This window comes from Mercurialis annua, linkage group LG7 (genome assembly GCF_937616625.2).
Source record: "Mercurialis annua linkage group LG7, ddMerAnnu1.2, whole genome shotgun sequence".
NCBI classification, from domain to species: Eukaryota; Viridiplantae; Streptophyta; class Magnoliopsida; order Malpighiales; family Euphorbiaceae; genus Mercurialis; species Mercurialis annua.
Genome location: NC_065576.1, coordinates 37,802,086 through 37,874,174, shown reverse-complemented (window position 1 = coordinate 37,874,174; position 72,089 = coordinate 37,802,086). Strand labels below are relative to the sequence as shown.

Here is a 72,089-nt window from a genome sequence, read left to right as displayed (position 1 = left end):
GTTAGGATCTGTAATGATGTGGCAGATCTGGTTATTCTTTTCTGTATCTGCGAGATACCTCAGGGTATTGTGTCAGAACATCCTTGTCAGATGTTAATATTGTCAAACGATCTCAGGGTATTGTGTCAGAACATCCTTGTCAGATGTTAATATTGTCAAACGATCTCTGCTTTTAAAAGGTTCGTTATATTTGGCACCGAGACTAGTTATCTCGGGCAGGTTGCATCTCGGTATTGAAGGTATTACTTCATGATGAGAGTAATATTGGTTGTGCGTGCTAGGTAATCATTGGTGTTTGGGACCGAGATGAGTTAATGGCGTTCTCTAGTCTCGATAATGAAAGGTGAGATTCTTAGTTTGGGTTTCAGGACTGGTTTTGTATCTCGGGTATGGGCCTTAGCCTTAAGCTTTTGAACCTATTCCAGCTATATTGTTATCACATATATTGATTTTCTTTATTCTTTTTTTTATTTTGCTTGAATGGCTAAATCCCTTATTATGTTGGAGATTCATTTTTCAACTTCTCTATTATTTTTTACTTGTATGTCCATAGTTCTCATCATTTTGGAGATACATTTTTCAACTTCTTTATCATTCCCTTGTTTTGTTTAGAGCTCTCATTATTTTGGAGATACAATCTTCAACTTCTTTATCATTCCTTTATATGTCTGGATCTCTCACTATTTCAAAAATGTTGTCTTCAACTTTGTACAATATTTCTTATATATTTGGATCCCTCGTCATTTGGAAGATACGGACTTCAAGTTCTTTATCATTCTCTTATATGTCTAGATCTCTCATTATCTCGGAGATATGGTCTTCAACCTTTTTACTATTATTCTTGCATTGTCGAATCTCACTTCATTTTGGAGATTCGATCTTTTCTTCATCATTTTAATTTCTTGACCTGATTTCTCTTTATTATCCTGAAGATACTGTTGTCATTCTTCGCTTGGGCATTCTCTCCTTGGATGTTCTAGATTTGTTTTTATCATTTTAGAGATATAGTCTAATACCGTTTGTCAAGTTTCCGATGAGAGGTTTGTCTCTCAACATCGAATCTGAATTGTGCAGATATTTATATTTTGTTCTTCTATTAGGGTAGTGTCCATTTGTGGTATATTTCTTTGTTTCTTAGTGTTTTGGGAGTTTTTTCTCATGTCCGGATGGTGCCTGTTTGTGGCAATTTTTTTTTCTTATTACTTTGAGTTTTGTCTCATGTTCCAGCGGTGCCTGTTTGTGGCATTTGCCTTTATTTTTGTTTCTCTGAATTTTTTCTACTGTCTGGGTGATGCTCTTTGTGATATTTTCCTTTATTCTTATTGTTTCAAATTTTCTCTATTGTCCAAGCAGTTCCCTTATATGTCATTTACTTTGAGTTTTATCTACTGTCTAGGTGGTGCCGGTTTATGGAAATTTTCTTTATTCTCAATACTTTGAGTTTTCTTTAATGTTCAGACGTTGTCCGTTTATAGCATTTTCCTTTCTTCTTGTTGCCATGAGTTTTCTTCACTGTGTAGACGATGCCCTCTTATAGCATTTGTCTTTATTCTAATTGCTTTGAGTTTTCTCAAATATTAAGGCGGTGCCCATTTATGACATTTTCCTTTATTTTTGTTCTTTAAGTTTTCTCTATTATCTGGGTGGTGCCCGTTTATATCATCTGCCTTTATTTTTATTGCTTTGGATTTTCTCTAATGTCTCTGGGCAATGCACGTTTACGACATTTTCCTTTATTCTTACTTTTTTGAGTTTTCTCTAACGTTTGAATGGTGCCTAAGTATTTGTCTTTATTATTCGTTGATTTTGCTTGTGGCCTTTGCCTCGTATCTTTGAAATATGCCTTTCAGGTTCATGGTGTTGCCCGTTTGTGGCATTGTGCCTTTATTTTCATTGTCGCTTGTGGCATTTGTATATATTTTTTAGAGATGCCTCTCAAGTTTAGGACATTGCCTGTTTGTAGCATATGTCTTTATTCTATATTTTTGCTTGTGGCCTTTGCCTTATATTTTTAAAAGATACTTATCAAGTTCAAGACGTTTCCCGTTTGTGGTCGTTGCTTTATAGTTTTAATATACACCTCTCAAATTCGAGGCGTTTCCCATTTGTGGCCGTTACCTTATATTTTTTAGAGATGTCTCTCAAGTTCGGGACTGCCTTTTGTGAAATATTTCTCAAGTATTATGAGTGTTATCTTTTGAAAAATGTTTCTCAAGTATTTTGGTTGTTACCTTTTGAGAAATGTTTCTCAAGTATTTTAGGTGTTGCCTTTATTCGTCATAACGTCTCGCTTGTTTTCCGTGGCCATATATTTTCTAAAGTTGCCTCTCAAGTTCAGGTCATTTCCATTTGTGATATATGCCTTTGTTCTTCATCGAGCTTCGCTTGTGAAAGTATGTGCCATCTTTATCTTGTATTTAATTTATTTTGACCATGATTAGTCGACCTGTGCTTTATAAATAATTAGATGTAAAAAGAACTCATAATGCATCATGAATATAACTCAATGGTGCTCAAAATGACCATTATCGCACACAATTCTGAAAAAATAATTACATAATGTATTTTGAGATAATTATTATGAGACCCCCCATATTTATTATAAATCACAGTTTAGTTTCTCCTGTTTGAAAATCAAACGATATGGTCGCTTACTTTTGTTTTCGTCAATAGTTTAGTTTATCCGTCCATTTTTAGTGTTAGTTCATGGAGTCAAATGACTTAAGGATAAATCAATTTTCAATCGTGAAGGACAAAATCGATGATAGAAACAGAAGTGAGGGACAAAATTGCTGACAAAAATAAAAATGAGAAACTCTATATTCGTTAACTCGGTTGACTAACAACAAATGAAAAAAGGGAATAAATCATTGACAGAGACAAAAGTGAGGGACCTTATTATTTTATTTTTAAACATAAGGGACTAAAATGTGAATTATGATGAATATGAAGGACTTTATAGCAATTGACTCATATATTTTTTATAGAGCATTTTATATTTATGTGTGACATTAGAGACAAATTCATACTCATATTAGGTCTTCCATGAATAGAAGTAAAAAAAATAGATGAAGAACATCATATAATTTGGATTTACCATTATCTCATATGAAATGATATTTATACTATTTGGATATATAGCATTTAAAATATATGTGGATATAAGTGCTAGTAAACACTCCTTAATTTAATTATCTAATATATCAAAATTAGACAGATCGCTAGGCGCTACTCCTATATCATGTTCATATATGCCGGTTCACTTAAGGAAGTATTAACCTCATTTCGCCACTTGATGACTTTTGAAAGATGTAAAACTTTAAACTAATTTGATCATAAAGAATTTGTGTTTAAGAAGAACTGACGCTTCCCACAGACGGCGCCAAATGGTGGATCCGGTCTGAAATCGTCGTGTCCTTCAGATTGCTTCTTGACAAACTTGATATGTAAGTGAATTCTGAGTTATTTCTACAAGACAAACAAGATTAGATATGGTCTTTGAAATTGACCGAAACCCATTCGAAACTTAAAAGTATTCATCTCCGTATATATATATATATATATATATATATATATATATATATATATATATATATATATATATATATATATATATAAAATAGGTAATAAACTTAACTTAGCTAGTGAGATCTAGTCAAAGTGGCTAAGGCTCTATAGTACATTCATCATATCTCGGTTTCAAGTTTCAGTACGGCCAGTTTTTTAAAACCACTTTAGAAATTGAAAAATCTGAATACTAGTTGGTAATATAATTAGATTCTATCTCTAATAAAAATAAAATTAACTTGATATAATAATATATTGACTTGGCTTATAAAAACATCTATTAAGTTGGTTTCCTAGTAAAGTAACAATGTGGGATTTTGGACTGTGAAGTAGTTTTGTGGAATTTTAGAATATTTCTTTAATAGTTTTGTGGAATTTTAGAATATTTCTTTACTTAATAACTAAATAATTTTAAATGTCTAACGAGAATTTTAGTTATATTAAAAAAATAATTGTGCAAGCTATAATCAATTTTAATCTTTTTATTTATCAATCGAAATAAAATATATGCAAAAGTTTGAATAAATTTGACTTTAACTAAATTTTTAAATATAAATAGTTGTATTGATCATTAAATATAGCTTGTTTATCAAGTATACCATGATTTCAAAATTTTATCAGTTTGCTCATTAAGTTTTGTGAATATAGTTAAAATATCTATGTTTAGTTTGTAGCTGATATAACGCAGTGTTGTATATATCAAATAGATAAAAAAATTATCAGTTGGTATATAATATTATACCATATCAATTTTTAAACGAGTTGTAAATATATTTAATAATTGAAAATATTTTAAAATTATTATATACTTAACGAATATGTTCTATAAATACACTTTTATCTTGATAAATTAAAAGAATTAGAAATTTATTAAATATTTGATTTTTTTATTCATTATAATTAGAAGTATTGAGATGTTATATACAAATGAATTACGTTTCAAGCAACTTCAGCTATTTTGTCAGGCAGTATCAAACTTATAAATAACTTCACATTTGAAGTTTTACATTTTAAATCTTCTGAATATGTGGCTAGAAGTTTGAGTCGGATTTTACATATAATATAATTATGATTAAATATGGTATAGTGGGTCTTAACTTAACACTTGTAAATATTAGTTTGATGGTCTTAAACATTACACATCTATAAGGTGCACCGGTGAATAAAACAAAATCATAAAAGAAAAATGCAAAGAATACTAAAAATATAAAATATAAAAAGTTTTATGACTAAAAAAAGTCAAACTTTTTATGAAAATTCTATTAAAATACAAATTTTTCAATTTTATCCAATTTATCCTAAAATGTATGATTTCATTTCAATTATATCCAACTATACAATTTTACTTATGTAGGGATGATATTTGGCAATGCTACAGCCGCGCCACATAGGCGCCATATGAATAAAAGTACATAGTTGGACAACGTTAATTAAACGAAACCATGTGTTTCTGGTTAAATTGAATAAAATTGAAAAATTAACACTTTTGTGAAACTTTCATTAAAGGTTTGGTCTTTTTGGGCAATATAAAAAGACTCATCTCTTTTGTTTTCACCCACATAATAAGCACTTAAAGTCCTCCATAGATTTTTTTAAATTAACAGATAATTTATATTAGCTCGAATTAAAACAATTATAACTTTAAAATTTAAAAAATGTTACCAATAATAGGTCAAAACATTAGAAAAAGCCAAATTTTTATAAAAATTTGACAAAAGTTCAAATTTTTTAATTTTATCAAATTTATCTTGAAACACAGTATTTCGTTTCAATTATATCCAACTCTAAAATGGCATGCAATTTTACTTATAAGGCGTTGATGTGGCGTGTCACACATGTGCCAACATAGCAAATACTAGGTTAAAAGTGAAATAAGTTCTTAGATATTTTTTCCAAAAATGTTTACACTCTCAAACTTTAAATCATTTTAACTTAATTTTTAAATTTAAGGATTTATTTGCACTTTTAACCTAATATTTGCCATTGTGGTATATGTGTGGCATGCCACGTTAGCATTACATAGACGCCACATGTCACGACCTAATCTCATGGGCCGAGACCGGCGCTAGGGAATGGGAGTGGTTGCTCTGAAACCCGTAGCAAGCCTAAAAACGTAAAATATTTTTTCTCGAAATATAAACAACACGCATGACAGACGTAAACACGTGTCATGCTAAAAGCACATGCCAGGCATACGCATCCTCTGGCATTCTCAAATATCAAAACGCAGCTAGCGTAAAACATTTAAAAACTTTAAAACATTAAAGTTATATTTACATAAAACTATACATTACAAGCTGACTTGCAAAACACTTATCTACTGCAGCTCTAGGAGTAAAGTACTGTTTCTTTACATACTTTCAAAAATACAGACTTCTAGAAGTAGGATAGAAGTCTGTTGCTTCAAAGTGTCTTTAACCTGAAAGAAAGTCTGTGAGGGATCAGTATATTGGGATATACTGAGTGAGTTCATACATTTACTAATAAGTATTCAAATAAAACATACAATGATATTCAATCATATGCAGCCAAGTACGAGATCCGATTGAAACCTTAATCCTCAAACATACTACTCATCAATCAAGCAACCCAATCATTAATATCAAGTTGTGAGTCCAACTCACTGGTGGGTCCAACCCACTAGATACGGGGACTTTCAGACTACACCATAGCCGAGTTCACTCTCGTATCGAAATCATATACCCAATCTTGAATCTCATAATCATAATAAATTTACAGCTGTATTAAATCAAAACTGGTGATCACGCAGTCCTATTGCCGCTCAATAGGTAGCACGTTCCATCGGATCAATATTGGTTTCAAATCAAGTGTATGCACAATTCATATAAAAATTTCGCATATAAAACATGCAATTCAAACATAAAGCAATATAAAATAATTGCTTGAATAAATTAATACTTTAAAAGCAAATCGTATAAACTCACAGAAAACACTTATCCAAAAATACGTCGGGGCTTAGGAACGTCAAGCTTCCCGAACTACTGGTCCAGCTGCTTCTTGCCTCGCCGGATCTAAAACAAATTTTAAAACATTTGACTCATATCAGAATCCTATTCTTGGATTGACTCTAAACTCAAGACTCGACACGTTTTACTTTCATTAATCATCGTGCTTCTCGCGTATATCCCGTTAAACGGTATCTAACTCGTTTACGGGTCGAATACCACTTTTAACTCAATTCTTGTTTAACCTCATTAGGTTAACGCCTATAATTAATCGATAATTAATCGAATATTAATCCATTTCAAATCTCGATATGCGCGTATATAATTTTCCTAGAAAACTAGGTCGGTTGGCGAAAACACTGTGCATGCGCGCGTCTGCCTGTGCGTCCGCACAGTGTGACTGTGCGTTCGCACAGTCCAGCTGTGCGTTTGCACAGTTCGGCTGTGCGACACACAGCCACGGGCTTTTACCCGGGGTCGATTCTCGACGAGCTTCCAGGCGTAAAAACGCCCTAAACGCATCCAAAACGCTCTTTCTAACTTCAAAACATTCAAATTCAATCCTATAACTAATTAAACGATAAAATTGTTTCGTGGCCTAAAACTTTGAATCGATATAACTAAAAATATATCCGTTTAAACGGTAAAACGTCAAGCTTACCGTGATACGCCGCTGAAATACGATCGTTTTGAGTAATAAAACGTCGGAAACGGACGAGAAACGGAAACCGCGCGACGAACCGTACGTTATCGCCGTTTAAGAGAAAAGAAATAAAGAGATGATTCTGGCGATTCCTTCATCTGAAGGAAATGATATATAATCCGGCTAATTTGCAATTTGGTTTTTGAAACTTTTCAAAAGTTTCAATTTAGTCCAAAACCTATTCGAGTCCAAATTTTAAACGATCTCTGATCGACGCGAAACTTTTCCCACTAATAATATATATTATTTCGCAGACTTTGGCGAAATAATTATCGTTACGAGATTTATATTTTATTTTATATTAATTTTCAAAGTTAAATCCGCAAATCCCGCTAATTGACTTATTAAAATTTATTCTAAATTCCCGATATAACTTAATTAAATTCTTCTTAATTTAATTTATCGGAAATCACGACACGTGGCACGATATAATTATCTTAAATTATTTTGGGGTATTACACCACATAAGTAAAAGCACGTGCCATTTTAGAACTGGACATAATTGAAACTAAATACTGCATTTTATGACAAATCGGATAAAATTAAAAGGTTTGCATTTTTATGAAATTTTTAAAAAAATTAGCCTTTTTTAATCATTTGACTTTAATAATATGATATAGAAAACAAAATTTCTATACTTTAATATAAATATTTTAATCGTACATTGCCTTACAAAACCTTTAAAAGATAAAATTACATAGCTACACTAAGACTATATAAAATCTTGACTTATTAATATCTTGCAACATCAAACAATAAAAATGGATAACATAAAAGTACAATACATCACCAAAAAACTTGAATGAATCAAATAAAATATACTATTAATTACTGTAGACATCAAGAATCAATACTAGTGAAGACGAATCATCAAAAATTCAAAAGAAAAGCTTAGAAATAAATAAATCATCAATAGAAATAATAAAAATTTATCGAAAACACAACAGAAAATAAATAAAATAAAAATAGAATTTATTTATTGAAAAAATAATTACGACTCTGAAATAAAATAAAAGTATGGATAGAAATGAGAAGATTTTCCGACCAAAACAAAGAAGATCACCCCCTCCAACTTCGGTATGCAAGCCGTGATGTGAAAAGTTTATTCTTTATTTATTTATATATATATATATTGGATTTAGTTAATAGTAAATTTTTTATGGTTAAATATGAAAGTTCAATTTTTATATCTTTCAACGTTTATTTAGTTTGATAAGATGATATAAGTAATAATTGTTAATTTTTTATAATTCAAATAATTGCTGATATAAAAGATTTAGATTTCAATTTTTAAGTGTTAATCACTGTTTTAATCCGAATTATTTACAAAAAAAAACACACTTTTTATAAAAAAAAAGGTTTAAGTACTATTTTAATGCTATTTGTCTTATTATAAGCTTTCGAAACACAGTATTTTGATTAGAAATAAAAATAAAAAAGAAATTGAAAAGATCTCATTACATCCCACTGGGCGAAAGATGGTGTATCCTTAGTGTTTTATTATCTTGAATTTTGTAATTCAAAGGTAGAATTACACTAGATTAGGTGTTAGCAGCGATTGGCGGAATTATTCATTCTTTTTTAGAAACAGCCGACTGGCTGCCAGAAGGAAGGTCGAACCCCTGCCCTCTAGAGAGACATAATGAGAGTAGTATATTGGGCTACACCTCACATGCTTGTATTCCTCTTTTTCAGAGTTGTAAGTGTGTGTAAGTTTTTGAATAGTAGAGTGTTTCCACTACTTGTGGCTTTTCATTAATATATTTTTTATAAAATATTAAAATTTGTATATAATAATTCTAATTTATAAAACTAGCTGATTAAACTGCATGATATTTTTTTGTTAAAATATAGTAATGATCAAATTTACAAAGCAAAAAACTACATTTTTATAGTATCTATATTGGAGGTAGATGATGTGATGTGGTTTTCCGACCGAACCATCCTTTTAAAGTAAGAAAATAATTTTCTTAAGAGAATAAAAACATTATTTCTTTAATATTTTTCTCGAAGTGAAAAGTTTATTTTGGTGAGTTATCTCTCTGCCTGTTTACCAACTGGAAATGCATTAAAATCTCGTCACGTGGAGATTGAGGCTATACGTCTTGTTTGTGTCTCGGAAAGAAAATCATTTGCTCATATTTTTTTCAATGTCCATTTATTGTTCCGTACTTGACTCAGATTGGTCTTTAGTTTGTTTCGGTCAGCTCACAACTCTTGACCAGTGAATGTAGCTGTTCATATCCCAGTCAATTGATCAGAATGAGAAAAATGCTATGGTTCTTTGGATAATTTGGTAGAGTGGAATAATTTAGTTTGACAAGATTATGGTAACTCGACTACTCATTTAGTCTCCAGTGTATTGAAATTCCTGCATACTAGGAAATCAGCTCAGCTTGGCATCAGAGATGGTGATCAGGCATATTCTAGTAATTACCACAGACTGGTCATGTAATCTGTAACTTGGACGCTGCTATACCTCGAGAAACTTATCGCGCATGTATCGTTTGTATATTGTGAAATCATGATGGTAGATATCTTGAGGAAAGAAATCGTTCGCTACAAGGATTACAAGAGACTCTTGTTACCGGAAGTCATCAACTTCAAAGATTTTTTTATCTTAAGTTAAGTGATTGGCTGCATACAATGTTCGGTTTGAAAGGAATACGCTACCTCTAATTTAGGTTTTTTTTCATCGTTTCTTAAGTTGATTTGATTGTTGAAGAGAGCAAAAGTGTTTTCAAGGATTATACTAATAGTTTATTGTGTCGTGTTAAGAGACCGGCGAATATAATTTTGATATTTTTATCAGGGCGTAAATTTTTTATGTATGATATTTCATTTTAAATGTTAGATATTCCAATTTTTTTATTTTTATTTTTATATTGTGATATTTTCTATTATTACAGCATTATTTTTGAAAAAAAAAAAAACAAAAGAAAATCTTTCTTGAATAATTGTTTTAAATCATTTAAATATTTGGACAGTTTCTCTAATGTTCAAAAGAAATCATTATTTACTTTTACAGCAACTTACAGAAACATCTGGAGAAATGGAGAACATTACAATCTTATCATCCTTTATAATTGTTTTTTGGAGAGGATCATCCTCTATAAGTTTAGAAAAATTACTTTTAAATTACCTAGTCACTAACATGAACAATTTTTTAAAAGATAGAGTAAATTAATAGTGTAAAATAAACTAAATATTTATTAATTAGATATAAAATATTAAAAAAACACATCTTAATTATAACATATATGCGGTATAATAATCTATATCTATCTATACTATATATAAAAGCACGGATGATGGGAGGAGGAGGGAAAGGGGAAGGGAAAGGGGGACAGACAAATTTACTGAATAAAGGTTTTATAGTCATTAACTAATTAGTTATTTAATTAATCACTATTGTAATTAAAGTCCTAATTAGAATAGGTAGCTAAATTATCTCCAATTTAGTTTTTAGTATGTAAAAAATAACTAAATTAGTAGAAATACCTATCTTTTAGTTTGCTTGAACTACAAAATTAAAATACTATATTTGGTCAATATAATATTATTTAAATTTCTATTATATTATTTTTATGATATTATTAATAAAATTAGTTAATTATTTAATTATGGTTATTATAAAACCAAAAGAAGAAGAAATTCAATATAGAAAAAAATTTAATAACCGAATATATTATATTTACTTTTATAAAATTTCTTAATTGATTTAATATTAATTATAAATAAAAATTAATATAATTATAATAAATTTATTAATATGTTCATTGACGAATTGCGTTACGAGCTACGTGTATAGCACGTAATGCGAAACTAGTTGTATAAAAAATATAAATAGGTCATTAATAATAACAAGAAATGGTTAATTAGAAAAACACAAAACACAAAAGTAGACAAAAAATAAAAATTGGAAGCAAGTGATGAAATGGTTAGAGTGCAGAAGTAATATTATAATTAGTTCAGTCTCTAGTCTCTACAACAACTACACAACTCCAAAAATTATTTAAACTCAATAAACTAAAGGCTGAGCCACCGCTTAATTTCACCATACACCAACCAACGTATGGCCAATGGGCACAAAATCCGGAGTGAGCCATGAGAAACTAGCGGCACGAAACTAAAACTAAAACCACCCAATTCCTTTTTTTGTTTTTTCTTTCATTTTTTTAAGTTAATTGAACTTTGCATACACACCCAAATTACTATTTTGAACTTATTATTCAAAGTGAATGAAAAAGTTTAGAAATTTGGCAATTTGAAAATCCTAAAACTAACCATAAAGAACACACATGGGGTTTTTTCAAGTTTTGGAAATTTAATTTTTGTGCATGTGGGTGGGGTTTGTGGTTGAGGGTGGTTTGTTTTCTCTCAAACTAAAAAATTTTAAAATAGAAAAAAAATTTAATTCTCATCACTCCATATCTCATCTCTCTTTTTAGGTAGTATAAAGATTTTGCCTTTACCTTATTTTAGTTAAATTTCTCTTCTTCTTCTTACTTTTATGATCTTTTACATTGGATGATCGATCTTGTTTTTTGTTTATTTCTGTTAATTTATTAATGATTAACTGCCTATAAATATATAGAGAGATTGTACAGTAGTGATATGCATGGATTAATTAGAGAGAAGGGTCGTTTTGTTTTGTTTATTTTATCATTTTGGCGGTGGTGGTAGTGGTGGTGGTGGTTGTTGTGGTGGTGATGGTGATGTTCAGATAGTTTATGTTGCGTATTGTCAAGAGTTAAATCAAAAGCGGGCCCTTTTTAATTGCTGCCTCCTTTCTTGTGTACAATCTTTCTCTTTGCACTTATCCGTACACAGACTCAACTAAACCCTATCTGTTTCCTCCGAATCTATCTGCAACCAACAAAAATATATTAAATATAAGTCATCAACTTGCTGTTTTTTTTAATGTTTTTGGAGTTTTAAAAAGGGAACTGAAAAAAAATGAAGAGTTTTCAGTTGCATGTTGAAGATCTGGTTAAAAACGAAGTAAACCCTATGCCAACTGCTTGTTTTGATGGTATGGATGAAGAACGGGTTATCGACGGCGGCGGTTGTGGTGGCAGTGGTGATGGTGGTGAGAATAGAGAGATCTGGATTGATAGGGAGCAAGAAGAATTTCTTGATTCTTCAATTTTTTATGGTGATTTTCCTCCGCTTCCGGATTTTCCTTGCATGTCGTCATCTTCGTCTTCTTCGTCAACTCCTGCTCCGGTGAAGCCGATGGCTTCTTCATCGTCGTCTTCTTCGGCTTCGTCTTCGTCTTCTGCGGCTTCTTGGGCCGTTTTGAAGTCGGACGCTGAAGAAGATGTTGATAAGAAGAATTTCGATCATAATCATAATCAATATCAGTTTTATGATCAAGTGGAACCATCCACTGCGGCGTTGTCTTCAACTGCTTCCATGGAAATCACTCCGCAGTCTGATCACGGTGGTGCAACAGAAGGTGGCGGTTGCATGGACGTGATGGAGAATTTCGGGTACATGGATCTGATCGAGAGCGATGATTTTTTCGATCCGTCTTCTATTTTTCAACAGGATGAGCATTTCTTAGACGGGTTTAATCAAGAACATCATAGTCTGCAAATAGAGCAGAATCGCCGGCCGCAAGACCATGAACATGAACAGATGATGACACAGACCAAAACGGAAGACACTGGCGCCGAGTCCGACGATCTGGCGAGTGTGTTCTTAGAGTGGCTAAAGAGCAACAAGGAGAGTGTTTCAGCAGAAGATTTGAGGAAGGTGAAAATCAAGAAGGCAACAATAGAGTGTGCTGCGAAGCGATTGGGCGGTGGTAAAGAAGCTATGAAACAGTTATTGAAACTTATTCTTGAATGGGTTCAGACTAATCATCTTCAAAAAAGGCGAATCAAAGAATCGTCTTCTACGAATGATCTTTCGCAACAAAACCCTAATCCGATTCCTACTGCAAACCCTAATTTTAATGAGCAATCACCAAATTGTTTCACTCACTCTCCTTGGATTGCACCGCCGCCACCTTATGATCCGATGACGGTCATGCCTGGTTTTTCACCTATGGTTGGTTATAATATGGGTGACCCGTTTTGTAATGGAGCTTCCAATATGGCTGGCCACTCTTACCCGCCACAACAACCAGATTATCACATGCTTGAATCTGCACAATCTTGGCCTGCTTCACAATTCGGTTTGCCTTCACATTATTCGCCATTTCCGGACAATAATCTTCAGTCTATACCAGGGCACGCTCCCGTTTATCCCGGTTATGGAAATCAATACCCGTGTGCGTATCTCCCCGGACAAGGTGGTGATAGGTTGATGAGATTAGGCTCTTCAGCAACTAAAGAAGCAAGGAAGAAAAGAATGGCTAGACAACGGAGGTTTCTGTCGCATCACCGGAATCACAGTCTTCACAATAATCACCAAACTCAGGGCTCAGACCACCATGCACAGCTCGCAAATGATAATGTTGTGCCGGCAACTCCTCAAGCTAGCCACCCTGGGAATTGGGTGTATTGGCCAACAACCGCACCGGCTGTTGGTTCCATTCCGCCGTCGGCTATTGTACCTATGGATGCACCACCTTTGCATACAGTAGATCGGACTGTCATGCAAACCAACCCGAATCTTCAGCGGCAACAACCTACACCGGAGAGGCGACAGGTGAATTATTTGTCATTTTAGTGTTTAGATGTTGTGTAATTATGATAATTAATTATGATGATTAGTTCATAATTAATAAAATTCATAATGTTGATTATATAGGGATGGAAATCTGAGAAGAATTTGAGGTTTCTTCTTCAAAAAGTGTTGAAGCAGAGTGATGTGGGTAATTTGGGAAGAATAGTGTTGCCAAAGGTGATTTTTTTAGATTCTTGATTACCATTCTTGATTTTATTTATATTTTTTAAAAGTTTGTTGGGTCTTTTTTTAGTGAATTAATTAATTTTGGGTATTTATTGGTTTTTAATTATTTGAATAATTATAATGTGTAGAAAGAAGCAGAAACTCATCTGCCAGAACTGGAGGCAAGAGATGGAATTTCTATAGCAATGGAGGATATAGGAACTTCTCGTATTTGGAACATGCGCTATAGGTATTTATGATTTTATTAAATTAATTAAGATCTTAATTTCGTTTTTAAAATGTAGATTTATTTATTTGCTTAATTTAGTTGATTTACAAACTAAAATCTTTTGGTTTTTGCGTTTTGTTCTTTCTCTATTGGAGTTTCAGATTCTGGCCGAACAATAAAAGCAGGATGTATCTCCTTGAAAACACTGGTGAGTTTTTTTTTTTAATTTTATTTACATGAATTTTGTTTTAATTAGGAAATTAAAAATAATAAATAATTACTATTAACTCCTGAAATTAGCTCATTTCAAAATCATAGTTGCTCTTTTCATTTTAATCAATCATTATCTCTCACTGGCATTTAGATATATTAGATAAACTAAAATCCCTACGATAAACTTAAAATCATAACATATTAGAGAGAAAAATAATAATTGTTAAAATATTAAAATAAAATTATTTTAATATTACTTAAACGGGTTATAATAATTATATTTGTTGTAATAATTGTTCAAAAATATATTTTTCGTTGATGAATCTGATTTTCAGGAGATTTTGTGAAAACAAATGGACTCCAAGAAGGAGATTTCATAGTGATCTACTCAGATGTCAAATGTGGCAAATATGTATGCTCTCCCATTAATTTTTCCCCTATTTTTGTTTAACTAAATTTGATTTAATATTTTGCTAAATTTATTAAAAAAAAATATTTTTTAAAATGAATTACAGTTGATACGAGGAGTGAAGGTGAGGCAAGCTGCAGCAATCGGAGCAAAACCCGAAAGCAAGAAATCAGCAAAATCACAAAGAAATAATGGGAATGCAAATGCAAGTTCATCATCATTCCATCAAACACAGACTCAAACAGTAAAGTAAAAAAGAAAAAATAATCAATACGACAGAGTCCCAGTCTCTCTCCTTCATGCATGAAACTAGGTCGACAAGTGTACGGTGAAGTTTTTCAAAAGTAACCCTAGATTCTCTGCACTATCCACTCACAGTTCAACAAAAGTATGTAGTTTGGTACGCAGATCACAACCGCCCGATGCTATTATGGAGGCGATTATATATCTTAATCAACGGGCTCAAATCATGTGTTTTTGAGGGGATATATATCTATAATATATAGTATGTAATATGATATTATGATATAATTATTGATGTTAATGTGTTGTTAATTAGGAGTTCGATCTCTATGATGGTTGATCATTTGGAGATATGACTATTACCAACCGATGTTGTGCACTTGGTAATTGTTGATATAGTCCCTGTATTTGTTCATGTTTAATGTATTATGAGTATATATTATATTCATGTTATATATTACATACTTTAATTTGCTCTCTTTCTTTGGTTTTAGTTTATTTTTGGCATGGTCCAATAAATTTTATATTTTTGTCTTCTTATATTTAGGTAAAGTTTAACAAATTGATAATTTTAAGTAGTGAAAATTTAGTTTAATTTCATTAATATTTGATATTTATTTGTTTAAATAATTTATAATTTCTTGAACTTTGTATCGAGACTAAAAATATCAGTTCTAGGGCAGCAATCAACATAGCAGGAGTCGTTGAAACTGTAGTTCTAATAAAATACGAATTTGTGGTGCATGTTTCATCATAATTTTGATCATTACTACGCATATAGTCTAATTAAGTTGTGATAAATGTATTATGAAAATTACTATACAAAGTATGGTTTAGGCGATGCGATCATAGGATATATGTAAAACAGTAAATGACATAATTAAAGTCAAAATGATAACTAATTTTAATTGAAAATATGCAAACATAAATAATACCATATATAATTATATTGAGAATAATGGCTAAATGAATGAACCAACCATATTTCAGGTCACGTTGATGCTGAACTAGATAGGATGTGGATTGGAAGATAGGCAGATTTGATATTTCTACTTTCAAATGACTTTTTGGCATTATTAAGATTTTGATTGTGAATTTTTGGCATTCATAAGTAGAAATTTAGATAAGATGTATTTGAAACTTAAAATATAACATCGTTAATATTTAACCTTTCTAGATTGGGTTTGAGTGCACAAATTCAAGGTGATCCAAAAATAGAGAAGAAATATATTATTCTGGTTCTGTTTACTGAGATTTTATTAGTCTAACTTTTTTTTTTTTGATAATTTAGTCTAACTTATAATTTCACTCCAATTAAGTTTGATTTATTTTAGTCATTGACAGACTAAGACAATATTCATATCCTTATCATATAAGTTAGTTTGATGTCAGCCTCTTTACTTCTTAGTATATATAAGGAAATTATTCATAATTAATATTTTTAATGGTGAGAAATATTTTCCTTTTTTTAAACTTCAACAATTAAAGCTCAAACTTAGTAAGGTAACTTGTGGCGTTCGAAATCTTGTAACTTTAGTTTAATTTTAGTTTAATAGCATAAAAAAATCACCAACTTTCGCGTGTTTTTGGTATTTCACATAATCTTTTTCTTGGCATAAAAAAAATCACTAACTTTCATTTTTTTGCATATTTGTCCATGGGATGTCAAACGGCGCCGTTTTGAATGTAAAATGGTGCCGTTTTGCGCTAAAACGGCGTCGTTTTGCGCTTAATTTTTCAAAAAAAACGGTATGTGAACGAATATGCCAAAAAATGAAAGTTGATGATTTTTTATGCCAAAAAAAAGATTGTTAAATACCAAAAACACGCAAAAGTTAATGATTTTGGGTGCAATTAAGCCTTTAACTTTTAATCAATATATTGGAATTTTTCTTTAGTTTCAAGATGATTAGATTCTGAATTTTAAGTCGTACAACATAATTAAAATTCGAATAAGTTGGTTTTTTATGAATAATATGTATATAAAAGGCCATAAAAAGTGGTAAAAGATTTTAACTCTAAGCTTTCACACAAAAAGTGGCACACGCATACTGACACACTATACGTTACGACTCTGAGAAAGGCCAGAAAACACAAGGTCAACCGTCTGAAAACAGAATACAGAATGGATTCCTAAAAAAATCCAAATTCGAATAGCAAAACTCCCTATTACAACACTTATAAATAAAAGTTGCCTTAATAAAACAGTTTAAACACCGCCTCCTTACTTGATTCTTTATGCTGAAAGACTCTGCTGTTTCTGCATTTTCATATCTCCCATAAAACTGGAAAAGAAAAAACCTACCAAAGTTTTCAATACGACCATTTGGAAATGATATTCATCCGTTGCAACATAAACTCACCAAAAGAATCTAGAAAAAGACCAAAACATATCAAATTTTTGAAGAACGCCATACCAAATGCTTCGAGCAAATTTACAATGAATAGAAATATGAGATTGAGTCTCCACCACACCACAAAGTAAGCACAAAAAGTTATCAACCGAGACTATAAAACGCACAGCCAAAAAAGCTAAAGAAGGTATCCTACCATGCAAGAAGAGCCAAATAAAGAATTTAACTTTCGGAGGCGCATGTGATTTTCAAACATAAATAAATAAAAGGGCGGGAGGCTTCCCGCGTAGCAAATTTGTGATTTTGGGGACGAATTATAAATCCGTCGCCAAATCTGTCGGTAAATATGGATTTGGTGACGGATTTATAATTCGTCGGGAAAATCCGTCGGGAAAACCATGCTTTTTAGTAGTGGATGTCCAAGCAGCAAAATCAACAGCTGATACACGCCCAACATTAGAAACATTCAAGATCTCCCTAGAATATTCAGCAGCAGGTCGCTGATTATCAGTTACAGCAAAATATTGTAATTATTTTTTCAAAATTAGGGTAGTTTACAAATAATCCCTAAGATGAGATGAATTTTTGAAATTATTTTAAAGTGGCTTTACTTTATATAACGTGGCTTAACTCTATTTAAGAGTTGGATTGAAAATGCCACAACGACAATTGTTAAAAATATTTAGACAAATTCAACGAGCATTAATTGTCTTTAATTTTCATTTAATATAAAAATTGCTTTTTCGAAAGTAAAAGTATGATATCTTGTGTGATGCGAGTAATTAATAATATAAATCTAACTATTAATTAAAAGTTAAATTAAATTTATTTAATTAAAATAAAATAAATTAACTTTTTTGAAATATCATTAATAATTTTATTTTTCAAAAGTAAATAATGTATACTTTAATTAATATCAGTGTTTGAAAAACCAAACCGATGGCTGAACCGGTAAAGCCACTAGTTCACGGTTCAATGCCGGTTGAGCCGGTTTAATGAAAATTGTTAAAAAAAAATTAAAATTAGCGATGTTAGTGACGCATTTTTCGGTCGCTGATTCTCTTTGTCTGGCTTGACCGGTTCGATCACCAGTTCAACTTCCGATTTGTCCGGTTCAATTCGGTCCAAATCTGTCTAACCCAGTTCGACCAAAATTTCAATTTCTTACTATTTTAGAACTGGACCACTAACCAGATCCCGATTCGATCGGCCAGTGCGCTCCAATTTTTAAAATATTGATTAGTATATATAAAACAAGGAATTTTATGTACCTTTTGGTCATAGTATATATGCCACACAAACAAAATAAAACCTCATTTTTAATAACGTTTTCCCACATATTAGTAAAGAATGATGCTATTGACACAATAGTACACATATACATGAAATGAAAGTGACAAAATAATTCTACCTACGTAAAACTAAGATGGGATGCCGTCTATTACTAAGATCCGGGTTTTACATTATTTTCTTTCGTCTATACAAGAAGACGACTCTGAAAGAATAAAAATTTTGGATCTGAAAAAGTATGCTTAATTAGTCAGTTCCTTAGCTGAGATATATGTATCATGAGTGCACTATAAGAAATTTTAGAATTAGCAGTAAATATTTTTACTACTAATAGTGCTGAAATTATTACTATTAACATATAGCAAAAAAAATTTATGACATTTTGCTGTTAATAAAATATGGTTTTAAGTAATTGGTAGCAAAATTTGCTATAAAATGCTGATATAATTTAACTAATGACAGCAATTTTTAATATTATTACTGCAAAATATTTTTTAACAGTAAAACAAATTACCTGCAAAAATTATTGTTGCCAAATAAGAAAATTCTTGTAGTGGTGGCTACTTCTTGTAGAAACGAATAGGCTTCCTTGAAATTGTAAAAAAGAAATAGGCTTCTTTAATCGCCTGAACTATAACTAAAAAAATGAATAATTAAAAGAGTACGTGATAGATAAACTAAAAAACAATCAAAGTCCATTTAATCATTTTATTTTACTTTTTATTTGTTCGGCGATAAAAAAATGACTAAATATATTCGATATATTTTTAAAATTTGAAAAGAATTAAAGCTTAAAAAAATAATACATAATGAAAAGAAAGTCCAAATACAACTAATGTAATTCTTCCTTATTTAAATAATAATTATTTTGTGTTTACATGGTCTTTTTTAATGCATTTAAAAAACATATTATATCAAATTACTTAAAGAAAATTTAAATGAGAAAATTTTCTACAGTATACTATTTTATAATTTATTTTCAACTTTTCATTATTTTTAAACATATTTATAGGTCATAGATTTTTTCACTTTTTAACAATTTATGCTCTTTTTTATAGATTTTTCCTAGTGTTTTTTTGTTTTTTTTATCGTGTTTTTGTAGTATATCCATAGTGTTTTTAGTGTAATTATGGTATTTTTATAGTGTATTTATTTATCCATAGTGTTTTTGTAGTGTTTTTATAGTGCGTACCATAAAAACACTACAAATACATCATAGATAGATTAAAAACACCAGAAATATACGGAAAAAAAAAACATAAATACACAAGAAATGCAATGGAAATACGCTATAAATACACCAGAAATACACTATAACGTAAATAATAGATCAACAATAATCTGTTTATAAAAATCTAAATTATCACAAAAAACCTAAAAATTATAAAAAGTTTAAGAACGATATTAAAGAATTCATCGAGAAAAAACGCGTGACGAAAAAAATCAATCAAAGAATCGCAGTGATCAGAATTTACTGAAAAAACGTGACAGCGAAAAAACCACGATAATAAATCCACAAAAAGACGCGCAACGATATGATAAAAAAAGCGATGTGCAGCGAAAATAGACAAAAGGAAGGAAAATTAGGAAAAGTAGACGAACAGAAGATAAAATTGAGAGAAGCAGACGAACGGAAGAGAAGAAAAAAGGAAGAGAGAATGTTGAGAGGAAGAGAAGTAAAGAAAGAGAAAGTGCAGTTGTGTATATACAAAATAACCTAAAATGATTTTAAATAATGACCCAAAACGATCCAAATTGAAATATTGTGTTTTTAAATGCCAACTTTTAAAAGTCATAATTAACATAGAACTTCGAGTAAAAGTCGTGATTTTTTGTGGAATTAGCCTATAACTTTTTATATATATTAGGATATTTTTTATAAATATGTTTGTAAAGGGTATATACGGAAATTATGAAAAGAGGAGTGAAAAAAGTGTAAATAAATTTAAAAATCAGATATTTTAAAAATAATTTCGAGTTAAATAGCTTTAACTTGAATATAAATTTTAAATAATGTTTATTTGTTTAGATTAAAATGAGTAATTATAACTTCCTTTTGTCTCAATCTAAACAAAAAATTACATGTGCATGTTATTTAAGAAAATTCGGTAAACAAAATATAATTATATCTATATATACTCATATTATATTAAAATATATTAAATTTCCTTGAGAACTTTAATTATAATAAATTTAATTAATTAGAGTGAGAATATTTTTTATATGTCAATTTCAAATTTTCTCGTTCTTTTTTAATAATCCTGGTGTAATACCCCGTATTTTATAAGCCACGTATAAAGCTTTTATTAGCTGGAAATACGTAAATTAAATTTAAGCGTAAATATAATTTATAAGTATCCTTAAAAGTATATCGTAATAATAGAAGTTTAAAATTTAAATCGGGGATTTAAATTTTAATAAATGGATATGAACGGGATTAATAGAACAGAAAATACGACTGGAGTCGTAAGATAAAATATATTGATAATTAATATATCAATATACCACTCTAATTGGAGAGTTTAATATTTCGGATAAAACCCCGAAATTTAAAATGTCGAAACTCGGAAGTCTCGACGAGTTATTAACGAATATAAGTTAATATATATAATAATAATAATAAAAGTAAATAAAAAAAAGAAAAAAAGAAAAAAAAAAGAAATGAGAGGCGGTTAGGGGTGGAGGGCAAGTAAGGAGAATTGCTTCCTTTAATCCCTAAACTTTTACTTTAATTAGTTTTAATTATAAACTAATTAAGGATTATTCGTTAGTCCAAATTAAAATAAAATAATTTATAAGTTCCGAGCGAATAATTTTGGTGTCATTATTCGCGAAATAATTTGACGAAGCTATCGTCAAAGTTTCATGAAATTTGGACATGGAAAGTTTAATCAAGTGGGACTAATTTAGACCTAATAAATCTTCCGAGATTTATTTAAAATAAAATATAAGTCGGATGAGAATAAAAATTATATTTTTATTCTTATTATATTTTATTAGATTTTTGAGTAAAGTTTCACGAAATTTGAAAGTCGTTTCCGTTTAGGCTACGGACGACTAGTTTAGAAGTTGGTTTAAAGTGCATGATTGAGCTAGTACTAAACGGCACTTTAGCCAAATCTATATATATAACTCAAACATGAGTTAAATGGTTACAGAAAACCATTTTTCTTTCTTTTGAAAGAAAGAAGAGAGCAGAAGCTCTCTGAGGCGATGACGAAGCTAGGGTTTCGGCCCGTTCGTCCGTTTCTCGATTCTAACTCCATTTCTTCGACGATTACTCAAGTAATCGAGGTACTAAATCCGTATTAAACGTTTATTTTAATATATTTCGATATATTTTGAATATATATTCGTTTATAAACGGTTACCGTATCGAACGATTAAAATATATGTTCAAATTGTGATTGGATTGTGTATATGTGAACTAGGACGTTAAAATAGCGTTTTTGCAGCGTTTTGAAATTCAATAGCACGTCGGAATGGCCCGGGGATCGATTTTCCCCGGGGCTGGCCTGCTGTGCGCCCGCACAGCAGAGGCTGTGCGAACGCACAGCACTAGCTGTGCGAACGCACAGCTAGTCAACTGTGCGAACGCACAGCACTAGCTGTGCGAACGCACAGCTAGTCAACTGTGCGAACGCACAGCTGGCTGTGCGAACGCACAGCCAGTCACGTGCGGACGCACAGTGACTTAGCGGGACGTGTGCGTAGGGACTTTTTCAGACTTTTTCGGCGGACTTTCGAGGGGCGATTCTGAAATGTTTTCGCCTAGTAACTCGATGTATTGTCTGACCGAAACTAAAATATTTTAAATAAATATTTTTAAACCTAAGTCAAAGACTTTTAAAATGAGATTTTAAAAGTAAAGTTAAACGTTTAAAAAGGACTTTAAAAGAGTTAAAGTCGACGTTTAACCGGTTTAAAAGATTTAGCAAACGATGTTGCTAAATAATTAGTAGTCGACTGTGAATGGCTTTGGCAATCAAGTCGATGCTAGTAAATGATTTTAATTAGGTATTGTTATACCTAAATGACTTTTAGAGTGAAGTCTAAACGTTTTCTCGAGGTGAAAACGGTTTATATGGTTTTTAAAAATAAAGAGACCATAAGTGTTATGTGTTATGTGAATTGTATGATTTGTATGGGCCTAGGTTTAAGGACCTAGATGTTTATACCAAAAAATAAATATTGATGTTTGGCTTGTGTGTTTTGTATGTTTGATCCGACTAGCTGTCCAGCAGTCAGACCAGGACTCAGGGGAGTCTGTCACACCTACGACGGTGCTAAGTAGTAACTTAGCAGCACTGTGAGTTTACGTGTTTACTTTTGAATATCAGTATTCAATTATTTTAAATCCATAAATCGCAGTAGTATAAACTAGCCAAGAAAGGTCCATTGGAACGAGCTACCTATTGGGCAGCAATAGGGTTGCGTGATCACCAACACCGATTTTTAGATGTACTTCTGTCGAGGTATAGAGGTATGCATGTCGTGTAAGTCATTGGGAAAGTAGATGCCCTGACTTCACGGGTAAACCCTGAGACGACAGTAATACGGTAACGGTCGCGGGTAAAACTGCGATGGCAGTTTCATGATTACGGTCCAGGTACCAGAGATACAGAAGTGGACGGCAGTGACTCGGGTCACGGTCCTTATTCTGTTGTCTATAAGCTCGTGAAATGAGTGTGTCTGTTAGGACAATTGTGGACTAGGGTTTCATATGGATCGACATATTGGTAACATATTTTATATATATAACTGTTTTATATATATGATGCGATTTTGGTATTTACCTGTAAACTGTTTACTCACTCAGAAATATTTATATTTCTGACCCCGTTGTTGCTATCCCATTTTACAGGAAACGAGCTTTGAGGTCAGTCGAGCTTCCACATCCCTTCTTCAGGAAAGCTCTTCTTTGGTAATGTACATAGGATTTTGTACTCTTAGTATGCTGCAATAGTATAAGTGTAATGTGCCAGCAGCCGTGCTACTAGTCCTTTGTTTAGATTCTCTGATAGGATCTATTGCACGTGTGTGTACCTTTTGGGTGGCTGCTTAGTGACATATTGTATCTAGTTACCGAGTCGGCCTCGTGTGTTTTTGTGAGGGTCAAAAACAGTATGTTTTATACGCCGGCTATGTGTAACCGGTCCGCTGTGTATTTTAATATGTTTAATACCACCGTTGCGAGACGCAAGATGTCCGCACTATTTTATTAAACATATTAACGGTGGCGTGTGGCTTGGAACGGGGCTGCCTGTGTGTTAAGGCAAGCGAAAGATAAGTCCCTGGTTTCCAGTAATCACCACGCCAGGTTTTCAGAAGGAAGCAAGGATTGAGATAACGAGGTTATCCAACCAGTGCTTCTGAAAACAAGATTTCGCTTATATGTATAATTTCAGAAATGTGTTTGCGTTAAACGAGAAAGATTTTAACGGTGTTTTCTGAAAACGGATCGCACGCGAGGTGCGATCTTTTAATAATATTTGCGAAAAATTTCTAGAGGTTCTAGGCTTGCTACGGGTTTCGGAACAACCATTCCCATTCCCTAGCGCCGGTCGTGACTTGGATTAGGGTGGAATTCGGGTCGTGACAAAGGTGGTATCAGAGCAACGTTTTAAGTACTCGACTATCCAAAGTACTGTTGCTGATACTGATAAGTAAGTTGTGTTAGGATTGGTAAGGATTCTTAGTAGACTATTGCAGCAACATAGGATTCGAGTCATGTCTTGATCAGTTTTCAGTTGTTGAAAACATTCAGCTATAAGTAGCAACCAGTACACTTGTGTAGAGTATATGTGATGTTTGATCAGGAACATATGAAATGTTCTTGTGTTTGAAACACGATGCTAATGAAGAAACATGTGAGATGTTCCTGTGTTCGAGACGCTTTATTAGAGTAGTACGCAATGGTCAGACCAATTGACCAATATTTAAAGAAGATGATTCTGTTCGAATACAGAACGAGGTGAAGATTCCAGAAGAATCGTTTGTTCGAGAAATTAGTTAGATTTTCTCTGAACTATACGTGTGATTGCTATGTGTTTTATTTTATATGTGTTTATAAGGTGTTATCTGTTATATGAAAACGTGTTTTTCTATAACTGTTATATCGGCTACTTGCATTATGGCCACATGTTTCAGCATGTCTGGGCCTAGTCGAGCTCCGTCGCATGTTGTGCCTGATTGACATGGTTTGCCTAGTCAGCCAGTTATGCCTGACTTGCCTAATCCATTAGAAGCTGGAGTGTCTGCTTCTGTTTATGACATGGATAATTAGATTGATGTTATCAGATTAGAGGATCTGGAGAGACCAATGGGAGACATAGAGGTTATTGACGACAGTTATGATTCAGTGTCTGAATCTACTGTTGTATCAGCCTATATAGAGTTTAGGCTGGGGGAAGAATTTAGAAAAGATAAACTATCTAAGGATAGTTCAACAAAGGATGAGTCATTCCCCATGTCAAAGGAGGGAGAATGTGTATGCTAATGAGGAGAAAGAGGAACAAAGTTTGAATAGAGTGAGACGCTGTGTGAGAATGTTCACGAGGAAGGTAAAGGAACGCTTATACGCCGATACGGACGAGGAAAAAGGTCCGATGATTCGAGAGGCACTACTGCCTCAACAATCATCCTCAGGTAACATTTAGATATGTGTCTTATGTTTAAGTTAAGTACATTTATGTGTTTTAGTATGAGATACTAAAACTAGAAAACATAAAGTACAGATAGAGAATATCCTTAAACAAGAACACACATACTAATGAACAATAACTGTTAATAAACAACCTGACAATGAATAATAACATAAAAGGTAAATGTTAAATAAAGAATGATAAATCCTAATGTGAGGATTAGGAAAACCTTGAAATGGCACAGAGAAGTAGTTTGAAAGAAACTTATTAAAGTTTTGTTTTACAGTTGAACATATAATTGTGCTCAGATGCATTAAAGGTGCATGTTGCGAAAATCACTATAGAAGAAGCATACCTGAATTATATATATATGATATATATTACATAAAATGATTTTGATTAGGGCATGCATCATATATATTGATATATCAGTATATCAATGAAAAGTGAATTAAAATAGCAACTCCTTGGGGATGAGAGATGTCATCACCCTGAAGCACAATTGTATGAAAAAGGTTTTGAACCGTGAATTTGAGAATTCACAATTTGTTTTAAAAGTGAGATTTAAAGAAAGGCTTGCAAGCAAAACAAATTGATTTGAAATTGTTGAGCGTCAGTGTACGCGAGACAAAACTGTATTTGCTCAAACGAAAACTCTGTGATAGTGACAAGGTAGATGGGAAAAAAGGGATAAAGAATAACGGTTTTTATTATAAAGACTAATAATAAAGACCTAAATTCTAATGTTTCATACCGAGACATTAGTTAATGAAAGTACGGGAAGAGTAGAGTGAGTGAGAATCTACATTCTTACTCAGGAATAGACTGATATAAGTCTAGTGATGAACTTTTATGGTAAATAAAAGTTTGAGGGTAGACAATAGAAGATTGTCACGATTAAGATAAGAGAGTAGGATCTAATTAAACACAACTCGGTTAGTTTGACTTCAAGTAACTATATGTGAACAAAGTCATACGCATGTGTTTAATTAAACGGATTGGAGATTAGTCCTACAGACAGAGCAGATGTCAGTAATGGACATATCTCTTATATCCATACGAGTGGTTAGATAGAATCAAAATTCATAAGTCTGAGAGGAGTAACCTCAGCAGTTAAATAATAAACAACAACGAAACATCTACAAGAAAGATGGTCAAAGAAAGTATGAGTATTCTCAGAACCGAGTAGGTACGCTACTAGTTCTGAAATGAATAAAGAGGATCAATGAATATGTTAACGACTAACGGAGTTGTTAAGTCGTGTTAACAGATATTCATTAATGAAAATGATTATTAAATCATAAAACGAATAAATAATATACTTAAAAAGTATATTAAACGCTGAACTAAGATAGGATAAAGATGTTATCAAGGTGCAAAGGAAATGGAGATAGTGAGTTAGACAACTAAGTTTTAGAAGTTGTCTGGAAACTAGCAGGGTATAGCAAAACCCTAATAACTTGCGATCGAACCGTTAGATCGGTTTGATATTGGGATATGATAATCCCATGACGGTTATCTAAGTTTTAACCGTTGCGATCGTCGAACGGAGAGGTAAACAATGCTCGATGATGAAGATATTGTCGTGGAACTTGCACGAAATTTTGGCGGTAAGCCAAAAGTGCAAGTGACAATGATGAGAAGTGTAAACTTTAATTAACTTGGAATTATCAACATAAGCTCCATATATGTATGTAAATGAATTTGAAAACTGTGATGAGACAGTAGTTTAAAAAGATGAAAAATTCCAAGAACCGAGCCTTATGACTATGAGGTCTAGGCTGTCTGGTAACGGAATATACATGTAGTGTACATGTGCATTGAATGTCGGGCCAGAAATGTGTAAAGTATGGCCTATTAAAAGTGGAAAAATGTTTAATAAACATTTTGTTTTCAAAATGAAATATTTTGAAAACGGAGCTTAAGTTGATAGTCAGTTAATTAAACACGATAGTAACAGCTATAGTACAGTTATGATAACTGTTAGCTGTGAACAAGGAAGCTAGGTGTATGTGGAAAAGAGGTTAAGAAATCTAATTAACCTTGCAAATACCGAAAACTAGTAAACAGGAGTATAGTTTTGCGGTGACGATGAAGTATGTTGGACGGTGTTGTATGGTGAGATAATTAAGTTTTAACCTACACCTACACCTACATGACCACATCATTAGTGTGAGAGGAACCAAGTAATTCAATCTGTAACAGGAAGTTACTATAGATTGATAAAGAGTTAGAAGACATTCTATACAAGATATAGAATCATGAGAGAAGTATATAATGAGTAGTCTGTTATGGAACAAAGAGTTCAAACAGATACAAAGGGTAAGGTTAGAGATTAAAAAAAAAAATACTTAACCAACATTACCCTAAAGTGATTAAAAGATAGGAACAATTTATAATAAGATTAAAAATCTTAGTTATAAAAGGTACAATAAAATGTACAATCAATAATAAAAATGAACTAGAGAGTTCAAGGAGTAAAAATAAAGTGAATTCAAAGGTGATATCATAAGACTTAATAATAAGTTGATATCCCAGAAGTGAGTTCAAAGTTTGTACTGTCTGTAAAGAAGTACAACGAAAAGGAAAAGTAATAAGATGTATAAAAAAAAATACAAGCTTGGCTAGTAGCCAACTTCAAGGACGATTTCGGAAACCGAAAAGAGACAAGATTAAGTTCGACTCTTCACGGAAGTTGTAGATTGGATGTCAAAATATGGTAATTTGAAATAATATTTAGAAAAAGACTGGTTTAAATGCTTGGTTCATTGGCTTCAATATCAGCCATGACATCAGTTTTGCAGTCTTTCAAAATTAGCTCAAAGAGGCAACTTTGAGGTCAATTTCCGATTCCTTCGAGAAAGAATCTCAACTCGAAGTCTAAACAGAAGTTGTAGAACTCATTTCCGACTATAAGAATACCAAATTTATTTGGTAAACGGACGCTTCATGATAAGCGATCCGGGTAGCCAAAGTAGGCCCAAAAAGAAGTAACATAAGGGAATAATTCGAGGTTAATGAATACCAAGACTTCTGATAACAGAAGTCAAGGTTATAGGTTTAGAACCTATAAGTGAAAGTACAGTGAGATGAGATGTAAAGTGATTGAGAGTTGTAAGATGCAGTTAGAGAAGAACTGCAAGGTTTAGATAACCAGTGTTCGTATACTAGTAGAGAAAAGTATACGGTCTATAAGGACAAGTAAAGTAGAGATAAAAAAATTTGATAGATGAAAGGTAGTAAGTTGACAATAATGCACAGCTGTGCAACTATGCCATAGACGGCAGTAATTTTTATGATGTGCAATTGTGCCATATACGACATCAACTGTGCCGTAGATGGCAGCAGTTATGCCACGGACAACAACAGTAATGTTTATGCTGTGAAAAGCATTGAACATGAAATGGAAGAGTATTCTTTGGTTGTATAAGTAAAAGAAAAAGTATAAGTAAATTCGAGGACGAATTTATATAAGGGGGAGAGAATGTAATACCCCGTATTTTATAAGCCACGTATAAAGCTTTTATTAGCTGGAAATACGTAAATTAAATTTAAGCGTAAATATAATTTATAAGTATCCCTAAAAGTATATCGTAATAATAGAAGTTTAAAATTTAAATCGGGGATTTAAATTTTAATAAATGGATATGAACGGGATTAATAGAACAGAAAATACGACTGGAGTCGTAAGATAAAATATATTGATAATTAATATATCAATATACCACTCTAATTGGAGAGTTTAATATTTCGGATAAAACCCCGAAATTTAAAATGTCGAAACTCGGAAGTCTCGACGAGTTATTAACGAATATAAGTTAATATATATAATAATAATAATAAAAGTAAATAAAAAAAAGAAAAAAAGAAAAAAAAAAGAAATGAGAGGCGGTTAGGGGTGGAGGGCAAGTAAGGAGAATTGCTTCCTTTAATCCCTAAACTTTTACTTTAATTAGTTTTAATTATAAACTAATTAAGGATTATTCGTTAGTCCAAATTAAAATAAAATAATTTATAAGTCCCGAGCGAATAATTTTGGTGTCATTATTCGCGAAATAATTTGACGAAGCTATCGTCAAAGTTTCATGAAATTTGGACATGGAAAGTTTAATCAAGTGGGACTAATTTAGACCTAATAAATCTTCCGAGATTTATTTAAAATAAAATATAAGTCGGATGAGAATAAAAATTATATTTTTATTCTTATTATATTTTATTAGATTTTTGAGTAAAGTTTCACGAAATTTGAAAGTCGTTTCCGTTTAGGCTACGGACGACTAGTTTAGAAGTTGGTTTAAAGTGCATGATTGAGCTAGTACTAAACGGCACTTTAGCCAAATCTATATATATAACTCAAACATGAGTTAAATGGTTACAGAAAACCATTTTTCTTTCTTTTGAAAGAAAGAAGAGAGCAGAAGCTCTCTGAGGCGATGACGAAGCTAGGGTTTCGGCCCGTTCGTCCGTTTCTCGATTCTAACTCCGTTTCTTCGACGATTACTCAAGTAATCGAGGTACTAAATCCGTATTAAACGTTTATTTTAATATATTTCGATATATTTCGAATATATATTCGTTTATAAACGGTTACCGTATCGAACGATTAAAATATATGTTCAAATTGTGATTGGATTGTGTATATGTGAACTAGGACGTTAAAATAGCGTTTTTGCAGCGTTTTGAAATTCAATAGCACGTCGGAATGGCCCGGGGATCGATTTTCCCCGGGGCTGGCCTGCTGTGCGCCCGCACAGCAGAGGCTGTGCGAACGCACAGCACTAGCTGTGCGAACGCACAGCTAGTCAACTGTGCGAACGCACAGCAGAGGCTGTGCGAACGCACAGCAGAGGCTGTGCGAACGCACAGCACTAGCTGTGCGAACGCACAGCTAGTCAACTGTGCGAACGCACAGCTGGCTGTGCGAACGCACAGCCAGTCACGTGCGGACGCACAGTGACTTAGCGGGACGTGTGCGTAGGGACTTTTTCAGACTTTTTCGGCGGACTTTCGAGGGGCGATTCTGAAATGTTTTCGCCTAGTAACTCGATGTATTGTCTGACCGAAACTAAAATATTTTAAATAAATATTTTTAAACCTAAGTCAAAGACTTTTAAAATGAGATTTTAAAAGTAAAGTTAAACGTTTAAAAAGGACTTTAAAAGAGTTAAAGTCGACGTTTAACCGGTTTAAAAGATTTAGCAAACGATGTTGCTAAATAATTAGTAGTCGACTGTGAATGGCTTTGGCAATCAAGTCGATGCTAGTAAATGATTTTAATTAGGTATTGTTATACCTAAATGACTTTTAGAGTGAAGTCTAAACGTTTTCTCGAGGTGAAAACGGTTTATATGGTTTTTAAAAATAAAGAGACCATAAGTGTTATGTGTTATGTGAATTGTATGATTTGTATGGGCCTAGGTTTAAGGACCTAGATGTTTATACCAAAAAATAAATATTGATGTTTGGCTTGTGTGTTTTGTATGTTTGATCCGACTAGCTGTCCAGCAGTCAGACCAGGACTCAGGGGAGTCTGTCACACCTACGACGGTGCTAAGTAGTAACTTAGCAGCACTGTGAGTTTACGTGTTTACTTTTGAATATCAGTATTCAATTATTTTAAATCCATAAATCGCAGTAGTATAAACTAGCCAAGAAAGGTCCATTGGAACGAGCTACCTATTGGGCAGCAATAGGGTTGCGTGATCACCAACACCGATTTTTAGATGTACTTCTGTCGAGGTATAGAGGTATGCATGTCGTGTAAGTCATTGGGAAAGTAGATGCCCTGACTTCACGGGTAAACCCTGAGACGACAGTAATACGGTAACGGTCGCGGGTAAAACTGCGATGGCAGTTTCATGATTACGGTCCAGGTACCAGAGATACAGAAGTGGACGGCAGTGACTCGGGTCACGGTCCTTATTCTGTTGTCTATAAGCTCGTGAAATGAGTGTGTCTGTTAGGACAATTGTGGACTAGGGTTTCATATGGATCGACATATTGGTAACATATTTTATATATATAACTGTTTTATATATATGATGCGATTTTGGTATTTACCTGTAAACTGTTTACTCACTCAGAAATATTTATATTTCTGACCCCGTTGTTGCTATCCCATTTTACAGGAAACGAGCTTTGAGGTCAGTCGAGCTTCCACATCCCTTCTTCAGGAAAGCTCTTCTTTGGTAATGTACATAGGATTTTGTACTCTTAGTATGCTGCAATAGTATAAGTGTAATGTGCCAGCAGCCGTGCTACTAGTCCTTTGTTTAGATACTCTGATAGGATCTATTGCACGTGTGTGTACCTTTTGGGTGGCTGCTTAGTGACATATTGTATCTAGTTACCGAGTCGGCCTCGTGTGTTTTTGTGAGGGTCAAAAACAGTATGTTTTATACGCCGGCTATGTGTAACCGGTCCGCTGTGTATTTTAATATGTTTAATACCACCGTTGCGAGACGCAAGATGTCCGCACTATTTTATTAAACATATTAACGGTGGCGTGTGGCTTGGAACGGGGCTGCCTGTGTGTTAAGGCAAGCGAAAGATAAGTCCCTGGTTTCCAGTAATCACCACGCCAGGTTTTCAGAAGGAAGCAAGGATTGAGATAACGAGGTTATCCAACCAGTGCTTCTGAAAACAAGATTTCGCTTATATGTATAATTTCAGAAATGTGTTTGCGTTAAACGAGAAAGATTTTAACGGTGTTTTCTGAAAACGGATCGCACGCGAGGTGCGATCTTTTAATAATATTTGCGAAAAATTTCTAGAGGTTCTAGGCTTGCTACGGGTTTCGGAACAACCATTCCCATTCCCTAGCGCCGGTCGTGACTTGGATTAGGGTGGAATTCGGGTCGTGACACCTGGCCACAAGAAAGAGTCGACTTTGGCCATTTTTGGGTTAGAATCACCTTCGACAATCTTTGAAGTATTTAATTTATTTTGCTTCAAGAATTACAGATGGGAGATTTATATGTAATTTTCTTTTATGGATGTTTTGTTATTTTTTAGTGGAGTTTTGATTTTTATCGTTTATAAATTTTGCTATTTTCTTGATGGAAATATCTATAAAATGTAGATCTGAAATGTTACCAATATAAAATTTACTTTTAATTTCTCTCAAGACTCATTCAAAAATAAAAGAGTCGATTGGTGATTTAAAATAATTATTGGGTAGAGCGGACGAATTGCCGAGTTGCACATCTAAAAATTTCTCTCAACACTTGAAGAAATTAAATGTAAAATTTTGTTATTTAATTTTTTATTCTCCTTTTATATCTTTTGAATGTATTAATTGATCTAATTTTTTAATCAAGTTATACTATTATATTTCCACTAATGAAATTTTCATTCTTATATAAAAAAGATTATCAATTTGAAGGGAATACTCCAAGAAAATAAAATTGTATCGATTAAATTAGGATAGAGTAGATATTATTTTTGAAATTAGGTTAAAGTCATAAATATTATTGTTTTTCCTTATAAACAGTTTTACATTAATGAAATTAAAATATTAATAAATACAAATTTTGTATGATGCATTAAAATATTAATAATTTAAAATCAAGGATGAGAAATTATTTTACTAATTTTTAACAATAAAAATATACTAAAAATATAGATATCTATATTTATATAAAAACTTTACATAAAAAAAATTTATTAATAAAAACAACCATAGTAATTAAATTTAATAGATAAAATTAAATAAATAATTAGATGTGATGGATATAATATGGATGAATATTATTAAGAATCCTATATTCATTTCCATTTCCGTGTGAAATTGAAATCTTAATCGTTGTTGTTGTTTTCTGATCTGCGGTTACTTACAAGACATTCAACCTTAGGTAAGCCAAAGAAAAAAAAATGCACAATTCTTTCATCATAATTTATGGAGAGAAAGCATACAATTTGTCTAATGCGGCCAGTAAATGTTGACCTTCTCCCAGTTATTACTGTTTTGGTGCCCACCTCGTATTTTTAATCTTAAAAAAAGATATTAAAGAAATATTTGGACTTTTATAAATTTATTTTTTAGTACGCAATTTTTTTTCTTCAAAATAACATTAAAATAATATATATAAAATTTAGGGGTAATGTCAAAAAAATTCACAAACTTTACACGTTTTCTCATTTTAATCATGCCGTGTAAAAATCGTCATTTTCGTACACCATCTATCAATTTTTTTTCAAATCTATATACCGTTAAAAAATCCGGCAAAAAATGATGATGTGTCACTATTTGATTCGTTATGACGCGTCACTATCCAGTTACCAACTCGGTAATTTTTACCGGATTTTTGAACGGTATATAAATTTGAAAAAAATTGATAGTTCGTGTATGAAAATGACGATTTTTAAATAGCGTAATTAGAATAAGAAAACGTGTAAAGTTGGTGAATTTTTTTGACATTAATCCTAAAATTTGTAATTGTCAAACTAACAATAAAGCTGGAAAAAAATTGAATTTTTTTTAATATAATTAATTTGTTATTGATGGATTCTGGCATCTCGACGGCATTAATCCTGCAAAACAGTGTAGATGACTAATCGGACGGTTTGTCCGATTAGCTCTCCGATGCTTAAGTCAGTTTAGGCTTAAGGGAGAATAATTGTATTTGTGAATCAGTCCTGTGTTTAGGCATACCTCAAGCTCCTTTTATAGTAGATGGTATACCTTGTAGAGTTGTAGTAGGAAAGTGATTCCTACTTTGTAGGGATTGTCCCTGATTAGGAGTGTCCTTCCTTATTCAGACAGGAGTCCTATTTAGGAAGATATTCCTAAATAGTCTCGTCTTCCTAAGTTGGAGGCTATCTTTCTAAGTTGGAATTTGTATCCAAATAGGACAGATACTCCGAATATGCGTAGATCTTGGTGATCTTATCTGAATCACGGGGTCGACGTGCTTTGTCCGAGTCCTCAGGGATTCGGTCTTTATGATGTCGAATGATGTATTCTAGTCAAGGCGGATCCGGTGGACTCGGCCGCTGGTTTATCTTGATTCGGCCCTTTGGGCGGGAGTCTGGTGTCGTCTGAAAATAGATCTCCTGCGACTCGGCTCCATTATAAGTAAAATAGGATTCGGTATCCATCATTAGCCCCCCCGCAAGTGGGCTGAAGTCATGGTATTTTATGCCTTGGAGTATTTCAGCTTTATTTGAGGCGAGTCGTTTTGTATTCCGGCGTTCCTTTTTGCTTCTTGAGTAAGATTCTAGTTTTTCTCCTTTTTCGCATGTGTCGTTCATCTATTCGTTATTTTTTGAAGTGCATTCGTTCTATCTTCCTTTGTTTTTAAACTATTGTATTTGTTTCATTTTTCATCTTTTACTCTTGATTGTTCGAAAGTAGCTTTGCCTTTATTCTCATCTTCAATCTTTAATTCTCGTGTTTGATTTCTTCTTTTGGCGAGACTCTTGGTGAATCTCGTTGATTTATTTTGATGGTTATCTCCAGGTATTCCTTTATTCATGTCTTGATTGTTTTTTGTTCTTGAAATTTCTTCAATTGTCTTCTAATTTCCAATCAATTTTGTGATTCGATCCATCGGCCTTTTGAATTTTATTTGTTTATTCTTTTCCTCTTTGTTGAGATCCTTCTCGGCGATTCCTTATGGCGAAGCTCATTCTCTTGACGAGACTTATTGTCTTCTTTTACATGTTTTTATAGGCAAAATTCATGTGGCGACTCCTCGTCATTTGTTGAAGCTTTTATACTATATGAATCTTCATTAGTGGGCGAAGCCCTTGTACTGGGCGAACCCTTATCTTTGGGTGTTCCCTCATCTTGGGAGAACCTTTTTTTGTGCGCGAAACCTTTATTGTCTTCTTTGTTTAGTACTCGGTCGATTCTTCTGCCGCATGATTTATTATTTTTCATTTGATTTGCTATGTTTTATCTTTGTTGATTGTGATTTTAAGTTTCTTGTTTATTCCTCCTTATTCTTGATCTTCATTCTTCTTTTCTTGGTTTTCATATTTCAACATTCCCGTGTTCTTCGCGCTTGTCTTTATCTTCATTGATCGAAGTCTTTTATTCCAGCTGATGTTTACTCTTTTAATGAGTAATTGTTTCTTCGAGGTGACTCTTCTTGTTTTCCTTTATGCAATTCTTTTTCATTTTGAGAGTTTTACTTTCTTCTTTGGAAAGATATGAGTTCTTTGACCTCCTCCACAAGTACACTGATCTCAAAGGGTATTTATGCCCGTTTTTGAGATCATGTATTCAATTTATTTCGTCGATTTTCCTTGATTTTAATTCTTTTCGAGCGGACTGCCTTCCTTTTTAAGATTTGTTCCTCTAATTTGGGCGAGTTGTCTGTGATTCGTTGATTTGGGTCTGTAGCCTTATTTCTTTTAGTTTGAGCGACTCTCCTTATTTTAGTACTTGGCCTTATTTTTACCCGAATCATTTTAGACTCGGTCTTCTGTTTTGAGATCTTTCGCATCCATTTTGATTGGAATTTTGCCTTTCTTTCGCATTTCTCTTATTTTTCGGCGTTTCTCTTTCTTTCGCATTCCTCTATTTCTTGGCGGTTCGTCTTTCGCTTTATTTTGCTTTATTTAGTTGATTCGCTTTTCGCTTTATCTTGCTTCGAGTTGATTTTGATCTTTGATATTTCGCCTTTAGAGTTAATCTAAACTCTGTTTTTGGCATTTTGCTTGTATTTTTAGAGTAAATCTATACTCTGATTTTTGGGCGTTTCGCCTTTATTTTAGAGTAAATCTATACTCTGGTTTTTTAGGTGTTTCGTCTTTATTTTAGAGTAAATCTATACTCTGATTTTTTGGCGTTTCACCTTTATTTATTCCGATTCCTTTCTGCTTTGCTGCGTTGTATGAATTAAAGATAGTTCGCACCATTGGGTATGACAACGTCTATACTTGACAATGGGCGATTGGCACCGTCGGGTATGACAAAAAGTCTATACTTGACGACGGGCGATTGGCACCATCGGGTATGATAAAAAGTCTATACTTGATGATGGGCCTTTTGACTTCTACCTTATTCATCCTTCTTTCTCTTGGGGTTTTTATTCAGGAATCGGTAGGATCTATCTCTTCTTTCCCTCTTGGGGTTTTCTTCAGGATTCGGTCAGATCTATTTCTTCTTTCCCTCTTGGGGTTTTCTTCAAGGTTTAAACGAATCTATCTTCTTCGTCCCTCTTGGGGGTTTTCTTTGGATGATTCATCTTTGTCAAGTTTTATTTTCTTTTTTGTTGTTTTCTTGGTTTATTCTTTTTGACCGAGCCTTATTAAGGCGAGTCTCTTCTTGGTTAAGCCTTGGCTGATTCTTCTTTGGCGAAGTTTGTTTGGTTATTCATTCGTTTTGCCCAATGTCTTTTCCTTTATTTTTACATCGCTTCGTTCTTCATTATTTCAAGTGGTGCTCTCTTTATTGATTTCTTTCTCCATCTTCAATATTGTTTTGGGTAAAATTCATTTGATTTCGTGTTTCTTATCTTCTTTCAGTCTTTATGTTTTTTTTTTCTTTTCTTTTCTTGCCACCGATTTTTATTATGCTTTCTATATTCTTTTACTCCTTGTAGGAGTTATGTTGCCACCATCTCTCGCTGGATTTTTTCTTAGATCTGCGTTATTTGCTTCCGCTAATTGTTTGTCTTTTTTTCTTTTCTTGATCGTATTCTTCGTGGAATTTGTATCTCTTCCTTCAAGCTCCCCCACAAATACACCGATCTCAAAGGGTATTTATGCCCGTTTTTTAGATCATGTCTTCGTTTTTCGCCTCTTGGACCGTTTTCGTTCTTCCTTTTATTGCATTGATAGGGGTGAGCACTTCAATTTCACGTCGTCCAGGTTGAGTTCTTCAGTTTTGATGTTCTTTAGTGTCTTGACTACATTTTCTTCCATAACTTCTTCCGCTATATATGTGGTTTTGCTACGATGTGCAAATTCAGAGGATTCGCCTTTATTTTCCTATTTTTTTTTTTTGGATTGACTCTATGGGGCTCTTTTACTTTTGCTCTTTCCTTTCTTTTGCCTTCGTTTCTCTCTTCTTAAATTTGGTTCGCTCATGGCTTCATTTTAGTTTTCATCGTTTCTGATGGTATCTCTGTGATCTTTTTGGGATTGTCTCCTCATGTTTTCCTCGCTTGCTTCGTTGTTTTTAGGTATTACAACCTTCTTCTTTATTTTTCCAGTGGTGTTTTCTCTACTGATTTTTTATTTTTTCTCCTCTTCCTACAATCTGTAGGTTTTTCGCTTCTCTTGCTTTATTGATTAGGTCTTGTTTGTCTTTACTTTTCTTGGCGGAGACTTTTTGCTATTTTTGCTATTTTTTCTCCCCTTTCGCTCCTGATCGGAACTCCCTCTTCATCACTATGTTTGTTTCGCCTTCAGTTTGTTTTTCGAACCATCTCTCTCTTTGCTTCTTGGGCCGCTTCACTGTTTGCCTCTTGATCCATCTCGTTCTTTATGTTTTGTTGGGCGTTGTTCGCCTAGTTTTTTGGTATTTAGGACATCTCGTCTCTTCTTTCAGTATATTTTCTAGCATTTCTTCTTTTATTTTCATCATCTTCTATGTCTGTATTTTATAAATTTTGACTGGTCCAATAATGGACTTCACGATATAATATAAATTTATCATATATAGTTGTGTTCAAGATAGCAAGCGATCTTATATAAATTATGTAGGATATAGTCCATCCTCACATTATAAATTTTTATTAAACGGTTTTCTTCTTTATAAAGATATTGTATATTCAAGTAGTAAATCTATTACTTGACAAAGGAAACTAATAATTCCATATGCTATATTTGATTATTTCCTTCTTAGCTAATTAGTCTTTTGTAGTCATCCAATATATTCTTTTTATATGACTTCCTAATTAGCAAAGATCTCATATATATATATATATATATATATATATATATATATATATATATATATATATATATATATATATATATATATATATATATATATATATATATATATATATATATATATATATATATATATATTGATATTTATATTCATCTGCTTAACTAAAATATTGTCAAGTTATTCATGTATGTATCTTTCCTAAAAAGAAAAGATCTCATATAATCATATGTATGTGCTTAGTTAAAGTATTGTAAATTTATTTATGTAAATTTCCTAATAAGTAGAAATCTCATATTTTGTGCTCACATGCTTAATTTAAAGCATTGTCAATTTACTCATATACCTTTTCTAATAAGTAAAGCTCTCAAATATTGTACTAAGATAAAATATATATTTTGATAGATTTTATATTGTAATTTCGATTAATGCAAAATTAATTATAATCTATTAATTTAGAAGAAATCATGTGAGATGGGAACATGCTGAAATCATGACACGAGCAATTAATATAATAAAATATTTAATGAGTTTGAGAACTTATCGTGATTTAGCTCCCGTGGATAATAAGATAATAACTCCGATTCGTCAATTTCGAACGTGATCTTGATGATTTCATAATATCCTCCGCCAAGATACAGCATTGTTTGTTGAAGTTCTTTATAGACTCTCCAAATTTAGTAAAATCTGCTTCTCTAGCCATGTAAATTTTTCAATTTAGGATTAAATTTCTTAATGACTTTGTTGTGACGTGCTTCCCTCGCGAGCTTCCTTCTTTATTTTTTGACTTGCCTTTCAATTATACAATGATATGAACTGCTTGGTTTATCATGCTTCCCTCGCCATTATTCATCACCTGTATCCACTTTTCTTATTTGCCATTAGTAAGATAATATAACATGGTTCCTTTTATTCTTTTATTTTTGTTTTTGTTGGACATCTATAATCTGCTTTCTTTTGCCATTAACCACGTTCTTCCTTTTTTCTTGGCCAATTAATTTTTTGTTGTTGACTCTCTTATTCTTTAACTTGCTGCCACTCGTTTTTTCTTTTTCTATTTCACCTGCTTGTTTCTTTTAATTGCTTAACTGATTCCGATAACCATTGATACTTCTAACTCTTCTGGTTTAGCAGATCCATTAGATTTATTTGTTTGTTCTTGAGGTTTATTCCGCTAGATGTCATCATTCAATGAGAATTTATTTTGAGTTCAGAAAAGCTCCTTCGAATTTTGAAGTTTTCAAGCTTCTCCCACAGACGGCGCCAATTGATGGATTCTGGCATCTCGACGGCATTAATCCTGCAAAACAGTGTAGATGACTAATCGGACGGTTTGTCCGATTAGCTCTCCGATGCTTAAGTCAGTTTAGGCTTAAGGGAGAATAATTGTATTTGTGAATCAGTCCTGTGTTTAGGCATACCTCAAGCTCCTTTTATAGTAGATGGTATACCTTGTAGAGTTGTAGTAGGAAAGTGATTCCTACTTTGTAGGGATTGTCCCTGATTAGGAGTGTCCTTCCTTATTCAGACAGGAGTCCTATTTAGGAAGATATTCCTAAATAGTCTCGTCTTCCTAAGTTGGAGGCTATCTTTCTAAGTTGGAATTTGTATCCAAATAGGACAGATACTCCGAATATGCGTAGATCTTGGTGATCTTATCTGAATCACGGGGTCGACGTGCTTTGTCCGAGTCCTCAGGGATTCGGTCTTTATGATGTCGAATGATGTATTCTAGTCAAGGCGGATCCGGTGGACTCGGCCGCTGGTTTATCTTGATTCGGCCCTTTGGGCGGGAGTCTGGTGTCGTCTGAAAATAGATCTCCTGCGACTCGGCTCCATTATAAGTAAAATAGGATTCGGTATCCATCAGTTATTTAGACACATTATATTATTTGAACAAATTACTATTATATTTTTACTGAAACTTATTTTTGTTTTTAGCAAAAACGATTAAAAGTACTAATTTAAAAGAAAATAAAAATTGTGGTAATTTCCTACAATACACTATTCGCTAACTTATTTACAATTTTACCTTTCAAGTTTTAACTTTTCATTTCTAACTTTTTTATTTACAAAAAATACTTTTTTTTAAATTTCACAAATACCTTTTTCGGTTTCCAATTTTGGTTTTCGGTTTTTCGGTTCGATCGACCGAACCGACCGATTGCATAACCCTATTTTTCAGTTTTTAATAAAAAAAAATTTATAGATTTCTTTTCTGTATTTTTTTTATAGTGTAACAATAGTGTATATATAGTGTTTTTATAGTTTAAGATTAGTGGGTATATAGTGTATTTATAGTGTATATATAGTGTATTTATAGTATATTTATGGCATTTTGTAGTGTTTTTTATGGTCTATACCATGAAACACTGCAAATACACCATAAACGTTGTAAATGCACCATAGATATATTAAAAAACGGCAAAAATATACTATAAATACACCAAAAATACACTAAAACGTAAATATTATAAAATTACTACAAATGCACATAAATCAATTTGTTCTTTACAAAATCAGCAGCAATAAACAAATCTATAAATAAGAGAAGACAAAATAAATAATTATATAAATAATAGAACAATTTTATAAACAAAAAATTATAGATCTATAATAATTTATTTACAAAATATTTAAATCATTACAAAAAATCTAAAAAATTACACAAATCTAAAAACGAGTCGAGAAATCCATAGCGCGAACGGAAGAAACGAACGGACTAGCGCGGACGGAAAAGACGAACAAAAAAACGACTGGAAACGACGAGAAATCCATCGAAAGTATACGAACGGAAGCGCGAAAGGAAAGCCGAACGGAAAAGTGATCGGATGAGACAAACTGAAAATCAAATGAAAAAAAAGAAGAAAAGAAGAGAAAACTTTGAGAGAGAAGAGAGAGAAAAAAGAGTGGTTATATAAAAGTTTAACCTAAAATGAGATAAGTGGGTATTTTTGTTAAATAAATTAGAGAAATATGTAGTGTAGGAAATAAGGGAAAGATTGGCCAAAATAGTATAAATATTTTGTCAAAAAAGGTATTTGGAAAATAATTCTATAAAAATTCTGATATTGAAGTATTAAATTTAAAAAAGTTCATACATTATTTTGTAAATTGATTTTACATATAATTGACACTTTGGACTAAAAAGATTTAAAATCTACGTAATTTGAAATCGATTTTGATTTTTGTCGAAAAATACAATATGATAAATAGTAGAATTTAAGCAGTCACGATAGAGTCGGCTCTGGAAAACTAGGGTTTCTCTCGAAAAACTAGGGTTTCAGTAGACGTAGTTTTGTCTTGTCATCAAGTTCTTGTCTCTTTGATAGGGCTTTGGTCATTGGTTCTCAATGGAAAGATGTCAGATTGGCGGGAGATTGGAGGGTAATTTAAACCTAACAGCCGAGGAGGAGGAGGAGGTTGTTTTAGACGAGGTAACGGAAAAGGATGCAGTTATCACGAAAACTTTCTGCTTGACAGGAAAGCTGTTTACGACAAAGAATTTTAATGTGGAAGCAATGAGGAGAACTTTTACTGCTATATGGAAACTTCACAAAGGGTTTGGATTAAAACCTTGGCCGAATAACATTTTCGTATTCCAATTCTATTCTGTTAGGGACAAGGAGAAGTTGTTAAAGGGTATCCCTTGGACTTTTGATAATCATCATCTTTTGCTTAAAGAGGTTGATATGGACTCATCCCCTAATGAGATGATTTTTGACTCTATCCAGTTCTGGATTCGTTTTCAGAATGTTCCACTTGGAAGGATGACAGATAATATGGCTAAAATCCTGGGAGATAGAGTGGGGAAGACTATTGCCGTAGATGAAGAAAGATTGGGAGGATGGAGCAAATTTCTGCGAGTCAGAGTGGAGATTGATATCAATAAACCATTGAAGAGGGGTGTAATGGTGCGAACGGGGAAGGATACAAAACGGTGGTTGGAGGTTCAGTACGAGAGACTGGGCAATTTTTGTTATATATGTGGTAAGCTTGGACATCAGGACATCGAGTGTGATGTGGAGGAAATTCCTGATAAATGCCAGTATCAATATGGAGATGGACTCCGAGCTTCACCACTAAAGTATTTCCAGAAATCACAAAAGATAGAAAGAGAAAAAGAAGATGTTCTTGTGAAAGATCTCATAAGGAAGCTGAATTTTGATGGGGAAGGAAGGAACGAAGGAGGGCCAGGTGACGGGGAAGTGAATCTGAATGAGGGTGATGATAATACGATTGTCCAAAATTGCGAGGAGATAACAGCGCTAACTGACATGCTGGGGGTGCATGGGTTAAAGGAGGGCAGGAATGAAAATGCAGATGATACTGGGAAGAATAATTCTGAAAATGGTTTTGTGCAATCCATTGTGATAAATGAAATGGGGCAGTCTGACAAACAAGGGGACCCACAACTGAAAGGAACAACGGGTATTGTTGGTGATAATCTCAATAGTGGAAGGAAAAGCTCAGGGTCTAAATGGAAGAAAGCGGCCAGGAAAGGGACTCCAGGAATAAAGGGAAACATCGTATCAGTGGGAAAGAGAAACTTGGCAGAATATGTGGAGGGGCATTGTTCTATGATGGAAATTGATGTTCAGGAATTAGGCAAACGAACAAAAGACAACTCAGTAAAGACAGTGATATCGGCCGACTCGGAAGTCAACCGAGTCCGCCGGGAGCCATGAAACACTTATTTTGGAACTGTCGGGGTATGGGTAACCCCCGAACAGTTAGTTACTTGCGCAGAATGCATTTGCGCTATTCCCTTGACCTAGTCTTTCTATCTGAGACTAAGTTGGACAAGACAAGGATAGATGATATGTTCAGAAGTGTGGGTTTTGAAAACTCTATTGTTGTGAATAGCAGAGGTAGAAGTGGTGGAGTTGCTTTAGGATGGTCGGATTCCATTAAGGTGGAGTTGAGGTCCTGCTCCGACAACTACATTGATGTGAATGTGAGATCGTTTACTGGGGACAAAACTTGGCGAGTGACTGGTTTCTATGGCTTCCCAAAAGATTGTGAGAAATTTAAATCTTGGGAGCTGTTAAATTGCTTATTCCATGAGCAACATGATGCGTGGATTATTGGTGGCGATTTTAATGAGATTTTATGGCAAAGGGAGAGAGTAGGTGGTAATCTAAGGGAAAGTAAGATGATGCAAAGTTTTCGTGATGTGTTACACAACTGCAACTTAAAAGATTTGGGATCAAAAGGCAGTAAGTTCACGTGGATTAGAGGCAATGGGGACAGAGATCCGATTCTAGAGAGACTTGATCGAGTTATTGCCAATGACAGCTGGAGCAGGATGTTTGAGAATACTACTGTCTATACTTTGTTGCGTGAATGCTCGGACCACGCTCCAATTTTATTAGACACCGATGCTGTCCCTAACTTTCAGAAAAGAAGGAACCCTAGAGTGAAAAGGTTTGAGGCGATGTGGGTTCGTAGAGATGATTGTGAGGAGATTGTGAGGTCGGCTTGGTTTCAAAACAATGATAGGGAAGGAATGGATGCTTGGGATAAGATTGGCTTATGCCTCAATAACCTGTCAGAGTGGAATAAGAATGTTGTGGGAAACCTGGATGGTAGAATCAGAGGAACACGTGAGAAGTTATTTAAGCTACAACAGACTGCCTTAAACTTTACTGAGTTTGAAAAACTTCGAAAAGTGGAAGCAGAGCTTGATGAGCTTCTGCGGTGTGAGGAGGTGTTGTGGAGACAGCGTTCTAGAAACATTTGGTTAAAAGAGGGAGATCGAAACACCTCGTTTTTCCATCAAAAAGCCTCTCATCGTCGGAAGAGAAATAATATTCCGGGGCTGTTTGATGCAAATGGTAGATGGGTGGAGGATGTTGAGGGAATGGGAAACATTGCTGAGTTGTTTTTTTCAGATTTATTTAAGTGCTCAGACCCGAAGGACATTGATATTGCCTTGACAGGAATTTCAAATGTTCTTCAACCCGAAATGATTCACAAACTCCAGCAGCCTTACAATAGAGATGAGATCAGGAGAGCGTTATTTCAAATGCACCCGAATAAAGCTCCGGGTCCGGATGGTATGTCTCCTATGTTCTTTCAGAAATTTTGGCACATTGTTGGTGAGGACGTCACAAATATGGTTTTGAGGTGCTTAAATGGCAGTCAGCTCCCTGTGATGTTAAATCACACACATATTGTCCTTATTCCCAAAAATAATTGCCCCGAGTCCTTGAAAGACTTTCGACCAATTAGCTTGTGTAATGTTGTGTATAAGATAATCTCGAAGGTGGTTGTTAATAGATTGAAAGTTGTACTCCCTCATCTTATATCCCAATCCCAAAGTGCTTTTGTTCCAGGTCGACTCATAACGGATAACATAATGGTAGCTTTCGAGTGTTTCCATTTCATGAAGAAGAAAAGAAAGTCTAATAAGGGTTATATGGCCCTAAAACTTGATATGAGCAAGGCCTATGACAGAGTAGAGTGGGCGTTTGTAGAAGCGGTGTTATCAAAGTGTAAGTTCCCCTCCAATCTGATTCGATTAATTATGAACTGTATCTCGTCAGTTTCTTTTTCGGTCATGATCAATGGATCTCCTCAAGGTAAATTCAAACCTAGTAGAGGGCTCAGGCAAGGAGATCCCCTCTCACCTTTTTTATTTATCCTTTGTGCGGAAGCCTTTTCGGGGCTGATTAGTAACGCAGTTGCAGAAAAGATGGTTCATGGAATTAAAATCTCAAGGTCAGCTCCGGTGATTTCTCACTTATTCTTCGCCGACGATTCGATTATTTTTGCGCGCGCTAGTGACAAAGATGGAGAAGTCATTACTCAGATTTTAGACATTTATGCAAGGGCATCGGGCCAGCAAATCAATCTCGACAAAACTGCCATTACTTTTAGCAGAAATGTAAACGCAGAGAAGAAGAAAGAAATAGCGCGGAAGATGGGTGTTCAGGTAGTGGTGAATCATGATCGTTATTTGGGACTTCCGACTATAGTTGGGCGGTCGAAAAGAGAAATATTTAATATCCTCCTTGAGCGAGTTTGGAAAAAGATTAGTAGTTGGAAGGTGAACCACCTGTCGAAAGCCGGAAAGGAAATTCTCTTGAAAGCTGTAGTGCAGGCTATTCCCACTTATACTATGGGTGTGTTTCGCCTCCCGGCAGCGGTTTGCAGTAAGATTCAGAGTTTTATGGCAAACTTTTGGTGGCAAAACAAGGAGAGCGGGAAAAATATGAATTGGGTCAGTTGGGAAAAAATGTGCATGGCTAAAAAGGATGGTGGTTTGGGTTTCCGGAATATCGAAAGTTTTAATATGGCCATGTTGGCAAAGCAAGGTTGGAGGTTACTCCAATTTCCAAACTCTCTGGCAGCAAAAATTCTAAAGGCTAAGTATTTTCCTAGACAGTCGGTCCTAGAAGCTAAGGTAGGGCATGGGGCGAGCTTTATATGGCGGAGTATTCACGGAGCCATCCCACTCCTGAAAAGAGGTCTTCGTTGGAAAATTGGCAATGGGGATTCAATTCGTGTTTTTAAAGACCCATGGATTCCTAAAGATGGTATGTTCTACATTAGTCCCAAAGATGATGCTGTTAATTTGGATGTTCGGGTCAGAGATTTAGTGAATGTTAATGGCGACTCTTGGGATATGGAGGCAATTGATAATGTTTGTACCGAGCAGGATGCTAGCTTGATTAAAAGCATGGTTTGGCGCAATTTAAATTTGACAGATAGGATGATATGGCACTACTCAAAGACGGGACATTATTCGGTTCGAGCAGCTTATCACCTGGCCAGAGATGCGAATAGGCGTGCCAGCTCTTCCAGAAATAACGAGATTGAAAATGTTCTTCCGTGGAGTAGCGTGTGGAAGCTTAATATAGCGCCAAAGATCCGCCATTTTGTATGGAGAGTCCTTAGTCACAGTCTGCCAACAAGGAGTGCGCTTCTTCACAGAACAGGTATCGGTGATGGGAGATGCAAACGCTGCGGAGAAATTGAAACGATGGATCACATTTTCAGAGAGTGTCCATGGGTGAGAGGTATATGGTTTGGGTGCAGTTTGGGCATGGATATTAACAGAGGTGGTCAGATGAGTTTTCTCTCTTGGGCAGCCCTTTATATGATTAATTGGGAGTCAGAAAATGTGGAGTTCTTCTGGGTTATGGCGTGGTGGATTTGGTTTGCCAGAAACAAGCTTTTATTTGAGGAGATAGATATGATTGGGGAGACATTATGGTCCTGTAGCTCAAAAACTTGGCAGGAGTTTAAAGATGCTATTAATTCTGGAAGTAGGGATGACAGATCTGAGTTAGTACGCTGGGAGAAACCGACATCAGATTCGCTTAAACTTAACTCTGATGCAGGTAAATCGGGCAATGGCAGATGGGGTATGGGTTTTATAATAAGAGATTGCGAAGGTGAGGTTATTTTGGCAGGTTCTAAGCAGATGGTTGCTAACCCAGAAATCGCCGTAGCAGAAGGAGAAACCATGGTCTTTGGTATGGAGGCAGCTTTAGCCGGGGGTTTAAGCTCTAGATGCATCATTGTGGAAAGTGATTGCCTTCAATTGATTTCAGCTCTAAACTCTGGAGTTGAATATCTTACCGAGCTGGGGGATACGTTTAACTGCATTAGAAGAGCAGCTGAGTGTTTCAGGGAGGTTCGTTGGAAGCATGTTCTCAGACCAGCAAACAAACTTGCCCATCGTTTGGCTGCTATGGCATTAGATTTTGAAGAAGTTATTTGGGTTGAATCAATTCCAAGTGAAGTTGAAGATCAGTGGAAGGAGGACAATGGTTTTGAAGCTGGTTAAGTGTTAATCGAGCTTGTGTTTTGTTTGTTTTCTTTCTTTTTTCTGTTTATCCATCAAAAAAAAAAAAGAATTTAAGCAGTCACAAAACTTTGACAAAATTTGAAAAAATTTAAGTAATCTATGAGCCTCTTTGTTGCTCTGTCCATCAACATAGCTAAATTTATAATTTTGAAAAAGCATTTTAATTAGCCAAATATTTTAAAATCAACGGATTTATTAATTATTTGGATTAAATATAAATTTGCATGTCATTGTCAATTTACAGAATTAAATATTAAATGACGAATTTTATTCATAAAAAAAATGACGAATTTTCAAAATTTACGAAAAGATGAATTCTGTATAAACTTCATGGATTTTAATTATCCAAAAATCCCTCAAATGTAACTGTTTGGAATTGAACCTGGCCGAAACAAATTACACAAACAGAAACTATTTTTCTTTTAATTTATTTGAATGGTTTCTTGGCCATAGAAGATTCAGAAAAGCTGGAGTTACTACTCTGCGGATACGATGAATGTTGCACCACAACGGTTCGATTATTCGTCGCAGAGCCATTCATTAGCATTTCAACTTTCAAGCACTGATCTTCCCTGTCCTGCCTTATCTCCTTCAGCATTGCCGACACATCTTTCATGGTAGGTCTTTCTTCAGGAGATGGATTTACACAAAGCAAAGCTACTCCTATTGTCTGCAAAATCTCGTCTATTTCGGATTCCGGACGAGCACGTAAGCTTGGATCGACCACCTCAGTCTTTCCTTTCTTCTGCCGAACCCAATCTACAATGTGCAGCCCTTCTGGTATCGTTGGATCGATCGGTTGTTTTCCTGTTAGTACTTCTAATACCACCACACCGTAACTATATACGTCGCTCTTTTCTGTTATTTTCATCATGTATCCATACTCTGCATGCACATACCAACAAGAAAATAAATTCGATGCCAAAATTAGTGTTATCCTAATTCATCCCCGATTGAACGGAAATAAAAATGCTGAAACGTGGTAATGGATACTGTAGAACATTGTTTTGAAAATGTTTTTAGGTCATTATTGTACGAAAACTTGTTGAGTAGTGCATTTTCACACTTCATTACGGTTTCAACAAATATAAAACTCTTATATTTATAACTTATATCAATGAAAATGTAGTTTTGCTGCTTTCTAAGCGATTTTTGTTTCCGTGCAACGTAAAAGTCTGAAGTCGTATACTAATACGATTAATAGGCAGCACAAATGCACAAATGAGAAATGGTAAAACGATATGTTTAACAAGAATATATTAGTATGAAAATAGAATTTCTAAGTTCCGGAAATGTTTTTGGAAGCAGAAGCAAAACGATATGTTTTATAAGAATAGGTTATAAAAATAGAATTTCGTAGTTTCACTCGGACAAATTTCCTTGCAAGATAGGATGCTAGCATAGCTAACAATGACCTTACCTGGAGCAATGTAACCATAGGAACCAGCAACAGTTGCGGAAGAGCGAGCAAAATCAGCATCATCGACAAGTTTGGCAAGTCCAAAATCAGCAATATAAGGTTCAAATTCAGGGCCAATGAGAATGTTGTTGGCTTTGATATCCCTATGAACAATTGGAGGGACACAATCATGGTGTAAATAAGCAAGACCTTGTGCTGCTTCCAGAACTATTTTATACCTAACTTCCCATTCCAAGCAGCCGCCACTTCTTTCATGAATAAGACTGCCTAAACTTCCATTCGGCATGTAGTCATACATAAGCAATCTCGTGTTTCGATTCCAACAGCAGCCTAAGAATCTAACAATGTTCTTGTGACGGATAGAGCCGAGAGTTTTTACCTCAGCTGAAAAGGAATCGCGAACTCCTCCAATTCCTATTCTGTCATTTTCGCGATCATTTCGTGCAGCTATTGTTGCTGGCCAGAGCTTTTTCACTGCAATTACTTCTCCGTTTCCTAGTTCTGCACGATACACGATTCCTGAACATCCCTTTCCGATTACGTTAGCTTCTACTAAACATTTCAGAACTTGTTCTACTGAAAAGTTTAGTTTCTGAAACGGAGTGAACTTCCATGGCCATGAATCTCCTCCCATTTCTGATTCACAGTCGTCTTTTATTAGCTTTCGAGCTCGAAGAACTGCAATGACTCCTAAAATTGACATGGCTATAGTCAAGGTGACCAGCAATGTAATGGCCACTTTAAACTTTGTTGTTCGCTTGAAATGACCATTATTTGACATGCTTGTCAATGTGGCGTTGCTTATGAAACATGAGTCATGGCCCTTAGAACATAACTCCTGATTACCTGCCAATTCTCTTGCTGATAATTGTCGAAATAATTTGCTGTCAGGAAGATAGCCGGTGAAATTATTGAAGGAGATGTTTAACGAAACAAGATTTTCAAGGTCAGCAAGTGCAACTAAGCTTCCCCCAAGCTTGTTATGTGAAAGATCAAGTACGGACAACTTACTCAGAGCAGAAATCTGCGGCGGAATTATCCCGGATAGTTCATTCCAACTCAAGTTCAAAGCAATATCGAGACCTTCAATGTCGAATAATTCTACTGGAATAATGCCTGAAAGCTCATTACTGCTAAGATCAAGCAACTGGAGACTTGAACAATGGCCAAGAGACGAAGGAATCGCTCCAGAAAACGAGTTTTTACTTAGAATAAGTCTATTGAGTGAGATAAGATTGCCGAAATCCAATGGAATTTCACCTTCAAATTGATTTACAGAAACATCCAATACCTCAAGCTTTGTCAGAGAAGATAAAGAGTGAGGCAAATTACCTTGAAGAGTATTGTTGCTTAAACTCAGCATCTGCAGCTCATTACAATTGCCGATTTCTGCTGGTACCACGCCGCCAATATGGTTATCAGACAAGTCCAGGAAACTGAGGCTTTTCAGGAAACCAATTTCTTTAGGAATATTTCCACTGATTCTGTTATCTACAAGCCTAAACCGAATAAGAGAGCTGCAGTTACCAATCTCAGAAGGAATCGAACCAGAAATGCCGTTAGAAATTAAGAGAAGCTTGGTTAGATTCTGAAGCTGAAATAATCCAGGAGGCAAGCTACCAGTAAGCGAATTATGTGACAAGTCTAAAGCTTCAAGGCTCCTGCAATCACCTAATTCTGCAGGAATACTTCCCTCGAGATTATTCTGCCAGGCAAAAAAGACAGTTAGTTCAGTCAACTTCCCGAGCTCCCCCGGAATTGAACCTGTTATCTGATTAGTATCGAGCTGCAACTGCAACAGGTTTCTTGCATTTGAAAGAACAGAGGGAATCGAACCAGAGATGTTATTGTTACTTAGCATAAGCTCTTCAAGATTTGATAGATTCCCAAAAGACTGCGGTATACCACCAGAAAAAAGATTTAAAGAGAGATCAATAATTTTCAGGTTCTTACAGTTGCCAATTTCTTCAGAAATAGTCCCATCAAAATTATTCTGCCAAAGCAACATTTTTTCCAGATTCTGAAGCTTACCCAACTGCGGCGGAATCGAACCTGAAAGATCATTCTCATAAAGGAACAAGTTGACAAGCTTGGAGCAGTTGCCCAACTCTGGTGGAATTACACCTGACAGCATTGTAGTGTAAACTGATATAGTCTGAAGATTTTGCAGTTTTCCAAGAGAAGCAGGGATTGAACCCGAAAGTTTAGTATCAGCTAACCCTAGAATCTGCAAATTCTTACAATCTCCAAGCTCATCAGGAATCTTTCCTTCAATGTTCTTGTTCCCTCCTGCTCGTATAACTTCCAAATCCGATAACCTGCCAAGCTCAACAGGAAGGTTCCCACTCAAAAAGTTATCGAAAACGATAAGATTCTTCAAATTAGTACAATTTCCAATCTCAACTGGGATTTCCCCAGTAATCTGATTGGAGTTCAAAACCAAATCTCGAAGATTCGCAAGCTTTCCAATACTCGAAGGAATAGTACCCACAAGAGCATTAGAGCTAACATCAAGAACAGTTAGTTTACCACAGTCTCCAATGTCAGGTGAGATTGATCCTGTGAGATTAACACCAGACAGAATCAACTTTTCAAGATGGAACAAAGACGAAAGATTGGCAGGAAAAGACAGAGGAGCAATATCAACAGATTGAATATTTATTTCAGACACAAAGTTGTCAGAAGAACAAGTAATGTAAGACCAATTACAAGGAGTTGAATCCAAATGGTTCCAGTTCAAGAAACCTGATGAACTAGAAGAAGAACTGTGAAGCCATGTAAGAAGAATATCAACTTCAGTATTTTGAGCAGTTGCAGAGAAAGAAAATAGAAATGTTAGGAGGAGAAGAATGAGATGGTGGTGGTGGAGATAATAGTGGCGGTGGTGGTGGTGGTGGTGGTGGTTGTGGGGGGTGGTGAAAACTTGCCTCGACATGGGCATTGGGAAATTGTTTTGGTTGTGCATTGGGTTTGTGTATCTAAATTGATTCTTTGTAATCTTGAAGTTAACACAAATTAAAGAAGAAAAAAACAAGGTGTGGGAGTAAAGATTATTCAACTACTCCACCACCATTTTTGCCTCGGGGTTCTGTTGTGTGTTGGCTATAATAATCTTTTTGAATAGAGAGGCATGTGTTGCTGCATTGTTTTCCTCAAATGTTATTGATTGTTCTAGTGTTGATACTTGAGCCTAGCTTTTCTTTAACATTAAATTTGAAAATACTAACAAGGCTCCCATTAGATTTTTTTACAAAATCTTGTTCATTAAGTTGCATTAATGGCTATTTATTTATTCATTTGTCCTTTGGCTTAATGTAGTATTTGAGCCCTTAATAGGGGTGAGCATTGGTTGGTTCCGTTCATTATGAAACCGAGCAAAACTGACCAACCGAGACTTGGAAATATCAAAATCGAATTTTTAATCCAGGGTACAATAATCAAACCAAATTTTTTTGGTTTATTCGGTTTTTAAAATATCCAAATCGAATCAAAATTGATCAACATCAAACTTTTACTTAATTAATCAGGGAACCAAACTGTTACCGTGTGAAAAACTGAATCAAACAACAAACTTTACTTTTGTTCAATTGCATTTGATTTTTTGATTTGGTTCGATTTTTGCTCACCCATGTCCGTTAACTACACCATGGCATGCGTAAAGATAACTTGTGCTGATATGAATAAGTTGATGTAAACATATTATACTCCTTAGACTATAATTTTAACCAAATCTTTTAATTTATAATCGACTCAACTTAATTACTTTGCTAATTCTTGGATAATTTTCATCAATGGTCCTTGAACTTAACTTTCTCTCCTTTATCCGTTTTTGAAGTTTTAAATGTATTCCAACAATCCTATTTTTTTTTTATGAATGCAAAATGTATTCCAACCGTTTTATATTTTTATATTTATATTTCAACCATCTCCACCCCCAATTTTTTTTAACATTGTTATATTTTATAGTTATACTTTTTTGCTTGATATTCAACAAATGATTTAGTAATTTATAAATTTTAATGATGTGGACTACTAAGACACATGCCACTTCGCATAATTTGGCAGTGTTAGAAACATTGATAGCAGGGACAATTAGGATATAAATTTAAATGATATGGACGGTTGGGATATATTTTAAATTTAAAAAATAGTTAGAGTAAAAAGAGTAAAATTTAAGGACTGTTGCTGAAAATTATTCTAATTTTCTATATAATTATTTTTTTTGAGAAATTATTTTCCATATAATTGAATCAACTTGGACATAAAGTACGTTTCAGAAAAAACATAAACATAAAGTAAATGAAAGTTAAAAAGATAAAGACAGCTATAAAAGTGGCCGGAGCTCAAGGTCATGACCTTGGGGAATTGCCTACTATGGATGAGTACACGTTTTGCTTTGTCAAACACAAAACTAAATCCAACAAAATCAGATTTTTTTTCAAAATTAAAAAGGAAAAGATAATCAGTATGCAGAAAACATGGAGAATAGTACTCCCTCCGGTCCATAATATTTGTCACATTTGACCATTTCACATAGCTTAAGAAAATAATAAATATGTCTTGATTTATGTATAGTTTTACTAAATTGTCCATATTAATTACCACTTGTTTTATGTTTGACTAGTTATTTTAACCTTACAAAGTATTTATTGTTAGGGATAATTTTGGAAAAATAGCAATTAATGCTTTCTTAAAACTCTAATGTGACAAATATTATGGACCAAAAGAAATTCTCAAATGCGACAAATATTATGGATTGGAGGGAGTATTTTAAAATACATATTGGTTGTCGTTAAATATTTGTTTTAAATTGCTATTATCGTCATCTTTAGTATTTGTCATTATCAGTTGTTCTGAAAAAATTGTCATTTTGCTATAGCTTACTACGTACAATTTAAAAATTAAACTTACTAATGTTGTGATTGTGAAATGACTACATTATTTTTATAAGTTGAAATGACTATACATAAAATAACAAAAGTTCAATCCCACTCTCGGATTTATATTTCAAGATAAAATAAATTCAGATAAATTTCAAAATTTATACTAATAAGGACAAATAACGTTTACACGTAGATTAAAAAAGTATTAATTATCATTAATTTTTTTTTATTTTACCTCTATTAATAATTGTTTTATTATTTATATATAAACTAATACAATTATTAATTATAGAAAGAGAAAAGGGATAAAAGAAGAAAATTTGTATAAATTGGCACAACAAATATGATATGACCTTTTTAAGTGGGACAAATAAAAATGGGATATATCCCTTCTTAAACGGGACGAGGAGAAGTATTTTGAAATTATATAGATCTCTTTAGTCAATTAGATTTTCAAATTTATACTTCAAGATCAAATAAGTCACACATTTGAAATATACAATTAGAATTTGTTTGACCTAAATTAAGAGAATTTGAAAACTAGTTGACTAAAAAAAAATTAAAAATGACTTAGTTGACCCTGAAATGTAAATTTAGAAATATAATTGACTAAAAAGTAAAAAATAACTTATTTGATATCGGAACACAAATTTCAGTTAAGGGTTGAACCTTTGCTTATAAATAAAGCGACATATCCAAAATACTCGACAATTTTAACCTTTTTTTATTTACATTTCATATTTCCAAAATCATTAATTGTATCTAATTTTTAAAGTTTATCTTTTTTTCCAAAATTAAAGTTTTTCCACTTTAAAAAAAGTTCAAACATGTACATATTTAATATGTAGTCTAAATATATATGAATATTTTGAAAACTACTAAAAATTAAAATTATATGTTAAATATGAACGATATTGTAGACACCTATTTTCCGAACAGGCAAAAAAGTGATAAGAGATTAAAGCGTCCGGTGATGATTTTCAAAAACACCCTTCCGTTGACGAGTTAGCGATTCGCATGTTAGAATTCAAGCAGACTAGATCGGTGTGTAGCAGCAAACTCTAGGGACTGAAGTATAATTTCCGCAAATAACCTATAAAAATCTAAAGGGATCATGATAGAAGTTTAAGAAATTGGACTAATTACAATATCTAAGAATTTTATGTGATAATTTATAAGTTTGATGGACTGAATTGCCCAAAACTTAACTTTGAAAACCTTCAAACTCGGTTTTGACACTTTTTGGGACCTAGCATAACCTTTTACCACCTTTTTAATGGCACCCGGCGTTTAATCCAAATTAATTAAATAATTAACTTAAAATAGCATTTTAACCTAATCTAAATACATAGTAAACCCTAACCCTAACTTAACACTATAAATATGACCTTTATAAACCCTAATCGGGGAGTGGCGGTTAGATTAAACATAGAAAGAGGCACATAATTAAATAAAAAAATTTCTAATTTGGCATGAGATGAACGAACCAACCAGTCTCCACACACTAAAAATCCAGCCATATGTAGTCTATCAAATCTAGCTTCTATGCTCTGATTTTTCAAGAACTAATAGCTGCAACAACGATCTATGCTAGATTCTTCATTCGAATCGCCATAAAACGACCCCAGGACTTAGATTGGTACTTCTGAAGATCCTATTCAATCCATATCAAAAGTTTGTTATTCTATCTATGTTTTTGAATTTTTAATCATTGGATTGCCTTTTTATGTTCTTAATATAACTGAAATAAATTGTCATAACTGGCATGATTTGTTATGCTTTTCGCTTTAGATCTATGTTTAGGATGTTTTTATGGTCATTAAACATGCTATTTTAGTTTATTTCGATTACATGCAACTTATTACATATTATTTCTCGTTTTTGGCATGTTTTTATGTGACATTCGAACCTAGGAGTCCTATACCCTTCTCGCGCTGCCGCCATGTTGCACCAACGCCGTGTGTACTAGTGGTGTCGCCACTCCTTGTGGCACAACAACCACTTCTTTTAGCGTCATGTCGCTCCAGTATTCAGCTCCTACAAATCTTCATACTCGCTTTCATATCGTCTTTTCATGTTTTTGGCTCATTCGGGCTCATAATTTTCCTCTGTTTGAACCCACACACTTGTAAAAAGGACAAAAAAAGAAAGTTTTAATTGAAACTAAAAAATTCTATTCTGCAGAATAGAAACTTTCTACTAATTTAAATAAAATATTTATTTTTGTTTTTAAAAATTATTATCGATAAATAACTTTTATTAGTTTTTTAAACTTAATAATATATTATTAAATTTTATCCATAAATTATATAAATTTATTTAAAATATATAATTATTAATTAGATTCCTTGCAAATACACAAGATTATGACCAGTTTTATAATAGAGGAATTTGCATAAAAGACTCCAATTTTAAAATTCTTTACACCCAGTACCTTAGTTTTAAAAATTTATATTTTTACTTCTTTTTTCTAATGTTTTTAGTTATACTGTAATTAGGTCTTTTTTTATTTACTTAAATACCTCATTTTGACATCTGCACACTTTTTCTCTTTTTTTTTCTTTTTTTCTCCTTCCTCTATGTCTTAGTCTTCTTCTATGTTTTTTTCCTTCTTTTATTTCATTTTAATGGTGTTTCGTAGCAAATTTTATCTAATTTTTCTATAATTTATCTAATTTTGATATATCTCAAACAATAATAAATTTGAAGCAAATAAGAAATCACCAATGAAAAAATCGATTGTATTTGTCTCAAAAAAATTGAAACAACTGAATATTCTGGATCTTCTTCTTCCTCTTTCTATCTTTTTATTTGTTATTTTTCAGTTTTTATTGACAATTTTGTTCATATGTTTGAAATCATTATAAACTGTTTGAAACTGTTTAAAAAAATATATATTTTGGATAAATGTTGCAAATTGCGTTTTTGAAAATGGTTGAAATTGTTGCAAAAATTGTTTGAAACCTTTGTAAATTGTTTGAAATTGTTTTTTAAAGACTGTTTTATAGATTGTTTAAAATTATTTGAATCTTTAATAAACTGTTTAAAACTTTTGTAAACTATTTGAAATTTTTGTAATCTGTTTTGAAATCTTCAAAAACTGTTTGAAACTATTTTTTTTAATTGTTGGAAACATTTGTAAACTGTTCGAAACATGTTTGAAGTCGTTTATATCCTTTTATAAACTGTCTTTAAAAATGGCTGTTAAAGTATGTTTTTGAAACTATTTTAAACCTTGTTATAAACTGTCTTTGAAAAAAGGCTATCAAAGTATGTTTTGAAACTATTTTAAACCTTTTTATAAACTGTCTCTGAAAATTGGCTATCAATGTATGTTTTGAAACTGTTTTAAACCCTTGTATGATACTGTTTTTGAAAAATAGATGTCAAAGTATGTTCTTGAAACTGTTTTAAACTCTTTTATAAACTATCTTTGAAGAATGGATGTCAAAGTATGTTTTTGAAACCATTTTATACCGTTTTATGTAGTTTTATAAACTATCTTTGAAAAATGGCTGTCAAAGTATGTTTTGAAACCATTTAAAACCCTTTTATAAACTGTCTTTGAAAAAAGTCTGTCAAAGTATGTTTTGAAATCGTTTTAAACCATTTTATAAACTATCTTTGAAGAACGGATGTCAAAGTATGTTTTTGAAACCATTTTATACTGTTTTAAATAGTTTTATAAACTATGTTTAAAAAATGGTTGTCAAAGTATGTTTTGAAACCATTTAAAACCCTTTTACAAACTGTTTTTGAAAAAAGGCTGTTAAAGTATGTTTTGGAATCGTTTTAAACCCTTTTATAAACTATCTTTGAAGAATGGATGTCAAAATATGTTTTTGAAACCGTTTTAAACACTTTTACAAACTGTCTTTGAAAAATGGTTGTCAAAGTATGTCTTTAAAACCGTTTTAAACCTTTTTGTAAGCTATCTTTAAAATATGGCTATGAAAGTATGTTTTGAAACCGTTTTAAATCCTTTTATAAACTATCTTTGATAAATCGTTGTCAAAATTTGTTATGTTTTGAAACCGTTTTAAATCCTTTTATAAACTATATATCTTTGATAAATCGTTGTCAAAATTTGTTTTAAAACTGTTTTAAACCCTTTTATAAACTATCTTTGAAAAATAACTGTCAAATTATGTTTTGAAACCGTTTGAAACCCTTTTATAAACAGTCTTTGAAAAATCGCTTTTAATGTATGTTTTGAAACCGTTTTAAACCATTTTATAAACTTTCTTTAAAAAAATGGCTATCAAAGTATATTTTAAAACCGTTTTAAACCTTTTTATAACCGTCTTTGAAAAATGGCTGTCAAATTATGTTTTGAAACTGTTTTAAACCCCTATATAAACTGTCTTTGAAATATGTCTATCAAAGTATTTTTTGAAACTATTTGAAACCTTTTTATAAACTATTTTTAAAATTTTGGTGTCAAAGTATGTTTTTAAAACCATTTTAAACCCTTTTATAAACTATCTTTGAAAAAACGAATGTCAAAGTATGTTTTTGAAACCGTTTTAAACCTTTTTATAAACTATCTTTGGAAAATGGCTGTCAAAGTATGTTTTAAAACCATTTAAAGCCTTTTTATAAACTGTCTTTGAGAAAAGGCTGTCAAAGTATGTTTTGAAATCGTTTTAAACCCTTTTATAAACTTTCTTTGATTTTCCTCAAAAAAAAATCTTTGAAAAATAGCTGTCAAAGTATGTTTTGAAACCGTTTTAAACCCTTTTACAAACTGTCTTTGAAAAATGGTTGTCAAAATATGTTTTTAAAACCGTTTTAAACTCTTTTATAAACTACCTTAAAATATGGTTATCAAAGTATGTTTTTGAAACCGTTTCAAACCATTTTAAATCCTTTATAAACTATCTTTGATAAATCGTTGTTAAAGTATGTTTTAAAACCGTTTTAAACCCTTTTATAAACTTTCTTTGAAAAATAGGTGTCAAAATATGTTTTGAAACCGTTTGAATCCCATTTTAATACAGTATTTGAAAAATCATTGTCAAAGTATGTTTTGAAACCGTTTTAAATTAGTGCTGTCTTTGAAAAGTGGTAACGTTAAAGTATATTTAAAACCGTTTTAAACGCTTTTATAAACTGACATTAAAAAATAGCTGTTAAAGTATGTTTTGAAACTGTTTTAACCTTTTTATAAATTGTCTTTAAAAAATGGCTGGTAAAGTATATTTTTGAAATTGTTTTAAACCGTTTCAAACTCTTTTATAAACTATCTTTGAGAAATGGATGTCAAAGTATGTTTTTGAAACCATTTTAAATTCTTTTATAAACTATCTTTGAAAAATGGTTGTCAAAATATATTTTAAAACCGTTTAAAACCTTTTATAAACTGTCTTTGAAAAATGGCTTTTCAAATATGTTTTGACATCGTTTTAAACTCTTATATAAATTGCCTATGAAAAATGGTTGCCAAAGTATATTTTGAAACCGTTTTACAAACTATATTTGAGATATGGCTGTCTTTGAAACCGTTTAAACCGTTTTCTTTTAAAACGTGATGATGGAGTAAGAACTAAAAACACAAGAGTATAAAAATTAATTGATAACACGCTAGAATATAAACATTAAGTTCTGGTTTAGGGATTGAATTTTATAAATATTTCTTGTTTTTTTTTATGTATTTTCAAAAAGTTATTCTTTCTGTTCCATTTAAGAAGAGATACATCTTATTTTTATTTGTATCACTTAATAAGATCATATCGTGTTTTTTGTGGCAATTTATATGAATTTTATTTTTTTTATCTCCTTTTCTCTTTTTATGATTAAGTATTTGTACTATTATTTTATTATTCCCGTCCCAACCCAAAATCAATCTTGTCCAACTTTTCACAAATCTATACTAATATATAAAAGCACGGATTTGGGGGGGGTAGGGGTACAAGCAAATTTACTGAATAATCTTTTTCAATTTACTACTAAATAAAAGTTTTATAGTCATTAACTAATTAATTATTTAATTAATCACTATTAAAAAATCCTAATTAGAATAGGTAGGTAAATTATCTCCAATTTAGTTTTTAGTATGTAAAAATAACTAAGTCTATACTATATATAAAAGCACGGATGGAGGGAGGGGGGGGGGCATGCACATTTACTGAATAATCCTTTTTAATTTATTACTGAATAAATATTTTATAGTCATTAACTAATTGGTTATTTAATTAATCACTATTTTAATTAAAGTCCTAATTAGAATAGGTAGCTAAATTATCTCCAATTTACTTTTTAGTATGTAAAAAATAACTAAATTGTCTCCAAATTAGTAGGAATACCTATCTTTTAGTTTGATTTAACTACAAAATTAAAATACTATATTTGGTCAATATATAATTATTTAAATTTCTATCTTATTATTATTAAATATATTATTAATAAAATTAAGTTAATTATTTAATTATAGTTATTATAAAACCAAAAGAAGAATAAATACAGTATGGAAAAAAACTTAATAGCCGAATATATTATATTAACTTTTACAATTTTTTTAACTAATTTAATATTAATTATAAATAAAAAATTGATATAATTACAATAAATTTACTAATATATACATTGAAGAATTACGTTACGAGACACGTGCATAGCACGTAATGCGAAACTAGTTGTCTCTAAATTAATAGGAATACTTATCTTTTAATTTGATTGAACTACAAAATTAAAATATTGTATTTGGTTAATATATTACTATTTAAATTTCTATCTTATTATTCAGTATGGAGAAATATTTTATAACCGAATATATTATATTTATTTTTACAAAAATTCATAACTAATTTAATATCTATTATATATAAAAAAACTGATATAATTATACTAAATTTACTAATATGTTCATTAACGAGTTACGTTACGAGTCACGTGCATAGCACGTAATGCGAAATTAGTATAAAATAAAAATATCTAAAAATCCGTCCCAAACCAAAACTATTGCCAACCCCAGCCCAGATAGCAAAATCTTCTGAATTTTCTTGATATCCAAACACACACATACATAAACAAGTTGTTTAATTTGAAATTAACAGCTTCTTTTGAATTAGTCCCAAAAATAATTGTTTTTATTTGATGGCTTCCTTAGCCATTGTTGATAGCTTAAATTCAATTTCACCATTATTAAGCTGCTCCCCAAAAACCCTTAACTCTCAGTTTGTCCATTCCAATTCCTTTCTAAAGCTGAAGAACCCAACTTTTCTACCTAAATTGAAACCCATTTCCCGCAATTCTCGGGTCTTCGCCGTGCAGTCTAATAATTTCGTCAAAGGTATGTCTCACTGTCTTATTATTATTATTTTTGAACTCATTTTTGTTGCTTGCTAGTGCTATAGTATTGAGTTATTGGTGTTTTAGATGTTTAATTAGCGTTTTTTTAGATTGGTAAATGGTTAATTAATAATAGTTTAGCAAATGCCTGCACGGGTTTGGTCTAGTGGTGTAAGCGACACCAATCTGGATGTCATGGTCCCGGTTCTAAACCCTGGCTACGCTCTTTCCAATAAATGGAGTGATTGAGATTGGACTGCTGGCTATTATAGCCCGAAATTACAGAATATGTGGGCTTGCGTGCGGCCCACATCCCGGGTTCGACAGTGATCCTGAGCTTTGTTTCAGGGGAGTGAGTACTCTTCACAAAAAAAACGTTTAGCGAAAAAAGGGTATTAAGCTCTTTTATGGTGATTTAGTTTTCAAACTGTGTATAAGGATATTATTATATTTTGCTTCTTGGACTGATTAATTGTTTTCTTCAGTTGGTTGGAATGTGGGGTTTTATGTGAAAGTTGTTGATCGAATTTTGATACAATAGAAATACATACATTGTGTTTGAAATGTCTAAAAGGTTATAATTGCTAGAACCTAAGCAATTTGGAAAATATAAGATACCCGAATCTGTACATGTTTAATCATGCACATAGGTAGCACAGACACTTCCTTCGAACAATGTGCGTTTCTGACACGAGATTTATTTTTTTACATATGAAACCTTAACATAGAACTGTTTCTCCGTGTCCATTTCCAAGTGTCCCATTTTCCCATGTCCGTGTCCGTGTCTGTGTCCATGCTACCTAGCACATGTTGATTCAGGGCTTTAAACAGCTCAAACTCCTTCACCAGTTAGTGGTAGGCCATTTTATAAAAGAACTCTTAGTTTCTATTTTGGTGGCTGATGGATTTGTTTGAGGTTATTCAAATTTGTTGATAATTTTAAGGATTTTTTTTTTAAAAAATTGTGCTACCAGCTATTAATGGGAGATTTTTCGCTTTTCTAATTAGTTGCGCAAACGGCATGGAAGGTTGGGAAGGATGGTATTGATGCAGGAATGAACTTGGTGCCTGTAAGCTAAATTTGACTCTTTTTCTAATATGCTTCTGCTGGTAACATAAGGTTGCAGTATAATTTGATGTTTAATTTTTTTTTTGTTGTTGAGAATTCTGTACCAAGACCAATTGCTAGGCTTGCAGTAACAGTTGTTGCACTATCCGTTTCGCTCTTTGTACTGAAGTCAGTTCTATCTACAGCTTTCTTTGCTCTGGTATGTTGCGTGCTTTTATTCTATCTCTAATTTCTATTTAAAGTAGTTAAAATATCAGTGATTGACTGCAATAAGTGAAAATTTGTCGATGGCCTCTTATGGCCCGTGAGTTGCAATGATTCAACAAAATGGACGTTGTTAACAACCGAAGTTTATGCACAAATCTGGATTATTTGCTCAGCGATAAGGGTTGATTCGTTATGATATTTAGTTATGCATTATGTTTGATGCACAGGCCACAATGGGATTTGTATATTTCGTTTTTATTGCCTTGAACAAAGATCAAGGGCCAAGGGGCGGCGGCGGGGGTGGTGGAGGAAGCACAAATTCTTCGGAAGATCCTTTAGAAGAAGCAAGAAGAATAATGGAGAAGTACAAGTAAAAGCAGAAGGAGCAGTGAATTTCTATGAGTTATCCGGTGTAGGATATGCACCAAGAAGGAACAGAATATATTTGTAAGTATGAAATTATTATACATACAGGATTTCTGCCATGTGCAGTTTCAATTTTTATACAGAAATGACAGTATCGTTTTCTCTCCGCACCTTGTTTTTGGTTATCGAACTATGCAAACCTACTCATCTTTACGACCTTCATGGCACGTAGCCTATGTATACAAATCCTCATGTATAAACGCGAGAATCGGGGCGAATCAGTTGGCATTTGTAAGAAATAAAAATCTTTGCTGGAGAAGCAATGCTGCTAGACGCTGCACAAATGAGCTAGTGATCAAGATCTGTATTATCCACCAAAAAGAGTATTGTTCTGGGTGATCTTGTGGTAGAAAACATTTATCAAAATCTTTTCTTTTTCTATTATACTAAAAAATAGCCCCATACTAAAATTAAAATTTGGCAATAATTTTGAATGAAACCACAGAATTCACATACGATTATTTCTATGTTATATATTAGATGATTCATAAAAAATCAAAAAAATAAAATAAAACAGAACTCCATTGGATTAGGTGTGACATGGCAAATTTTTATTGGAAGGAATATACAGTTAATTAACTGAAAGTCTCCAAAACTTCCATGTCCACCATTTCAAAGGGAAAAAAAAAAGCTTGCAACTTTATCCATTAATACCTCTCAATGAACTCGACAATACATAACCATTCCATCACCACAACTCCATCAACTCACCCATCTTCACTCTTCCCTCAAATCTCGAGCTGCAAATCTATCAAACACCTCAAACAAATTCATGCACACTTCATCAAAACCGCCCTTATCAGTGACCCTCTTGCAGCTGCAGAATTTCTTAAGTCCCTCTCCCTCTCGAACCACCGCGACCTGAGCTATGCCCGTAAGTTTTTCAACCAAGTACATCAACCAAATTGCTTTTCTTGGAACACAATTATCCGAGCTTTCGCCGAATCTGATGATAGTAATGAGCACCCATTAGAAAGCTTGTTGCTTTTTAGTAGAATGTGTAGTGATGGTAATGTTGAGCCTAATAGATTTACTTTCCCTTCTGTATTAAAAGCTTGTGCTAGAACAGCAAGGTTACGAGAAGGGAGACAAGTTCATGGATTTGTTGTTAAGTTAGGGTTTGATAGTGATGAATTTGTTGCTAGTAATCTTGTTAGATTGTATGTTATGTGTGGTGTTATGGATGATGCTTCTGTTTTGTTTAGGAAGCATGTTGTTCAGTATGATGATTGTGGTAAATTAGTGAGGAATACGCGGATGAGAGACGGTATTGTGGTTCTGTGGAATGTGATGATTGATGGGTGTGTAAGAATTAAGGATCTTATAGCTTCGAGGAATCTGTTCGATGAAATGCCTCATAGAAGTGTTGTTTCGTGGAATGTGATGATATCGGGGTATGCGCAAAACGGGTATTTTAAGGAGGCGGTAGAAATGTTTCGTGATATGCAAATGGGTGATATATCTCCGAATTATGTGACTTTGGTTAGTGTTCTTCCTGCAATTTCAAGATTAGGTGCACTTGAATTGGGAAAATGGGTTCATTTGTACGCAGAGAAGAATGAAATTGAGATCAATGATGTGCTTGGTTCTGCTCTGATTGATATGTATTCGAAGTGTGGAAGCATTGAGAAGGCAATTCAAGTATTTGAGAGCGTACGCAACAAGAATAATGTCATTGTTTGGAGCGCTATAATTGGCGGGCTAGCTTTGCACGGGCGAGCAAAGTGTGCTCTTGCTTATTATAGGATGATGCAGGAAGCTGGTCTGGCACCGAGTGATGTTGTGTATATCGGCCTACTGAATGCTTGTAGCCATGCTGGTTTAGTCGAAGAGGGTCGTTTGTTATTCAATCATATGATCAATGTCGACGGTCTAGAACCTAGGATCGAACACTATGGATGTATGGTTGATCTTTTAGGCCGTGCCGGGCTTTTAGAAGAGGCTGAACAAGTTATAAGAAAAATGCCTATCAAACCAGATGATGTGATATGGAAAGCCTTACTTAGTGCTTGTAAAATGCACGGAAACATCGAGATGGGGGAGCGAATCGCACGTATTTTGATGGAATTGTTTCCAGAAGACAGCGGCTCGTACGTAGCTTTATCCAATATGTTTGCCTGTAGAGGAAACTGGGATGGAGTGTCAGAAGTGAGGCTGAAAATGAAGGAACTAGAAATAAGGAAAGACCCTGGATGTAGCTGGATTGAACTTAACGGGGAGATTCACGAATTCCTTGTAGAAGACGGTTCAAATCCTCGAGCTCAAGAAATCCGTTCGATGTTGGAGGAGATTTCTAGTCGACTGAGATCAATAGGGTACCAACCCGACACAACACAAGTGACGGTCAACATTGATGAAGAAGATAAAGAAAATGCATTGAACTATCATAGTGAGAAGATTGCTATTGCCTTCGGATTAATTAGTAGTAGCCCTCAAAGTCCACTTAAGATTGTTAAGAATTTAAGAATTTGTGAAGATTGTCACTCTTCTATTAAGCTAATTTCAAAGATTTATAAACGTAAGATCATCGTAAGGGATCGAAAACGTTTCCACCATTTTGAGAATGGATCATGTTCTTGTATGGATTATTGGTAGTTAAGATCAATATCTGTCAAGATTATATAAATTAATAACTGTGCTATGATTATGATAAGTTCATTGTGCTTTTGAATTCTCTCCTGCTTCTAACTAGCCGACTCGGGACATACAAACCGAACGAAACTGAATCGATAAATTTAGTTTAGTTTGATATATAAAATAAATTCAGCTTATTTTGAGTAGAAACCAAACCGAACAAAAACATTGACTGACCAGCTTGGTAATAACTTTAATAATGGCCTAATTACTTAAAAAAACTCCACATTGTAATATTTTTTCGTTTATACCCCGATCTAGGAAAAAATTCATTTGTACTCTTTTCTTGATTTTTCGTTTTCAACTGTACCCCAAAATTTAATTTTTGACAATTTAATCAATTAAAGGATGCAAATATTAAAACCAACTTAATAGAAAGGCTATATTATACTTTTTTCTATTGGTAAATATACAAACAAATCCTTAAACTTTAAAACTATTCAAATTAATCCTAAAAATTAATCGTTTTAAAATTTTTTATTTAAAAAACTTCTGAACCACCATTGTACTCCTTCAAATTACGAATCCGCTATCGAAACCCGATAAATATTTTTTACAAAAAATAAATAATTTTTTTTAAAAAAAAATTCGGAGGAGCTCCTTCTCTACGAGAGAGCTGCTCCTCCTCCATGTGAAGGAGGAGCAGATCTGCCCCTCCTTCACATGGAGGAGGAGCAGTGGGCTCCTCATCCATGAAGGAGGAGCAGGACGCTGCTCCTCCTCCATGGAGGAGGAGCAACGGGCTCCGTCCGGAGAAGGAGTAGCGGGCTCCTCCTCCGGACGGAGAATCAGATTTTTTTTTATTTAAAATTATTTATTTTTACGGTTTTGTATTTAATAAATTATTAATAATTAATATAAATTAAATAATAATTAAAAGTTTTATTTTATGAAGAAGAAGGTAATTTTATACCATTAATAACATTAAAGTCTAATTAGAATATAGGTTAAAAAATGAAGGACTATTTTAAATTTTATTTTAAATGAAAAAAGTTCAATGATGCTTTAGGGTACAATTGAAAACGAAAAATCAGAAAAAGGGTATAAATGAATTTTTTCTTAAATCGTGGTATAAACAAAAAAATATTACAAGGTGAGAGTTTTTTTAAGTAATTAGGCCTTTAATAATAACAAAATGTTGATTCTACATTGATTGAAAGAGAGAAATATAAAAGATGCATGCCAGGTTTTCAATAAGTTTAATTTGAAATAACTATTGAAAGAAGCCGACGAAATAACTATAAAGGCTAACGATTAAACACTTGATTTGGAATGTTTTAAATTTTTATAAATTTAGTTTGATTCAATTATAAAATTAGTTGCTTTTACAAGTTTAGATATTTCTCTTTCTCCAATAATTAAAAAAATAGTAAAAACACTTTTTCATTTGATAGAGGAAATTTTTAGCATTTGTAGGAGGAAATTTTAACAGAATTCAGGCTGGTGTATATATCATTTGAGTTCCCCCACCCATTCAATTTGTTTTAACAAAAAGAGCAAATTATTATGAAGTACCTCATATTTGATATAATTCACACTTTAATCCCTCTTGTTTGAAAACTAAACTATGTGGCTCCTCACTTTTGCTTCCATCAACATTTTAGTCCCTCCATCCATTTTTAGTGTTAGTCAACGAAGTCAATGAACTTATGGGTAAATTAATTATCAAATCTGAGGGACGAAATCGTTTACAAAAACAAAAGTGAGGGGTGAAATCGTTGAGAAAACAAAAATGGGGGACCATATAGTTTCATTGACTTCGTTGACTAACATCCAAAATGGATGGAAGGACTAAATAGTTGACAAAACCAAAAGTGAGAGGCTATATAGTTCAATTTTCAAACACGAGGGACTAAACTGTGAATTATGTCAAATGTGAGGGGTGTCATAGTAATTTTCTCTAACAAAAACCTTCTTTAACTGTTTTATGTTTTAAAAAAAGAACAAAGGGTCAACGCGCTTCCTGAATTTGTGACGTCATCTAACCCAATTTATATTTTAAAAAGCAACTAACTGCCAAACTCTTCATTTTTAGGTCAAATAAATTTATATTTTATATTTTTATTTTAAAAAATGGATTTAAAATAAATATATAACAATTAGAGAAATATCCAATTACTTTTTTACATCCCTCACCTCCGATTTGTATTTTACGTGTTTTAAAAATATAATTATAGGGTATTTAACCAAAAAATGAGGAATTTTAGGATTAATTGCTCAAAAAAGTATAAATTATATTAAATGATCCAGTGTCAAAAGTTTAGAAGGGCGCGTTGACCTTTGTTCTTTAAAAAAATATTGTCGTTTTGATAAAATGTAAATATAGCTCAATAATTGATGGGGCCAAATATAATTGGAATATGTATACAGTTTCATCCAGAAAATATATGCTTCACTCGACAATGATTCAAGTGCCAAAACTGTACTATCATACATGATTTTATTTATTTTGAGACTAGAATCCAAGACCAGCATACATGATTTAAAGTAAAAAAAGCCATGAGTATCTATGTTCTTCGATCGCATTCGCAGGATGCTGTGAATGTGCATTTCGAATAGGGAAGAGTAGGATAATATTTTATTTCATAAAATAATTTGATTTCCTACTTTAATAACGAAAAGATAGAAAAAATATCTCATTATTTTAAGGCTTTTATTTTTTTACTTTAAAGAATATTTATATTATAATTATATCAATTTTTTTTTAATTTTTTACTCTAATTATTTTTTTCTTATTCTTATCATGTTACAGCTGTCATATTTTTAGACTTAAGTAGCAATTTGCCCCTTCAACTTGTAAGCAATGGACAATTAATACATAAATTAACTTTATTGGCAAATCAATACACGAACTTGGTGATTATGGGCAATTAGCCCATTTTGGCAAAATTATTTACAAGTTTAGAGGGCAAATTGCCAATTTAAGAGACAATTAACTTACAAATTGAGGGGGTAAATTGTCAAAATGGGGCAAATTGCCCATAATCACCAAGTTCATGTACTAATTTGCCCACAAAGATAATTTATGTGTTAATTGCCGAACAAAGGATCAGATCACCCCCTCAACTTGGCACGAAATATCAAAAAAGTCATTTTCGAGACTTTTGGATCAAACAAACCCGCAACTATGTCAAAGTGCATCAAAAAGACCCCTCCCCACTCTCACCTCCTCAAGTGAGATACACTCTCCATTTTAAAATGTAAAAATATTTCAAATGGTTCCTAAATTTATTTTATTCTTTATATTAATATATAATAATTTTCAAATTTCAATCATAACCTTTAATTTTCACAACTTCAAAAATCAAATTAATTCATAAATAAATTTTGAGGAACCTATTCTTACCTTTTGTATTTCTAAAATAAATCATTTCATAATTCATAAGAAAAACTAAACCTAAATCAATAGATCTTCTCCTTCCCTTCACATTTTGCCGCCAGCCGCCGCCTCCAAATTCATCACCGGTACAGTCTTCCACACTCGATGAAACAACGAGCCATCTTTTGGTTCGTTTCTCTTCTTTTCTGTTGAGGATGTGCAACGAACCAGAGGATTGTTCGTCTTTATTCCGTTGCAGCGCTGACGAACGGCCGCTTTGAAGATGAACGGCACACCAGTTTCCTTCTTAAACGTCTACTTCCTTCAACCTGACAACCGGCGGGAAGCAGTACCATCAACAACGATATGCGGCGGCGGCAACAAAACGAAGCAACAACTAAAGATTTGAAGCTCACTGTTGCTTTGAATGATTTTTTTTTTGTTTTCTTAGTATTACGATTCTTGATTATTTTCTTCCAATCGAATTGCAGGTTTGTCTTTGTTGGATTGATTTGCGATGGTGGTGATTGCTCGGAAGGGAAGAAAAGTGCAGCGTCGGCGGCTGCGAGAAGTAGTTTAGGTTAAATTAAGTTTTAGGTTTATTAGTGTCAATTACTGTCATTTTGATTTATTAGACTAAGTTTGAAAAATGTTTAATTAAGTTTAGTACTAATCAGGTTTAGTTAGAAAAAGGACAGAAAAGATCCCTATTTTTTTAATAATGAGAGTTTTAACTCATCAATGTTAATTAGAATTTTAATTAGTTTTATAGTATGATTAATTAGAACTAATTTTTGTAATTAGCAATCCGACTCTCTTTTTGAGGTGTTTTTGTGTTAGAGGGGGCTTTTTGATGCACTTTGACATAGTTGCGGGTCTGTTTGATCAAAAAGTCTCCAAATTGACTTTTTTGATATTTCGTGCCAAATGAATTGATCCTTTGTTCGTTAATTGCCCATTGCATACAAGTTTATGGGGCATATTGCCACTTAAGTCCATATTTTTATATGTTTTTCTCTCTCTCTCTCCTTTCTCTTCTTCTTCTTCTTCTTCTTCTCTCTTTCTTTTTTTTTGGCTTAACCATATAGAGGTCCCTGTATTTTACATATTTTTTTCATAGGTTCTTATATTTCATTTTTATATTATTTGGTCCCTATAATTACTTATTTTTGATTTTCATATCCTTTATGAGTTTTTTCCGGTCCTTTTGTGTGGCTGGAGGAAACAAAAATTAAAAATAAAGGGACTGGAGGAAACAAAAATTATAAGTAGAGGGACTGGAAAAAATTCACAAAGGACCTGAAAATCAAAAATAGGTAAGTAGAGGGACAAGATAATACAAAAATAAAATATAAGGACCTACCGAAAAAAAATGTAAAGTACAGGGACCTCTATATGGATTTGGCCATTTTTTTCGTTAATTTTCTTCTTCTTCTTTATTTCTTCTTTTCTTCTCCATTTTCTTTCTTTGTTCTTCGTTCCTTCATCGCTCCTCCGCCGTTTCTCCATCGCTCCTCCGCCGTTTCTCCATCGCTCCACCGTCGCTGCATTGTTCTTTAATATTTTATTTTAGCAAACTTTTCTTTAATTCATGGTGATTATTGTGATTTTTATAACATTCAGATCTAAATAAATTACTCTTAATTTTTTTCAATTTTAAATCTAAAAATCTGCATGAAAAATGATGTGATGATGAAAAAAAACGATTTTCTGCACAAAAAACGATTTTCTGCACAAAAAATAATTTTCTGCAAAAAAACAGCATCTGATTATGATTATCATAACACTGCAGAAAAAAAATGATTTTTTATAAAAAAAAAAACAGTATCTGATTATCATATGAGCATCACTGTATTATCATGTTGTTATCATAACACTGTATAAAGAAAGATTTTCTACAAAAAAATTGATTATCATACTGTATTATCATCTCGTTATCATAATATAATCATATGATACCGAGATGATGATGTATTATTTTACATAAATGATAATGATAATGTTATGACAACGACATAATAATAAAATTATGATAACAATATGATAATATGATACATATATGAAAAAAAATTACATAAAAAATATGATAACGAGATGATAATGTGAAGAAAATAGTATGATAATGAAGTATAATAAGGTCATATTATCATACTATTATCTTCACCTTATTATCTTATTATCATAATTTTTTGAGAAAATAACAAGAAAATTCATAAAATGAACTTTATTTTCGCACAATACCATTTTATCAAAAAGTTTACGCACAATACCATTTTATCAAAAAGTTTACATTTAATGTCATAATAATCAGTTTTCTTTCACTAGCACCATCTCTTCCTTTTTAGAATATAGCTGACCATTACCCTTTCTTACCATTGGTTGTAAAGTTATGACTTCTTACTCACCATTCAGTTTAGAATGGTGAATTGCGCATTTGGTTGTAAAGTTATCTTCATGTCCTTCATTTTTATTATGTCTGCTTCCCAAGTTTTATATAATTCATTTGAATATTACATGAAGTAATGGAGATTGCAGAAAAAAATAATATGAGTATCATCACTGCATTATCATGTAAGTATCATAACATTGCAGAAAAAAATCAATTTTTTATTAAAAAACAGCGTCTGATTATCATGGTATTATCATGTCGCATAACATTAATTATATGATTATGATAAGGTTATGCTAATACAAATGTACGATAATGATAATACTATGATAATGTTTTTATGATAATATAATGATAAGCTTATAACGGTATGATAATATGATACTTACATGGAATTTTTTTTACAGAAATAGTGTCATATGATAATGTTTTATCATATGATAACGAGATAATAATATTTATGGTACATATATGATAGTATCTAGATAATGTATGATAAAATAGTGTCTGATTATCATGTCGTTATCTTCAGAAAATCATTTTTTGTGTATAAAAACGTTTTTAGTGCAGATTTTTAGATCTAAAATTGAGAAAATTCAAGAGTAATTTATTTAGATATGAAAGTTAAACAAATCGTATTAATCACTACGAGTCGAGGAAAAAACGCTAAAATTGAATATGAAAAACGGCTGAGCAGCGGCGGAATGATGGCGAAGCGACGGCGGAATGATAAATTAACGATGAAGAAGTATAGAACAAAAATGAAGAAGAATAAAAAAGAAGAAGAAAATGAAGAAAAAGAACGGCGGAAAAAAAAAAGAACAGAGAAGGAGAAGAAAAGGAATGGAGAAGAAAGAGAAAAAAGGAGAGAGAAAAAAGAACATAAACAACAGTTGTCAAATATGGTTAGAGTAAAATAATAAAAAAAAGTAGGTATAATTATAATATAAATAGGTGTTAGAGTAAAAAAAATAAAAACATTAAAATGTTGAGGTATTTTCTCTATCTTTTCCTTATTGAGGTAGGAAATCATATTATTTTCAAAAGGATAGTATTTTTCCTAATTTTCTCTTTTGACTATCTGTTGGCTTTTTTTAATAGTTATTTCAAATTATAAATCGACAATTTGATTTTTAAATAAATCTAAAAAATATCAAAAATAGTTTTTTTTATCAATAATAATTTAGATCTCCACTCCATTAATGTATTCATGAAAAATATAAAAAAACCCATTGAAAATAATATGAAAGATCCAAATATCAACCAGTATTTTTAAAATAAAACCAGTGGCTGAACTGTTGTGATAGTCAAGTTAATAATTCAATC

At 32.7% G+C, this 72,089-nt stretch overlaps 4 protein-coding genes across 5 annotated transcripts; 3 read left to right on the top strand and 1 right to left on the bottom strand.

The window, feature by feature from the left end:
* The first annotated feature begins 11,639 nt into the window (after positions 1-11,639).
* Positions 11,640-15,571, top strand: LOC126655109 (B3 domain-containing transcription factor ABI3). Of its 2 annotated transcripts, none has more exons than XM_050349109.2 (6): positions 11,640-13,896; positions 13,999-14,091; positions 14,229-14,329; positions 14,470-14,516; positions 14,857-14,933; positions 15,037-15,571. In XM_050349109.2, exons 1-6 carry the CDS (start codon positions 12,196-12,198, stop codon positions 15,181-15,183), a joined length of 2,166 nt encoding a protein of 721 aa, XP_050205066.1. In that variant the 5' UTR covers positions 11,640-12,195; the 3' UTR covers positions 15,184-15,571. The 2 variants fall into 2 exon arrangements, with proteins under 2 accessions (XP_050205066.1, XP_050205065.1); XM_050349108.2 differs by having other exon boundaries at positions 14,464-14,516.
* A 31,854-nt stretch (positions 15,572-47,425) lies between these two features.
* LOC126654877 (LRR receptor-like serine/threonine-protein kinase RGI2) lies at positions 47,426-51,720 on the bottom strand. The gene is made up of 2 exons (XM_050348877.1): positions 48,547-51,720; positions 47,426-48,011 (listed from the first exon to the last, which is right to left on the bottom strand). Exons 1-2 carry the CDS (start codon positions 51,509-51,511, stop codon positions 47,554-47,556), a joined length of 3,423 nt encoding a protein of 1,140 aa, XP_050204834.1. The 5' UTR covers positions 51,512-51,720; the 3' UTR covers positions 47,426-47,553.
* An 8,634-nt stretch (positions 51,721-60,354) lies between these two features.
* On the top strand, positions 60,355-62,527 carry LOC126656218 (uncharacterized). The gene is made up of 4 exons (XM_050350733.2): positions 60,355-60,720; positions 61,728-61,789; positions 61,883-61,987; positions 62,223-62,527. Exons 1-4 carry the CDS (start codon positions 60,525-60,527, stop codon positions 62,367-62,369), a joined length of 510 nt encoding a protein of 169 aa, XP_050206690.1. The 5' UTR covers positions 60,355-60,524; the 3' UTR covers positions 62,370-62,527.
* A 452-nt stretch (positions 62,528-62,979) lies between these two features.
* LOC126656217 (pentatricopeptide repeat-containing protein At5g48910) lies at positions 62,980-65,074 on the top strand. Its single transcript, XM_050350732.2, has one exon. It carries the CDS (start codon positions 63,082-63,084, stop codon positions 65,014-65,016), a length of 1,935 nt encoding a protein of 644 aa, XP_050206689.1. The 5' UTR covers positions 62,980-63,081; the 3' UTR covers positions 65,017-65,074.
* The last annotated feature ends 7,015 nt before the right edge of the window (positions 65,075-72,089 follow it).

Excerpts from the sequence above, each read along its gene's own strand:
- LOC126655109 (XM_050349108.2), top strand. The coding sequence starts at position 12,196 with ATGAAGAGTTTTCAGTTGCATGTTGAAGATCTGGTTAAAAACGAAGTA. Across the intron at positions 13,897-13,998 it reads CTACACCGGAGAGGCGACAG|GGATGGAAATCTGAGAAGAA; the intron begins GTGAATTATTTG and ends TTGATTATATAG. Across the intron at positions 14,092-14,228 it reads GAAGAATAGTGTTGCCAAAG|AAAGAAGCAGAAACTCATCT; the intron begins GTGATTTTTTTA and ends TATAATGTGTAG.
- LOC126654877 (XM_050348877.1), bottom strand. The coding sequence starts at position 51,511 with ATGCACAACCAAAACAATTTCCCAATGCCCATGTCGAGGCAAGTTTTC. Across the intron at positions 48,012-48,546 it reads CTATGGTTACATTGCTCCAG|AGTATGGATACATGATGAAA; the intron begins GTAAGGTCATTG and ends ATGTGCATGCAG.
- LOC126656218 (XM_050350733.2), top strand. The coding sequence starts at position 60,525 with ATGGCTTCCTTAGCCATTGTTGATAGCTTAAATTCAATTTCACCATTA. Across the intron at positions 60,721-61,727 it reads GTCTAATAATTTCGTCAAAG|TTGCGCAAACGGCATGGAAG; the intron begins GTATGTCTCACT and ends TTTTCTAATTAG. Across the intron at positions 61,790-61,882 it reads CAGGAATGAACTTGGTGCCT|AATTCTGTACCAAGACCAAT; the intron begins GTAAGCTAAATT and ends TTTGTTGTTGAG.
- LOC126656217 (XM_050350732.2), top strand. The coding sequence starts at position 63,082 with ATGAACTCGACAATACATAACCATTCCATCACCACAACTCCATCAACT.